This window comes from Eschrichtius robustus, chromosome 16, assembly GCF_028021215.1.
Source record: "Eschrichtius robustus isolate mEscRob2 chromosome 16, mEscRob2.pri, whole genome shotgun sequence".
NCBI lineage: Eukaryota > Metazoa > Chordata > Mammalia > Artiodactyla > Eschrichtiidae > Eschrichtius > Eschrichtius robustus.
Genome location: NC_090839.1, coordinates 32,661,472 through 32,733,111, shown reverse-complemented (window position 1 = coordinate 32,733,111; position 71,640 = coordinate 32,661,472).

Sequence of the window (71,640 nt, the reverse complement as noted above, 5' to 3'; positions counted from 1 at the left end):
TGCCCGGCAGGGGAATGCTCTTCTGCTCGTACAGCACTCACCACGTGAAAACCCTTTCTTTGCAGAAAGAAGCAGTCTTTCCCCAGTAGTAGAGAGGTAGGCAGAATCTTCAGATAAACCTGCTGTGTCATCAAGCTTGAAAGTCGGACACCGATGGGAACGTTCGTATTCTCCTGCAATGGAAGCCACTTGCTTTGGGCTTCACAGCTGCCTGAACAGCCCTAGGGGCCCAACTTCTCCTCACTGCAGGATTGTCGCTGTGGGCCAAGGCTGCGTTCTCCTAATGGCTATAATGTGTTGGCAATTGCTTTCTAGAAACTCATCCAACTGCACTCCAGATTCAGCTCCATACAAATGAAATGTGACCTAAGTCCTCAGGGTAAGGTCCAGTGTTTCACATCAGCAGAGTTGAGTGTGCAGTGGTAGCCACGAAGCCATACTCTGAAAAGGAGTGCCATAACTCTGCTATGCCCCTGGGGACACATAGGGCAGTGTATCGTGCACCAGGTTCTCATGATGACCACTGTATGCTAGAAGAGAGGCCGCTGGCTTTGAGGAACCCTAGGCGAAGTAGGTTCCAGGAAGAACTCTTCACATTCATAGCAAGGGCAAAGTACTCCTTTCTGGGATGCCTTGGCAGAGAGTTCCAGTCGTCAAAAGGCCTCGCGAAAGCAGCGCCTGGCAGATTCTCTTTGCAAGTGGATCGTCCTCAGTGACTGAAACAGAACTGCCCTGTTACTGCACAATGTGCTTGTGATTCAGTCTGGAACACAGGATAGCAGTCTCCCAGTAGCGAAAGCTTTGCATCCAGCCTGAAGACCAGTACATGCTTCACACTTCACACTGTTAAGTATGTGCAAGAGCCATGGTCACCGATGCCTACATAAGGTACTGAAATACTTACCCATTTCATCCTATGCAGAGGTCCCTGTGCCCACAGGAACTCCATGGAAGAGCCCTGTGGGTCCCGTGTGTTTCCTTGAGGTAGTCAGAAACTACTGAGGATAACCTTATGAGCTCAAGTTTGAAACCGGGCAACCGTGGCCAAACCTTCATTTCGTCCGTGGTAGGCGAGACAGGTGCGGTTTGAAAGCTGCCTGAAAATCACTCTTGCTGCCCATCTTCTCTTTGCTGCCTGACAGCATCACGAAAGAACTTGAGTGTAATCGTATGAGGCATGCTGGCCTCCGTTCCTTGCTGGGAGCTCCTCTAGCAGCACACTGGAACCTTCCGGCGTAGGACTGGCACCCCTGTGCTCAAGTAAAAGTCCAGATTTCTCCCTTAGTAAGCTTAGCTTTGCCCTAGTAGCGAAGCAGCATGTCTTAAAGGAAGGCTGCAACAGTGTTACGTATTTCACGACTCATTGGGCACTCACCTTGGTTGTAACATCTGTGAAAGGGCCCTGAATGCCGTCCAAATCTTCTGCTGCGTTTGAGTCCCAGGAAGCAACTGGGTTCGTTGGCTTTAAGGCTGTGAACGTGCAGTGGTAATGGCAAAGCCCTGCCCGGATCGCTCGACAGCTCTCATTTGTACAGCATTCTAACGGCCTCAGGAACGCCGTTCCAAGCAACCTTACACTCCATGCTGGCGTAGCCAGGGAGGCATTTGGATTCTTCTGAGAAACACCACTGTGCCTCACAAGTGAAACCTGTGGGCTCCCATATACGTCTCCCTACGGCAGTCGGAAGCTATATGTTTAGCTCCAGCCTGAAAACAACGGACAGCTTTACCTGTGACAATGCTGGACTTCTGGCACCATCCTTATTCACCAAGGCCTAACTTTTGCCCGGCAGGGGAATGATCTTCTGCTCGTACAGCACTCACCACGTGAAAACCCTTTCTTTGCAGAAAGAAGCAGTCTTTCCCCAGTAGTAGAGAGGTAGGCAGAATCTTCAGATAAACCTGCTGTGTCATCAAGCTTGAAAGTCGGACACCGATGGGAACGTTCGTATTCTCCTGCAATGGAAGCCACTTGCTTTGGGCTTCACAGCTGCCTGAACAGCCCTAGGGGCCCAACTTCTCCTCACTGCAGGATTGTCGCTGTGGGCCAAGGCTGTGTTCTCCTAATGGCTATAATGTGTTGGCAATTGCTTTCTAGAAACTCATCCAACCGCACTCCAGATTCAGCTCCATACAAATGAAATGTGACCTAAGTCCTCAGGGTAAGGTCCAGTGTTTCACATCAGCAGAGTTGAGTGTGCAGTGGTAGCCACGAAGCCATACTCTGAAAAGGAGTGCCATAACTCTGCTATGCCCCTGGGGACACATAGGGCAGTGTATCGTGCACCAGGTTCTCATGATGACCACTGTATGCTAGAAGAGAGGCCGCTGGCTTCGAGGAACCCTAGGCGAAGTAGGTTCCAGGAAGCAATCTTCACATTCATAGCAAGGGCAAAGTACTCCTTTCTGGGATGCCTTGGCAGAGAGTTCCAGTCGTCAAAAGGCCTCGCGAAAGCAACGCCTGGCAGAATCTCTTTGCAAGTGGATCGTCCTCAGTGACTGAAACAGAACTGCCCTGTTACTGCACAATGTGCTTGTGATTCAGTCTGGAACACAGGATAGCAGCCTCCCAGTAGCGAAAGCTAACCTATGCATCCAGCCTGAAGACCAGTACATGCTTCACACTTCACACTGTTAAGTATGTGCAAGAGCCATGGTCACCGATGCCTACATAAGGTACTGAAATACTTACCCATTTCATCCTATGCAGAGGTCCCTGTGCACACAGGAACTCCATGGAAGAGCCCTGTGGGTCCCTGTGTTTCCTTGGTAGTCAGAAACTACTGAGGATAACCTTATGAGCTCAAGTTTGAAACCGGGCAACCGTGGCCAAACCTTCATTTCGTCCGTGGTAGGCGAGACAGGTGCGGTTTGAAAGCTGCCTGAAAATCACTCTTGCTGCCCATCTTCTCTTTGCTGCCTGACAGCATCACGAAAGAACTTGAGTGTAATCGTATGAGGCATGCTGGTCTCCGTTCCTTGCTGGGAGCTCCTCTAGCAGCACACTGGAACCTGCCGGCATAGGACTGGCACCCCTGTGCTCAAGTAAAAGTCCAGATTTCTCCCTTAGTAAGCTTAGCTTTGCCCTAGTAGCGAAGCAGCATGTCTTAAAGGAAGGCTGCAACAGTGTTACGTATTTCACGACTCATTGGGCACTCACCTTGGTTGTAACATCTGTGAAAGGGCCCTGAATTCCGTCCAAATCTTCTGCTGCGTTTGAGTCCCAGGAAGCAACTGGGTTCGTTGGCTTTAAGGCTGTGAACGTGCAGTGGTAATGGCAAAGCCCTGCCCGGATCGCTCGACAGCTCTCATCTGTACAGCATTCTAACGGCCTCAGCAACCCCGATCCAAGCAGCCTTACACTCCATGCTGGCGTAGCCAGGGAGGCATTTGGATTCTTCTGAGAAACACCACTGTGCCTCACAAGTGAAACCTGTGGGCTCCCAAATACGTCTCCCTACGGCAGTCTGAAGCTATATGTTTAGCTCCAGCCTGAAAACAACGGACAGCTTTACCTGTGACAATGCTGGACTTCTGGCACCATCCTTATTCACCAAGGCCTAACTTTTGCCCGGCAGGGGAATGCTCTTCTGCTCGTACAGCACTCACCACGTGAAAACCCTTTCTTTGCAGAAAGAAGCAGTCTTTCCCCAGTAGTAGAGAGGTAGGCAGAATCTTCAGATAAACCTGCTGTGTCATCAAGCTTGAAAGTCGGACACCGATGGGAACGTTCGTATTCTCCTGCAATGGAAGCCACTTGCTTTGGGCTTCACAGCTGCCTGAACAGCCCTAGGGGCCCAACTTCTCCTCACTGCAGGATTGTCGCTGTGGGCCAAGGCTGCGTTCTCCTAATGGCTATAATGTGTTGGCAATTGCTTTCTAGAAACTCATCCAACTGCACTCCAGATTCAGCTCCATACAAATGAAATGTGACCTAAGTCCTCAGGGTAAGGTCCAGTGTTTCACATCAGCAGAGTTGAGTGTGCAGTGGTAGCCACGAAGCCATACTCTGAAAAGGAGTGCCATAACTCTGCTATGCCCCTGGGGACACATAGGGCAGTGTATCGTGCACCAGGTTCTCATGATGACCACTGTATGCTAGAAGAGAGGCCGTTGGCTTTGAGGAACCCTAGGCGAAGTAGGTTCCAAGAAGCAATCTTCACATTCATAGCAAGGGCAAAGTACTCCTTTCTGGGATGCCTTGGCAGAGAGTTCCAGTCGTCAAAAGGCCTCGCGAAAGCAACGCCTGGCAGAATCTCTTTGCAAGTGGATCGTCCTCAGTGACTGAAACAGAACTGCCCTGTTACTGCACAATGTGCTTGTGATTCAGTCTGGAACACAGGATAGCAGCCTCCCAGTAGCGAAAGCTAACCTATGCATCCAGCCTGAAGACCAGTACATGCTTCACACTTCACACTGTTAAGTATGTGCAAGAGCCATGGTCACCGATGCCTACATAAGGTACTGAAATACTTACCCATTTCATCCTATGCAGAGGTCCCTGTGCCCACAGGAACTCCATGGAAGAGCCCTGTGGGTCCCGTGTGTTTCCTTGAGGTAGTCAGAAACTACTGAGGATAACCTTATGAGCTCAAGTTTGAAACCGGGCAACCGTGGCCAAACCTTCATTTCGTCCGTGGTAGGCGAGACAGGTGCGGTTTGAAAGCTGCCTGAAAATCACTCTTGCTGCCCATCTTCTCTTTGCTGCCTGACAGCATCACGAAAGAACTTGAGTGTAATCGTATGAGGCATGCTGGCCTCCGTTCCTTGCTGGGAGCTCCTCTAGCAGAACACTGGAACCTTCCGGCGTAGGACTGGCACCCCTGTGCTCAAGTAAAAGTCCAGATTTCTCCCTTAGTAAGCTTAGCTTTGCCCTAGTAGCGAAGCAGCATGTCTTAAAGGAAGGCTGCAACAGTGTTACGTATTTCACGACTCATTGGGCACTCACCTTGGTTGTAACATCTGTGAAAGGGCCCTGAATGCCGTCCAAATCTTCTGCTGCGTTTGAGTCCCAGGAAGCAACTGGGTTCGTTGGCTTTAAGGCTGTGAACGTGCAGTGGTAATGGCAAAGCCCTGCCCGGATCGCTCGACAGCTCTCATTTGTACAGCATTCTAACGGCCTCAGGAACGCCGTTCCAAGCAACCTTACACTCCATGCTGGCGTAGCCAGGGAGGCATTTGGATTCTTCTGAGAAACACCACTGTGCCTCACAAGTGAAACCTGTGGGCTCCCATATACGTCTCCCTACGGCAGTCGGAAGCTATATGTTTAGCTCCAGCCTGAAAACAACGGACAGCTTTACCTGTGACAATGCTGGACTTCTGGCACCATCCTTATTCACCAAGGCCTAACTTTTGCCCGGCAGGGGAATGCTCTTCTGCTCGTACAGCACTCACCACGTGAAAACCCTTTCTTTGCAGAAAGAAGCAGTCTTTCCCCAGTAGTAGAGAGGTAGGCAGAATCTTCAGATAAACCTGCTGTGTCATCAAGCTTGAAAGTCGGACACCGATGGGAACGTTCGTATTCTCCTGCAATGGAAGCCACTTGCTTTGGGCTTCACAGCTGCCTGAACAGCCCTAGGGGCCCAACTTCTCCTCACTGCAGGATTGTCGCTGTGGGCCAAGGCTGTGTTCTCCTAATGGCTATAATGTGTTGGCAATTGCTTTCTAGAAACTCATCCAACCGCACTCCAGATTCAGCTCCATACAAATGAAATGTGACCTAAGTCCTCAGGGTAAGGTCCAGTGTTTCACATCAGCAGAGTTGAGTGTGCAGTGGTAGCCACGAAGCCATACTCTGAAAAGGAGTGCCATAACTCTGCTATGCCCCTGGGGACACATAGGGCAGTGTATCGTGCACCAGGTTCTCATGATGACCACTGTATGCTAGAAGAGAGGCCGCTGGCTTCGAGGAACCCTAGGCGAAGTAGGTTCCAGGAAGCAATCTTCACATTCATAGCAAGGGCAAAGTACTCCTTTCTGGGATGCCTTGGCAGAGAGTTCCAGTCGTCAAAAGGCCTCGCGAAAGCAACGCCTGGCAGAATCTCTTTGCAAGTGGATCGTCCTCAGTGACTGAAACAGAACTGCCCTGTTACTGCACAATGTGCTTGTGATTCAGTCTGGAACACAGGATAGCAGCCTCCCAGTAGCGAAAGCTAACCTATGCATCCAGCCTGAAGACCAGTACATGCTTCACACTTCACACTGTTAAGTATGTGCAAGAGCCATGCTCACCGATGCCTACATAAGGTACTGAAATACTTACCCATTTCATCCTATGCAGAGGTCCCTGTGCACACAGGAACTCCATGGAAGAGCCCTGTGGGTCCCTGTGTTTCCTTGGTAGTCAGAAACTACTGAGGATAACCTTATGAGCTCAAGTTTGAAACCGGGCAACCGTGGCCAAACCTTCATTTCGTCCGTGGTAGGCGAGACAGGTGCGGTTTGAAAGCTGCCTGAAAATCACTCTTGCTGCCCATCTTCTCTTTGCTGCCTGACAGCATCACGAAAGAACTTGAGTGTAATCGTATGAGGCATGCTGGTCTCCGTTCCTTGCTGGGAGCTCCTCTAGCAGCACACTGGAACCTGCCGGCATAGGACTGGCACCCCTGTGCTCAAGTAAAAGTCCAGATTTCTCCCTTAGTAAGCTTAGCTTTGCCCTAGTAGCGAAGCAGCATGTCTTAAAGGAAGGCTGCAACAGTGTTACGTATTTCACGACTCATTGGGCACTCACCTTGGTTGTAACATCTGTGAAAGGGCCCTGAATTCCGTCCAAATCTTCTGCTGCGTTTGAGTCCCAGGAAGCAACTGGGTTCGTTGGCTTTAAGGCTGTGAACGTGCAGTGGTAATGGCAAAGCCCTGCCCGGATCGCTCGACAGCTCTCATCTGTACAGCATTCTAACGGCCTCAGCAACCCCGATCCAAGCAGCCTTACACTCCATGCTGGCGTAGCCAGGGAGGCATTTGGATTCTTCTGAGAAACACCACTGTGCCTCACAAGTGAAACCTGTGGGCTCCCAAATACGTCTCCCTACGGCAGTCTGAAGCTATATGTTTAGCTCCAGCCTGAAAACAACGGACAGCTTTACCTGTGACAATGCTGGACTTCTGGCACCATCCTTATTCACCAAGGCCTAACTTTTGCCCGGCAGGGGAATGCTCTTCTGCTCGTACAGCACTCACCACGTGAAAACCCTTTCTTTGCAGAAAGAAGCAGTCTTTCCCCAGTAGTAGAGAGGTAGGCAGAATCTTCAGATAAACCTGCTGTGTCATCAAGCTTGAAAGTCGGACACCGATGGGAACGTTCGTATTCTCCTGCAATGGAAGCCACTTGCTTTGGGCTTCACAGCTGCCTGAACAGCCCTAGGGGCCCAACTTCTCCTCACTGCAGGATTGTCGCTGTGGGCCAAGGCTGTGTTCTCCTAATGGCTATAATGTGTTGGCAATTGCTTTCTAGAAACTCATCCAACCGCACTCCAGATTCAGCTCCATACAAATGAAATGTGACCTAAGTCCTCAGGGTAAGGTCCAGTGTTTCACATCAGCAGAGTTGAGTGTGCAGTGGTAGCCACGAAGCCATACTCTGAAAAGGAGTGCCATAACTCTGCTATGCCCCTGGGGACACATAGGGCAGTGTATCGTGCACCAGGTTCTCATGATGACCACTGTATGCTAGAAGAGAGGCCGCTGGCTTCGAGGAACCCTAGGCGAAGTAGGTTCCAGGAAGCAATCTTCACATTCATAGCAAGGGCAAAGTACTCCTTTCTGGGATGCCTTGGCAGAGAGTTCCAGTCGTCAAAAGGCCTCGCGAAAGCAACGCCTGGCAGAATCTCTTTGCAAGTGGATCGTCCTCAGTGACTGAAACAGAACTGCCCTGTTACTGCACAATGTGCTTGTGATTCAGTCTGGAACACAGGATAGCAGCCTCCCAGTAGCGAAAGCTAACCTATGCATCCAGCCTGAAGACCAGTACATGCTTCACACTTCACACTGTTAAGTATGTGCAAGAGCCATGCTCACCGATGCCTACATAAGGTACTGAAATACTTACCCATTTCATCCTATGCAGAGGTCCCTGTGCACACAGGAACTCCATGGAAGAGCCCTGTGGGTCCCTGTGTTTCCTTGGTAGTCAGAAACTACTGAGGATAACCTTATGAGCTCAAGTTTGAAACCGGGCAACCGTGGCCAAACCTTCATTTCGTCCGTGGTAGGCGAGACAGGTGCGGTTTGAAAGCTGCCTGAAAATCACTCTTGCTGCCCATCTTCTCTTTGCTGCCTGACAGCATCACGAAAGAACTTGAGTGTAATCGTATGAGGCATGCTGGTCTCCGTTCCTTGCTGGGAGCTCCTCTAGCAGCACACTGGAACCTGCCGGCATAGGACTGGCACCCCTGTGCTCAAGTAAAAGTCCAGATTTCTCCCTTAGTAAGCTTAGCTTTGCCCTAGTAGCGAAGCAGCATGTCTTAAAGGAAGGCTGCAACAGTGTTACGTATTTCACGACTCATTGGGCACTCACCTTGGTTGTAACATCTGTGAAAGGGCCCTGAATTCCGTCCAAATCTTCTGCTGCGTTTGAGTCCCAGGAAGCAACTGGGTTCGTTGGCTTTAAGGCTGTGAACGTGCAGTGGTAATGGCAAAGCCCTGCCCGGATCGCTCGACAGCTCTCATCTGTACAGCATTCTAACGGCCTCAGCAACCCCGATCCAAGCAGCCTTACACTCCATGCTGGCGTAGCCAGGGAGGCATTTGGATTCTTCTGAGAAACACCACTGTGCCTCACAAGTGAAACCTGTGGGCTCCCAAATACGTCTCCCTACGGCAGTCTGAAGCTATATGTTTAGCTCCAGCCTGAAAACAACGGACAGCTTTACCTGTGACAATGCTGGACTTCTGGCACCATCCTTATTCACCAAGGCCTAACTTTTGCCCGGCAGGGGAATGCTCTTCTGCTCGTACAGCACTCACCACGTGAAAACCCTTTCTTTGCAGAAAGAAGCAGTCTTTCCCCAGTAGTAGAGAGGTAGGCAGAATCTTCAGATAAACCTGCTGTGTCATCAAGCTTGAAAGTCGGACACCGATGGGAACGTTCGTATTCTCCTGCAATGGAAGCCACTTGCTTTGGGCTTCACAGCTGCCTGAACAGCCCTAGGGGCCCAACTTCTCCTCACTGCAGGATTGTCGCTGTGGGCCAAGGCTGCGTTCTCCTAATGGCTATAATGTGTTGGCAATTGCTTTCTAGAAACTCATCCAACTGCACTCCAGATTCAGCTCCATACAAATGAAATGTGACCTAAGTCCTCAGGGTAAGGTCCAGTGTTTCACATCAGCAGAGTTGAGTGTGCAGTGGTAGCCACGAAGCCATACTCTGAAAAGGAGTGCCATAACTCTGCTATGCCCCTGGGGACACATAGGGCAGTGTATCGTGCACCAGGTTCTCATGATGACCACTGTATGCTAGAAGAGAGGCCGCTGGCTTTGAGGAACCCTAGGCGAAGTAGGTTCCAGGAAGAACTCTTCACATTCACAGCAAGGGCAAAGTACTCCTTTCTGGGATGCCTTGGCAGAGAGTTCCAGTCGTCAAAAGGCCTCGCGAAAGCAGCGCCTGGCAGATTCTCTTTGCAAGTGGATCGTCCTCAGTGACTGAAACAGAACTGCCCTGTTACTGCACAATGTGCTTGTGATTCAGTCTGGAACACAGGATAGCAGTCTCCCAGTAGCGAAAGCTTTGCATCCAGCCTGAAGACCAGTACATGCTTCACACTTCACACTGTTAAGTATGTGCAAGAGCCATGGTCACCGATGCCTACATAAGGTACTGAAATACTTACCCATTTCATCCTATGCAGAGGTCCCTGTGCCCACAGGAACTCCATGGAAGAGCCCTGTGGGTCCCGTGTGTTTCCTTGAGGTAGTCAGAAACTACTGAGGATAACCTTATGAGCTCAAGTTTGAAACCGGGCAACCGTGGCCAAACCTTCATTTCGTCCGTGGTAGGCGAGACAGGTGCGGTTTGAAAGCTGCCTGAAAATCACTCTTGCTGCCCATCTTCTCTTTGCTGCCTGACAGCATCATGAAAGAACTTGAGTGTAATCGTATGAGGCATGCTGGTCTCCGTTCCTTGCTGGGAGCTCCTCTAGCAGCACACTGGAACCTTCCGGCGTAGGACTGGCACCCCTGTGCTCAAGTAAAAGTCCAGATTTCTCCCTTAGTAAGCTTAGCTTTGCCCTAGTAGCGAAGCAGCATGTCTTAAAGGAAGGCTGCAACAGTGTTACGTATTTCACGACTCATTGGGCACTCACCTTGGTTGTAACATCTGTGAAAGGGCCCTGAATGCCGTCCAAATCTTCTGCTGCGTTTGAGTCCCAGGAAGCAACTGGGTTCGTTGGCTTTAAGGCTGTGAACGTGCAGTGGTAATGGCAAAGCCCTGCCCGGATCGCTCGACAGCTCTCATTTGTACAGCATTCTAACGGCCTCAGGAACGCCGTTCCAAGCAACCTTACACTCCATGCTGGCGTAGCCAGGGAGGCATTTGGATTCTTCTGAGAAACACCACTGTGCCTCACAAGTGAAACCTGTGGGCTCCCATATACGTCTCCCTACGGCAGTCGGAAGCTATATGTTTAGCTCCAGCCTGAAAACAACGGACAGCTTTACCTGTGACAATGCTGGACTTCTGGCACCATCCTTATTCACCAAGGCCTAACTTTTGCCCGGCAGGGGAATGCTCTTCTGCTCGTACAGCACTCACCACGTGAAAACCCTTTCTTTGCAGAAAGAAGCAGTCTTTCCCCAGTAGTAGAGAGGTAGGCAGAATCTTCAGATAAACCTGCTGTGTCATCAAGCTTGAAAGTCGGACACCGATGGGAACGTTCGTATTCTCCTGCAATGGAAGCCACTTGCTTTGGGCTTCACAGCTGCCTGAACAGCCCTAGGGGCCCAACTTCTCCTCACTGCAGGATTGTCGCTGTGGGCCAAGGCTGTGTTCTCCTAATGGCTATAATGTGTTGGCAATTGCTTTCTAGAAACTCATCCAACCGCACTCCAGATTCAGCTCCATACAAATGAAATGTGACCTAAGTCCTCAGGGTAAGGTCCAGTGTTTCACATCAGCAGAGTTGAGTGTGCAGTGGTAGCCACGAAGCCATACTCTGAAAAGGAGTGCCATAACTCTGCTATGCCCCTGGGGACACATAGGGCAGTGTATCGTGCACCAGGTTCTCATGATGACCACTGTATGCTAGAAGAGAGGCCGCTGGCTTCGAGGAACCCTAGGCGAAGTAGGTTCCAGGAAGCAATCTTCACATTCATAGCAAGGGCAAAGTACTCCTTTCTGGGATGCCTTGGCAGAGAGTTCCAGTCGTCAAAAGGCCTCGCGAAAGCAACGCCTGGCAGAATCTCTTTGCAAGTGGATCGTCCTCAGTGACTGAAACAGAACTGCCCTGTTACTGCACAATGTGCTTGTGATTCAGTCTGGAACACAGGATAGCAGCCTCCCAGTAGCGAAAGCTAACCTATGCATCCAGCCTGAAGACCAGTACATGCTTCACACTTCACACTGTTAAGTATGTGCAAGAGCCATGCTCACCGATGCTTACATAAGGTACTGAAATACTTACCCATTTCATCCTATGCAGAGGTCCCTGTGCACACAGGAACTCCATGGAAGAGCCCTGTGGGTCCCTGTGTTTCCTTGGTAGTCAGAAACTACTGAGGATAACCTTATGAGCTCAAGTTTGAAACCGGGCAACCGTGGCCAAACCTTCATTTCGTCCGTGGTAGGCGAGACAGGTGCGGTTTGAAAGCTGCCTGAAAATCACTCTTGCTGCCCATCTTCTCTTTGCTGCCTGACAGCATCACGAAAGAACTTGAGTGTAATCGTATGAGGCATGCTGGTCTCCGTTCCTTGCTGGGAGCTCCTCTAGCAGCACACTGGAACCTGCCGGCATAGGACTGGCACCCCTGTGCTCAAGTAAAAGTCCAGATTTCTCCCTTAGTAAGCTTAGCTTTGCCCTAGTAGCGAAGCAGCATGTCTTAAAGGAAGGCTGCAACAGTGTTACGTATTTCACGACTCATTGTGCACTCTCCTTGGTTGTACCATCTGTGAAAGGGCACTGAATGCCGTCCAAATCTTCTGCTGCGCTTGAGTCCCAGGAAGCAACTAGGTTCGTTGGCTTTAAGGCTGTGAAGGTGCAGCGGTAATGGCAAAGCCCTGCCCGGATCGCTCGACAGCTCTCATTTGTACAGCATTCTAACGGCCTCAGCAACCCCGATCCAAGCAGCCTTACATTCCATGCTGGCGTAGCCAGGGAGGCATTTGGATTCTTCTGAGAAACACCACTGTGCCTCACAAGTGAAACCTGTGGGCTCCCAAATACGTCTCCCTACGGCAGTCTGAAGCTATATGTTTAGCTCCAGCCTGAAAACAACGGACAGCTTTACCTGTGACAATGCTGGACTTCTGGCACCATCCTTATTCACCAAGGCCTAACTTTTGCCCGGCAGGGGAATGCTCTTCTGCTCGTACAGCACTCACCACGTGAAAACCCTTTCTTTGCAGAAAGAAGCAGTCTTTCCCCAGTAGTAGAGAGGTAGGCAGAATCTTCAGATAAACCTGCTGTGTCATCAAGCTTGAAAGTCGGACACCGATGGGAACGTTCGTATTCTCCTGCAATGGAAGCCACTTGCTTTGGGCTTCACAGCTGCCTGAACAGCCCTAGGGGCCCAACTTCTCCTCACTGCAGGATTGTCGCTGTGGGCCAAGGCTGCGTTCTCCTAATGGCTATAATGTGTTGGCAATTGCTTTCTAGAAACTCATCCAACCGCACTCCAGATTCAGCTCCATACAAATGAAATGTGACCTAAGTCCTCAGGGTAAGGTCCAGTGTTTCACATCAGCAGAGTTGAGTGTGCAGTGGTAGCCACGAAGCCATACTCTGAAAAGGAGTGCCATAACTCTGCTATGCCCCTGGGGACACATAGGGCAGTGTATCGTGCACCAGGTTCTCATGATGACCACTGTATGCTAGAAGAGAGGCCGCTGGCTTTGAGGAACCCTAGGCGAAGTAGGTTCCAGGAAGCAATCTTCACATTCATAGCAAGGGCAAAGTACTCCTTTCTGGGATGCCTTGGCAGAGAGTTCCAGTCGTCAAAGGCCTCGCGAAAGCAACGCCTGGCAGAATCTCTTTGCAAGTGGATCGTCCTCAGTGACTGAAACAGAACTGCCCTGTTACTGCACAATGTGCTTGTGATTCAGTCTGGAACACAGGATAGCAGCCTCCCAGTAGCGAAAGCTAACCTATGCATCCAGCCTGAAGACCAGTACATGCTTCACACTTCACACTGTTAAGTATGTGCAAGAGCCATGGTCACCGATGCCTACATAAGGTACTGAAATACTTACCCATTTCATCCTATGCAGAGGTCCCTGTGCCCACAGGAACTCCATGGAAGAGCCCTGTGGGTCCCGTGTGTTTCCTTGAGGTAGTCAGAAACTACTGAGGATAACCTTATCAGCTCAAGTTTGAAACCGGGCAACCGTGGCCAAACCTTCATTTCGTCCGTGGTAGGCGAGACAGGTGCGGTTTGAAAGCTGCCTGAAAATCACTCTTGCTGCCCATCTTCTCTTTGCTGCCTGACAGCATCACGAAAGAACTTGAGTGTAATCGTATGAGGCATGCTGGTCTCCGTTCCTTGCTGGGAGCTCCTCTAGCAGCACACTGGAACCTGCCGGCCTAGGACTGGCACCCCTGTGCTCAAGTAAAAGTCCAGATTTCTCCCTTAGTAAGCTTAGCTTTGCCCTAGTAGCGAAGCAGCATGTCTTAAAGGAAGGCTGCAACAGTGTTACGTATTTCACGACTCATTGTGCACTCACCTTGGTTGTACCATCTGTGAAAGGGCACTGAATGCCGTCCAAATCTTCTGCTGCGCTTGAGTCCCAGGAAGCAACTAGGTTCGTTGGCTTTAAGGCTGTGAAGGTGCAGCTGTAATGGCAAAGCCCTGCCCGGATCGCTCGACAGCTCTCATTTGTACAGCATTCAAACGGCCTCAGGAACGCCGTTCCAAGCAACCTTACACTCCATGCTGGCGTAGCCAGGGAGGCATTTGGATTCTTCTGAGAAACACCACTGTGCCTCACAAGTGAAACCTGTGGGCTCCCAAATACGTCTCCCTACGGCAGTCTGAAGCTATATGTTTAGCTCCAGCCTGAAAACAACGGACAGCTTTACCTGTGACAATGCTGGACTTCTGGCACCATCCTTATTCACCAAGGCCTAACTTTTGCCCGGCAGGGGAATGCTCTTCTGCTCGTACAGCACTCACCACGTGAAAACCCTTTCTTTGCAGAAAGAAGCAGTCTTTCCCCAGTAGTAGAGAGGTAGGCAGAATCTTCAGATAAACCTGCTGTGTCATCAAGCTTGAAAGTCGGACACCGATGGGAACGTTCGTATTCTCCTGCAATGGAAGCCACTTGCTTTGGGCTTCACAGCTGCCTGAACAGCCCTAGGGGCCCAACTTCTCCTCACTGCAGGATTGTCGCTGTGGGCCAAGGCTGCGTTCTCCTAATGGCTATAATGTGTTGGCAATTGCTTTCTAGAAACTCATCCAACTGCACTCCAGATTCAGCTCCATACAAATGAAATGTGACCTAAGTCCTCAGGGTAAGGTCCAGTGTTTCACATCAGCAGAGTTGAGTGTGCAGTGGTAGCCACGAAGCCATACTCTGAAAAGGAGTGCCATAACTCTGCTATGCCCCTGGGGACACATAGGGCAGTGTATCGTGCACCAGGTTCTCATGATGACCACTGTATGCTAGAAGAGAGGCCGCTGGCTTTGAGGAACCCTAGGCGAAGTAGGTTCCAGGAAGCAATCTTCACATTCATAGCAAGGGCCAAGTACTCCTTTCTGGGATGCCTTGGCAGAGAGTTCCAGTCGTCAAAAGGCCTCGCGAAAGCAACGCCTGGCAGAATCTCTTTGCAAGTGGATCGTCCTCAGTGACTGAAACAGAACTGCCCTGTTACTGCACAATGAGCTTGTGATTCAGTCTGGAACACAGGATAGCAGTCTCCCAGTAGCGAAAGCTAACCTTTGCATCCAGCCTGAAGACCAGTACATGCTTCACACTTCACACTGTTAAGTATGTGCAAGAGCCATGCTCACCGATGCCTACATAAGGTACTGAAATACTTACCCATTTCATCCTATGCAGAGGTCCCTGTGCCCACAGGAACTCCATGGAAGAGCCCTGTGGGTCCCGTGTGTTTCCTTGACGTAGTCAGAAACTACTGAGGATAACCTTATGAGCTCATGTTTGAAACCGGGCAACCGTGGCCAAACCTTCATTTCGTCTGTTGTAGGCGAGACAGGTGCGGTTTGAAAGCTGCCTGAAAATCACTCTTGCTGCCCATCTTCTCTTTGCTGCCTGACAGCATCACGAAAGAACTTGAGTGTAATCGTATGAGGCATGCTGGTCTCCGTTCCTTGCTGGGAGCTCCTCTATCAGCACACTGGAACCTGCCGGCAAAGGACAGGCACCCCTGTGCTCAAGTAAAAGTCCAGATTTCTCCCTTAGTAAGCTTAGCTTTGCCCTAGTCGCGAAGCAGCATGTCTTAAAGGAAGGCTGCAACAGTGTTACGTATTTCACGACTCAATGGGCACTCACCTTGGTTGTAACATCTGTGAAAGGGCACTGAATGCCGTCCAAATCTTCTGCTGCGTTTGAGTCCCAGGAAGCAACTGGGTTCGTTGGCTTTAAGGCTGTGAACGTGCAGTGGTAATGGCAAAGCCCTGCCCGGATCGCTCGACAGCTCTCATTTGTACAGCATTCTAACGGCCTCAGGAACGCCGTTCCAAGCAACCTTACACTCCATGCTGGCGTAGCCAGGGAGGCATTTGGATTCTTCTGAGAAACACCACTGTGCCTCACAAGTGAAACCTGTGGGCTCCCATATACGTCTCCCTACGGCAGTCGGAAGCTATATGTTTAGCTCCAGCCTGAAAACAACGGACAGCTTTACCTGTGACAATGCTGGACTTCTGGCACCATCCTTATTCACCAAGGCCTAACTTTTGCCCGGCAGGGGAATGCTCTTCTGCTCGTACAGCACTCACCACGTGAAAACCATTTCTTTGCAGAAAGAAGCAGTCTTTCCCCAGTAGTAGAGAGGTAGGCAGAATCTTCAGATAAACCTGCTGTGTCATCAAGCTTGAAAGTCGGACACCGATGGGAACGTTCGTATTCTCCTGCAATGGAAGCCACTTGCTTTGGGCTTCACAGCTGCCTGAACAGCCCTAGGGGCCCAACTTCTCCTCACTGCAGGATTGTCGCTGTGGGCCAAGGCTGCGTTCTCCTAATGGCTATAATGTGTTGGCAATTGCTTTCTAGAAACTCATCCAACTGCACTCCAGATTCAGCTCCATACAAATGAAATGTGACCTAAGTCCTCAGGGTAAGGTCCAGTGTTTCACATCAGCAGAGTTGAGTGTGCAGTGGTAGCCACGAAGCCATACTCTGAAAAGGAGTGCCATAACTCTGCTATGGCCCTGGGGACACATAGGGCAGTGTATCGTGCACCAGGTTCTCATGATGACCACTGTATGCTAGAAGAGAGGCCGTTGGCTTTGAGGAACCCTAGGCGAAGTAGGTTCCAGGAAGCAATCTTCACATTCATAGCAAGGGCAAAGTACTCCTTTCTGGGATGCCTTGGCAGAGAGTTCCAGTCGTCAAAAGGCCTCGCGAAAGCAACGCCTGGCAGAATCTCTTTGCAAGTGGATCGTCCTCAGTGACTGAAACAGAACTGCCCTGTTACTGCACAATGTGCTTGTGATTCAGTCTGGAACACAGGATAGCAGCCTCCCAGTAGCGAAAGCTAACCTATGCATCCAGCCTGAAGACCAGTACATGCTTCACACTTCACACTGTTAAGTATGTGCAAGAGCCATGGTCACCGATGCCTACATAAGGTACTGAAATACTTACCCATTTCATCCTATGCAGAGGTCCCTGTGCCCACAGGAACTCCATGGAAGAGCCCTGTGGGTCCCGTGTGTTTCCTTGAGGTAGTCAGAAACTACTGAGGATAACCTTATGAGCTCAAGTTTGAAACCGGGCAACCGTGGCCAAACCTTCATTTCGTCCGTGGTAGGCGAGACAGGTGCGGTTTGAAAGCTGCCTGAAAATCACTCTTGCTGCCCATCTTCTCTTTGCTGCCTGACAGCATCACGAAAGAACTTGAGTGTAATCGTATGAGGCATGCTGGTCTCCGTTCCTTGCTGGGAGCTCCTCTAGCAGCACACTGGAACCTTCCGGCCTAGGACTGGCACCCCTGTGCTCAAGTAAAAGTCCAGATTTCTCCCTTAGTAAGCTTAGCTTTGCCCTAGTAGCGAAGCAGCATGTCTTAAAGGAAGGCTGCAACAGTGTTACGTATTTCACGACTCATTGTGCACTCACCTTGGTTGTACCATCTGTGAAAGGGCACTGAATGCCGTCCAAATCTTCTGCTGCGCTTGAGTCCCAGGAAGCAACTAGGTTCGTTGGCTTTAAGGCTGTGAACGTGCAGCGGTAATGGCAAAGCCCAGCCCGGAAATCTCGACAGCTCTCATTTGTACAGAATTCTAACGGCCTCAGCAACCCCGATCCAAGCAGCCTTACATTCCATGCTGGCGTAGCCAGGGAGGCATTTGGATTCTTCTGAGAAACACCACTGTGCCTCACAATTGAAACCTGTGGGCTCCCAAATACGTCTCCCTACGGCAGTCGGAAGCTATATGTTTAGTTCCAGCCTGAAAACAACGGACAGCTTTACCTGTGACAATGCTGGACTTCTGGGACCATCCAGATTCACCAAGGCCTAACTTTTGCCCGGCGGGGGAATGCTCTTCTGCTCGTACAGCACTCACCACGTGAAAACCTTTCTTTGCAGAAAGAAGCAGTCTTTCCCCAGTAGTAGAGAGGTAGGCAGAATCTTCAGATAAACCTGCTGTGTCATCAAGCTTGAAAGTCGGACACCGATGGGAACGTTCGTATTCTCCTGGAATGGAAGCCACTTGCTTTGGGCTTCACAGCTGCCTGAACATCCCTAGGGGCCCAACTTCTCCTCACTGCAGGATTGTCGCTGTGGGCCAAGGCTGCGTTCTCTTAATGGCTATAATGTGTTGGCAATTGCTTTCTAGAAACTCATCCAACTGCACTCCAGATTCAGCTCCATACAAATGAAATGTGACCTAAGTCCTCAGGGTAAGGTCCAGTGTTTCACATCAGCAGAGTTGAGTGTGCAGTGGTAGCCACGAAGCCATACTCTGAAAAGGAGTGCCATAACTCTGCTATGCCCCTGGGGACACATAGGGCAGTGTATCGTGCACCAGGTTCTCATGATGACCACTGTATGCTAGAAGAGAGGCCGCTGGCTTTGAGGAACCCTAGGCGAAGTAGGTTCCAGGAAGAACTCTTCACATTCATAGCAAGGGCAAAGTACTCCTTTCTGGGATGCCTTGGCAGAGAGTTCCAGTCGTCAAAAGGCCTCGCGAAAGCAGCGCCTGGCAGATTCTCTTTGCAAGTGGATCGTCCTCAGTGACTGAAACAGAACTGCCCTGTTACTGCACAATGTGCTTGTGATTCAGTCTGGAACACAGGATAGCAGTCTCCCAGTAGCGAAAGCTTTGCATCCAGCCTGAAGACCAGTACATGCTTCACACTTCACACTGTTAAGTATGTGCAAGAGCCATGGTCACCGATGCCTACATAAGGTACTGAAATACTTACCCATTTCATCCTATGCAGAGGTCCCTGTGCCCACAGGAACTCCATGGAAGAGCCCTGTGGGTCCCGTGTGTTTCCTTGAGGTAGTCAGAAACTACTGAGGATAACCTTATGAGCTCAAGTTTGAAACCGGGCAACCGTGGCCAAACCTTCATTTCGTCCGTGGTAGGCGTGACAGGTGCGGTTTGAAAGCTGCCTGAAAATCACTCTTGCTGCCCATCTTCTCTTTGCTGCCTGACAGCATCATGAAAGAACTTGAGTGTAATCGTATGAGGCATGCTGGTCTCCGTTCCTTGCTGGGAGCTCCTCTAGCAGCACACTGGAACCTGCCGGCATAGGACTGGCACCCCTGTGCTCAAGTAAAAGTCCAGATTTCTCCCTTAGTAAGCTTAGCTTTGCCCTAGTAGCGAAGCAGCATGTCTTAAAGGAAGGCTGCAACAGTGTTACGTATTTCACGACTCATTGGGCACTCACCTTGGTTGTAACATCTGTGAAAGGGCCCTGAATGCCGTCCAAATCTTCTGCTGCGTTTGAGTCCCAGGAAGCAACTGGGTTCGTTGGCTTTAAGGCTGTGAACGTGCAGTGGTAATGGCAAAGCCCTGCCCGGATCGCTCGACAGCTCTCATTTGTACAGCATTCTAACGGCCTCAGGAACGCCGTTCCAAGCAACCTTACACTCCATGCTGGCGTAGCCAGGGAGGCATTTGGATTCTTCTGAGAAACACCACTGTGCCTCACAAGTGAAACCTGTGGGCTCCCATATACGTCTCCCTACGGCAGTCGGAAGCTATATGTTTAGCTCCAGCCTGAAAACAACGGACAGCTTTACCTGTGACAATGCTGGACTTCTGGCACCATCCTTATTCACCAAGGCCTAACTTTTGCCCGGCAGGGGAATGCTCTTCTGCTCGTACAGCACTCACCACGTGAAAACCCTTTCTTTGCAGAAAGAAGCAGTCTTTCCCCAGTAGTAGAGAGGTAGGCAGAATCTTCAGATAAACCTGCTGTGTCATCAAGCTTGAAAGTCGGACACCGATGGGAACGTTCGTATTCTCCTGCAATGGAAGCCACTTGCTTTGGGCTTCACAGCTGCCTGAACAGCCCTAGGGGCCCAACTTCTCCTCACTGCAGGATTGTCGCTGTGGGCCAAGGCTGTGTTCTCCTAATGGCTATAATGTGTTGGCAATTGCTTTCTAGAAACTCATCCAACCGCACTCCAGATTCAGCTCCATACAAATGAAATGTGACCTAAGTCCTCAGGGTAAGGTCCAGTGTTTCACATCAGCAGAGTTGAGTGTGCAGTGGTAGCCACGAAGCCATACTCTGAAAAGGAGTGCCATAACTCTGCTATGCCCCTGGGGACACATAGGGCAGTGTATCGTGCACCAGGTTCTCATGATGACCACTGTATGCTAGAAGAGAGGCCGCTGGCTTCGAGGAACCCTAGGCGAAGTAGGTTCCAGGAAGCAATCTTCACATTCATAGCAAGGGCAAAGTACTCCTTTCTGGGATGCCTTGGCAGAGAGTTCCAGTCGTCAAAAGGCCTCGCGAAAGCAACGCCTGGCAGAATCTCTTTGCAAGTGGATCGTCCTCAGTGACTGAAACAGAACTGCCCTGTTACTGCACAATGTGCTTGTGATTCAGTCTGGAACACAGGATAGCAGCCTCCCAGTAGCGAAAGCTAACCTATGCATCCAGCCTGAAGACCAGTACATGCTTCACACTTCACACTGTTAAGTATGTGCAAGAGCCATGCTCACCGATGCCTACATAAGGTACTGAAATACTTACCCATTTCATCCTATGCAGAGGTCCCTGTGCACACAGGAACTCCATGGAAGAGCCCTGTGGGTCCCTGTGTTTCCTTGGTAGTCAGAAACTACTGAGGATAACCTTATGAGCTCAAGTTTGAAACCGGGCAACCGTGGCCAAACCTTCATTTCGTCCGTGGTAGGCGAGACAGGTGCGGTTTGAAAGCTGCCTGAAAATCACTCTTGCTGCCCATCTTCTCTTTGCTGCCTGACAGCATCACGAAAGAACTTGAGTGTAATCGTATGAGGCATGCTGGTCTCCGTTCCTTGCTGGGAGCTCCTCTAGCAGCACACTGGAACCTGCCGGCATAGGACTGGCACCCCTGTGCTCAAGTAAAAGTCCAGATTTCTCCCTTAGTAAGCTTAGCTTTGCCCTAGTAGCGAAGCAGCATGTCTTAAAGGAAGGCTGCAACAGTGTTACGTATTTCACGACTCATTGTGCACTCTCCTTGGTTGTACCATCTGTGAAAGGGCACTGAATGCCGTCCAAATCTTCTGCTGCGCTTGAGTCCCAGGAAGCAACTAGGTTCGTTGGCTTTAAGGCTGTGAAGGTGCAGCGGTAATGGCAAAGCCCTGCCCGGATCGCTCGACAGCTCTCATTTGTACAGCATTCTAACGGCCTCAGCAACCCCGATCCAAGCAGCCTTACATTCCATGCTGGCGTAGCCAGGGAGGCATTTGGATTCTTCTGAGAAACACCACTGTGCCTCACAAGTGAAACCTGTGGGCTCCCAAATACGTCTCCCTACGGCAGTCGGAAGCTATATGTTTAGCTCCAGCCTGAAAACAACGGACAGCTTTACCTGTGACAATGCTGGACTTCTGGCACCATCCTTATTCACCAAGGCCTAACTTTTGCCCGGCAGGGGAATGCTCTTCTGCTCGTACAGCACTCACCACGTGAAAACCCTTTCTTTGCAGAAAGAAGCAGTCTTTCCCCAGTAGTAGAGAGGTAGGCAGAATCTTCAGATAAACCTGCTGTGTCATCAAGCTTGAAAGTCGGACACCGATGGGAACGTTCGTATTCTCCTGCAATGGAAGCCACTTGCTTTGGGCTTCACAGCTGCCTGAACAGCCCTAGGGGCCCAACTTCTCCTCACTGCAGGATTGTCGCTGTGGGCCAAGGCTGCGTTCTCCTAATGGCTATAATGTGTTGGCAATTGCTTTCTAGAAACTCATCCAACTGCACTCCAGATTCAGCTCCATACAAATGAAATGTGACCTAAGTCCTCAGGGTAAGGTCCAGTGTTTCACATCAGCAGAGTTGAGTGTGCAGTGGTAGCCACGAAGCCATACTCTGAAAAGGAGTGCCATAACTCTGCTATGCCCCTGGGGACACATAGGGCAGTGTATCGTGCACCAGGTTCTCATGATGACCACTGTATGCTAGAAGAGAGGCCGCTGGCTTTGAGGAACCCTAGGCGAAGTAGGTTCCAGGAAGCAATCTTCACATTCATAGCAAGGGCAAAGTACTCCTTTCTGGGATGCCTTGGCAGAGAGTTCCAGTCGTCAAAAGGCCTCGCGAAAGCAACGCCTGGCAGAATCTCTTTGCAAGTGGATCGTCCTCAGTGACTGAAACAGAACTGCCCTGTTACTGCACAATGTGCTTGTGATTCAGTCTGGAACACAGGATAGCAGCCTCCCAGTAGCGAAAGCTAACCTATGCATCCAGCCTGAAGACCAGTACATGCTTCACACTTCACACTGTTAAGTATGTGCAAGAGCCATGGTCACCGATGCCTACATAAGGTACTGAAATACTTACCCATTTCATCCTATGCAGAGGTCCCTGTGCCCACAGGAACTCCATGGAAGAGCCCTGTGGGTCCCGTGTGTTTCCTTGAGGTAGTCAGAAACTACTGAGGATAACCTTATGAGCTCAAGTTTGAAACCGGGCAACCGTGGCCAAACCTTCATTTCGTCCGTGGTAGGCGAGACAGGTGCGGTTTGAAAGCTGCCTGAAAATCACTCTTGCTGCCCATCTTCTCTTTGCTGCCTGACAGCATCACGAAAGAACTTGAGTGTAATCGTATGAGGCATGCTGGTCTCCGTTCCTTGCTGGGAGCTCCTCTAGCAGCACACTGGAACCTGCCGGCATAGGACTGGCACCCCTGTGCTCAAGTAAAAGTCCAGATTTCTCCCTTAGTAAGCTTAGCTTTGCCCTAGTAGCGAAGCAGCATGTCTTAAAGGAAGGCTGCAACAGTGTTACGTATTTCACGACTCATTGGGCACTCACCTTGGTTGTAACATCTGTGAAAGGGCCCTGAATGCCGTCCAAATCTTCTGCTGCGTTTGAGTCCCAGGAAGCAACTGGGTTCGTTGGCTTTAAGGCTGTGAACGTGCAGTGGTAATGGCAAAGCCCTGCCCGGATCGCTCGACAGCTCTCATCTGTACAGCATTCTAACGGCCTCAGCAACCCCGATCCAAGCAGCCTTACACTCCATGCTGGCGTAGCCAGGGAGGCATTTGGATTCTTCTGAGAAACACCACTGTGCCTCACAAGTGAAACCTGTGGGCTCCCAAATACGTCTCCCTACGGCAGTCTGAAGCTATATGTTTAGCTCCAGCCTGAAAACAACGGACAGCTTTACCTGTGACAATGCTGGACTTCTGGCACCATCCTTATTCACCAAGGCCTAACTTTTGCCCGGCAGGGGAATGCTCTTCTGCTCGTACAGCACTCACCACGTGAAAACCCTTTCTTTGCAGAAAGAAGCAGTCTTTCCCCAGTAGTAGAGAGGTAGGCAGAATCTTCAGATAAACCTGCTGTGTCATCAAGCTTGAAAGTCGGACACCGATGGGAACGTTCGTATTCTCCTGCAATGGAAGCCACTTGCTTTGGGCTTCACAGCTGCCTGAACAGCCCTAGGGGCCCAACTTCTCCTCACTGCAGGATTGTCGCTGTGGGCCAAGGCTGCGTTCTCCTAATGGCTATAATGTGTTGGCAATTGCTTTCTAGAAACTCATCCAACTGCACTCCAGATTCAGCTCCATACAAATGAAATGTGACCTAAGTCCTCAGGGTAAGGTCCAGTGTTTCACATCAGCAGAGTTGAGTGTGCAGTGGTAGCCACGAAGCCATACTCTGAAAAGGAGTGCCATAACTCTGCTATGCCCCTGGGGACACATAGGGCAGTGTATCGTGCACCAGGTTCTCATGATGACCACTGTATGCTAGAAGAGAGGCCGTTGGCTTTGAGGAACCCTAGGCGAAGTAGGTTCCAGGAAGCAATCTTCACATTCATAGCAAGGGCAAAGTACTCCTTTCTGGGATGCCTTGGCAGAGAGTTCCAGTCGTCAAAAGGCCTCGCGAAAGCAACGCCTGGCAGAATCTCTTTGCAAGTGGATCGTCCTCAGTGACTGAAACAGAACTGCCCTGTTACTGCACAATGTGCTTGTGATTCAGTCTGGAACACAGGATAGCAGCCTCCCAGTAGCGAAAGCTAACCTATGCATCCAGCCTGAAGACCAGTACATGCTTCACACTTCACACTGTTAAGTATGTGCAAGAGCCATGGTCACCGATGCCTACATAAGGTACTGAAATACTTACCCATTTCATCCTATGCAGAGGTCCCTGTGCCCACAGGAACTCCATGGAAGAGCCCTGTGGGTCCCGTGTGTTTCCTTGAGGTAGTCAGAAACTACTGAGGATAACCTTATGAGCTCAAGTTTGAAACCGGGCAACCGTGGCCAAACCTTCATTTCGTCCGTGGTAGGCGAGACAGGTGCGGTTTGAAAGCTGCCTGAAAATCACTCTTGCTGCCCATCTTCTCTTTGCTGCCTGACAGCATCACGAAAGAACTTGAGTGTAATCGTATGAGGCATGCTGGTCTCCGTTCCTTGCTGGGAGCTCCTCTAGCAGCACACTGGAACCTGCCGGCCTAGGACTGGCACCCCTGTGCTCAAGTAAAAGTCCAGATTTCTCCCTTAGTAAGCTTAGCTTTGCCCTAGTAGCGAAGCAGCATGTCTTAAAGGAAGGCTGCAACAGTGTTACGTATTTCACGACTCATTGTGCACTCACCTTGGTTGTACCATCTGTGAAAGGGCACTGAATGCCGTCCAAATCTTCTGCTGCGCTTGAGTCCCAGGAAGCAACTAGGTTCGTTGGCTTTAAGGCTGTGAAGGTGCAGCTGTAATGGCAAAGCCCTGCCCGGATCGCTCGACAGCTCTCATTTGTACAGCATTCAAACGGCCTCAGGAACGCCGTTCCAAGCAACCTTACACTCCATGCTGGCGTAGCCAGGGAGGCATTTGGATTCTTCTGAGAAACACCACTGTGCCTCACAAGTGAAACCTGTGGGCTCCCAAATACGTCTCCCTACGGCAGTCTGAAGCTATATGTTTAGCTCCAGCCTGAAAACAACGGACAGCTTTACCTGTGACAATGCTGGACTTCTGGCACCATTCTTATTCACCAAGGCCTAACTTTTGCCCGGCAGGGGAATGCTCTTCTGCTCGTACAGCACTCACCACGTGAAAACCCTTTCTTTGCAGAAAGAAGCAGTCTTTCCCCAGTAGTAGAGAGGTAGGCAGAATCTTCAGATAAACCTGCTGTGTCATCAAGCTTGAAAGTCGGACACCGATGGGAACGTTCGTATTCTCCTGCAATGGAAGCCACTTGCTTTGGGCTTCACAGCTGCCTGAACAGCCCTAGGGGCCCAACTTCTCCTCACTGCAGGATTGTCGCTGTGGGCCAAGGCTGCGTTCTCCTAATGGCTATAATGTGTTGGCAATTGCTTTCTAGAAACTCATCCAACTGCACTCCAGATTCAGCTCCATACAAATGAAATGTGACCTAAGTCCTCAGGGTAAGGTCCAGTGTTTCACATCAGCAGAGTTGAGTGTGCAGTGGTAGCCACGAAGCCATACTCTGAAAAGGAGTGCCATAACTCTGCTATGCCCCTGGGGACACATAGGGCAGTGTATCGTGCACCAGGTTCTCATGATGACCACTGTATGCTAGAAGAGAGGCCGCTGGCTTTGAGGAACCCTAGGCGAAGTAGGTTCCAGGAAGAACTCTTCACATTCATAGCAAGGGCAAAGTACTCCTTTCTGGGATGCCTTGGCAGAGAGTTCCAGTCGTCAAAAGGCCTCGCGAAAGCAGCGCCTGGCAGATTCTCTTTGCAAGTGGATCGTCCTCAGTGACTGAAACAGAACTGCCCTGTTACTGCACAATGTGCTTGTGATTCAGTCTGGAACACAGGATAGCAGTCTCCCAGTAGCGAAAGCTTTGCATCCAGCCTGAAGACCAGTACATGCTTCACACTTCACACTGTTAAGTATGTGCAAGAGCCATGGTCACCGATGCCTACATAAGGTACTGAAATACTTACCCATTTCATCCTATGCAGAGGTCCCTGTGCCCACAGGAACTCCATGGAAGAGCCCTGTGGGTCCCGTGTGTTTCCTTGAGGTAGTCAGAAACTACTGAGGATAACCTTATGAGCTCAAGTTTGAAACCGGGCAACCGTGGCCAAACCTTCATTTCGTCCGTGGTAGGCGAGACAGGTGCGGTTTGAAAGCTGCCTGAAAATCACTCTTGCTGCCCATCTTCTCTTTGCTGCCTGACAGCATCACGAAAGAACTTGAGTGTAATCGTATGAGGCATGCTGGCCTCCGTACCTTGCTGGGAGCTCCTCTAGCAGCACACTGGAACCTTCCGGCGTAGGACTGGCACCCCTGTGCTCAAGTAAAAGTCCAGATTTCTCCCTTAGTAAGCTTAGCTTTGCCCTAGTAGCGAAGCAGCATGTCTTAAAGGAAGGCTGCAACAGTGTTACGTATTTCACGACTCATTGGGCACTCACCTTGGTTGTAACATCTGTGAAAGGGCCCTGAATGCCGTCCAAATCTTCTGCTGCGTTTGAGTCCCAGGAAGCAACTGGGTTCGTTGGCTTTAAGGCTGTGAACGTGCAGTGGTAATGGCAAAGCCCTGCCCGGATCGCTCGACAGCTCTCATTTGTACAGCATTCTAACGGCCTCAGGAACGCCGTTCCAAGCAACCTTACACTCCATGCTGGCGTAGCCAGGGAGGCATTTGGATTCTTCTGAGAAACACCACTGTGCCTCACAAGTGAAACCTGTGGGCTCCCATATACGTCTCCCTACGGCAGTCGGAAGCTATATGTTTAGCTCCAGCCTGAAAACAACGGACAGCTTTACCTGTGACAATGCTGGACTTCTGGCACCATCCTTATTCACCAAGGCCTAACTTTTGCCCGGCAGGGGAATGATCTTCTGCTCGTACAGCACTCACCACGTGAAAACCCTTTCTTTGCAGAAAGAAGCAGTCTTTCCCCAGTAGTAGAGAGGTAGGCAGAATCTTCAGATAAACCTGCTGTGTCATCAAGCTTGAAAGTCGGACACCGATGGGAACGTTCGTATTCTCCTGCAATGGAAGCCACTTGCTTTGGGCTTCACAGCTGCCTGAACAGCCCTAGGGGCCCAACTTCTCCTCACTGCAGGATTGTCGCTGTGGGCCAAGGCTGCGTTCTCCTAATGGCTATAATGTGTTGGCAATTGCTTTCTAGAAACTCATCCAACTGCACTCCAGATTCAGCTCCATACAAATGAAATGTGACCTAAGTCCTCAGGGTAAGGTCCAGTGTTTCACATCAGCAGAGTTGAGTGTGCAGTGGTAGCCACGAAGCCATACTCTGAAAAGGAGTGCCATAACTCTGCTATGCCCCTGGGGACACATAGGGCAGTGTATCGTGCACCAGGTTCTCATGATGACCACTGTATGCTAGAAGAGAGGCCGCTGGCTTTGAGGAACCCTAGGCGAAGTAGGTTCCAGGAAGAACTCTTCACATTCATAGCAAGGGCAAAGTACTCCTTTCTGGGATGCCTTGGCAGAGAGTTCCAGTCGTCAAAAGGCCTCGCGAAAGCAGCGCCTGGCAGATTCTCTTTGCAAGTGGATCGTCCTCAGTGACTGAAACAGAACTGCCCTGTTACTGCACAATGTGCTTGTGATTCAGTCTGGAACACAGGATAGCAGTCTCCCAGTAGCGAAAGCTTTGCATCCAGCCTGAAGACCAGTACATGCTTCACACTTCACACTGTTAAGTATGTGCAAGAGCCATGGTCACCGATGCCTACATAAGGTACTGAAATACTTACCCATTTCATCCTATGCAGAGGTCCCTGTGCCCACAGGAACTCCATGGAAGAGCCCTGTGGGTCCCGTGTGTTTCCTTGAGGTAGTCAGAAACTACTGAGGATAACCTTATGAGCTCAAGTTTGAAACCGGGCAACCGTGGCCAAACCTTCATTTCGTCCGTGGTAGGCGAGACAGGTGCGGTTTGAAAGCTGCCTGAAAATCACTCTTGCTGCCCATCTTCTCTTTGCTGCCTGACAGCATCACGAAAGAACTTGAGTGTAATCGTATGAGGCATGCTGGCCTCCGTTCCTTGCTGGGAGCTCCTCTAGCAGCACACTGGAACCTTCCGGCGTAGGACTGGCACCCCTGTGCTCAAGTAAAAGTCCAGATTTCTCCCTTAGTAAGCTTAGCTTTGCCCTAGTAGCGAAGCAGCATGTCTTAAAGGAAGGCTGCAACAGTGTTACGTATTTCACGACTCATTGGGCACTCACCTTGGTTGTAACATCTGTGAAAGGGCCCTGAATGCCGTCCAAATCTTCTGCTGCGTTTGAGTCCCAGGAAGCAACTGGGTTCGTTGGCTTTAAGGCTGTGAACGTGCAGTGGTAATGGCAAAGCCCTGCCCGGATCGCTCGACAGCTCTCATTTGTACAGCATTCTAACGGCCTCAGGAACGCCGTTCCAAGCAACCTTACACTCCATGCTGGCGTAGCCAGGGAGGCATTTGGATTCTTCTGAGAAACACCACTGTGCCTCACAAGTGAAACCTGTGGGCTCCCATATACGTCTCCCTACGGCAGTCGGAAGCTATATGTTTAGCTCCAGCCTGAAAACAACGGACAGCTTTACCTGTGACAATGCTGGACTTCTGGCACCATCCTTATTCACCAAGGCCTAACTTTTGCCCGGCAGGGGAATGATCTTCTGCTCGTACAGCACTCACCACGTGAAAACCCTTTCTTTGCAGAAAGAAGCAGTCTTTCCCCAGTAGTAGAGAGGTAGGCAGAATCTTCAGATAAACCTGCTGTGTCATCAAGCTTGAAAGTCGGACACCGATGGGAACGTTCGTATTCTCCTGCAATGGAAGCCACTTGCTTTGGGCTTCACAGCTGCCTGAACAGCCCTAGGGGCCCAACTTCTCCTCACTGCAGGATTGTCGCTGTGGGCCAAGGCTGTGTTCTCCTAATGGCTATAATGTGTTGGCAATTGCTTTCTAGAAACTCATCCAACCGCACTCCAGATTCAGCTCCATACAAATGAAATGTGACCTAAGTCCTCAGGGTAAGGTCCAGTGTTTCACATCAGCAGAGTTGAGTGTGCAGTGGTAGCCACGAAGCCATACTCTGAAAAGGAGTGCCATAACTCTGCTATGCCCCTGGGGACACATAGGGCAGTGTATCGTGCACCAGGTTCTCATGATGACCACTGTATGCTAGAAGAGAGGCCGCTGGCTTCGAGGAACCCTAGGCGAAGTAGGTTCCAGGAAGCAATCTTCACATTCATAGCAAGGGCAAAGTACTCCTTTCTGGGATGCCTTGGCAGAGAGTTCCAGTCGTCAAAAGGCCTCGCGAAAGCAACGCCTGGCAGAATCTCTTTGCAAGTGGATCGTCCTCAGTGACTGAAACAGAACTGCCCTGTTACTGCACAATGTGCTTGTGATTCAGTCTGGAACACAGGATAGCAGCCTCCCAGTAGCGAAAGCTAACCTATGCATCCAGCCTGAAGACCAGTACATGCTTCACACTTCACACTGTTAAGTATGTGCAAGAGCCATGCTCACCGATGCCTACATAAGGTACTGAAATACTTACCCATTTCATCCTATGCAGAGGTCCCTGTGCACACAGGAACTCCATGGAAGAGCCCTGTGGGTCCCTGTGTTTCCTTGGTAGTCAGAAACTACTGAGGATAACCTTATGAGCTCAAGTTTGAAACCGGGCAACCGTGGCCAAACCTTCATTTCGTCCGTGGTAGGCGAGACAGGTGCGGTTTGAAAGCTGCCTGAAAATCACTCTTGCTGCCCATCTTCTCTTTGCTGCCTGACAGCATCACGAAAGAACTTGAGTGTAATCGTATGAGGCATGCTGGTCTCCGTTCCTTGCTGGGAGCTCCTCTAGCAGCACACTGGAACCTGCCGGCATAGGACTGGCACCCCTGTGCTCAAGTAAAAGTCCAGATTTCTCCCTTAGTAAGCTTAGCTTTACCCTAGTAGCGAAGCAGCATGTCTTAAAGGAAGGCTGCAACAGTGTTACGTATTTCACGACTCATTGTGCACTCTCCTTGGTTGTACCATCTGTGAAAGGGCACTGAATGCCGTCCAAATCTTCTGCTGCGCTTGAGTCCCAGGAAGCAACTAGGTTCGTTGGCTTTAAGGCTGTGAAGGTGCAGCGGTAATGGCAAAGCCCTGCCCGGATCGCTCGACAGCTCTCATTTGTACAGCATTCTAACGGCCTCAGCAACCCCGATCCAAGCAGCCTTACATTCCATGCTGGCGTAGCCAGGGAGGCATTTGGATTCTTCTGAGAAACACCACTGTGCCTCACAAGTGAAACCTGTGGGCTCCCAAATACGTCTCCCTACGGCAGTCTGAAGCTATATGTTTAGCTCCAGCCTGAAAACAACGGACAGCTTTACCTGTGACAATGCTGGACTTCTGGCACCATCCTTATTCACCAAGGCCTAACTTTTGCCCGGCAGGGGAATGCTCTTCTGCTCGTACAGCACTCACCACGTGAAAACCCTTTCTTTGCAGAAAGAAGCAGTCTTTCCCCAGTAGTAGAGAGGTAGGCAGAATCTTCAGATAAACCTGCTGTGTCATCAAGCTTGAAAGTCGGACACCGATGGGAACGTTCGTATTCTCCTGCAATGGAAGCCACTTGCTTTGGGCTTCACAGCTGCCTGAACAGCCCTAGGGGCCCAACTTCTCCTCACTGCAGGATTGTCGCTGTGGGCCAAGGCTGCGTTCTCCTAATGGCTATAATGTGTTGGCAATTGCTTTCTAGAAACTCATCCAACTGCACTCCAGATTCAGCTCCATACAAATGAAATGTGACCTAAGTCCTCAGGGTAAGGTCCAGTGTTTCACATCAGCAGAGTTGAGTGTGCAGTGGTAGCCACGAAGCCATACTCTGAAAAGGAGTGCCATAACTCTGCTATGCCCCTGGGGACACATAGGGCAGTGTATCGTGCACCAGGTTCTCATGATGACCACTGTATGCTAGAAGAGAGGCCGCTGGCTTTGAGGAACCCTAGGCGAAGTAGGTTCCAGGAAGCAATCTTCACATTCATAGCAAGGGCAAAGTACTCCTTTCTGGGATGCCTTGGCAGAGAGTTCCAGTCGTCAAAAGGCCTCGCGAAAGCAACGCCTGGCAGAATCTCTTTGCAAGTGGATCGTCCTCAGTGACTGAAACAGAACTGCCCTGTTACTGCACAATGTGCTTGTGATTCAGTCTGGAACACAGGATAGCAGCCTCCCAGTAGCGAAAGCTAACCTATGCATCCAGCCTGAAGACCAGTACATGCTTCACACTTCACACTGTTAAGTATGTGCAAGAGCCATGGTCACCGATGCCTACATAAGGTACTGAAATACTTACCCATTTCATCCTATGCAGAGGTCCCTGTGCCCACAGGAACTCCATGGAAGAGCCCTGTGGGTCCCGTGTGTTTCCTTGAGGTAGTCAGAAACTACTGAGGATAACCTTATGAGCTCAAGTTTGAAACCGGGCAACCGTGGCCAAACCTTCATTTCGTCCGTGGTAGGCGAGACAGGTGCGGTTTGAAAGCTGCCTGAAAATCACTCTTGCTGCCCATCTTCTCTTTGCTGCCTGACAGCATCACGAAAGAACTTGAGTGTAATCGTATGAGGCATGCTGGTCTCCGTTCCTTGCTGGGAGCTCCTCTAGCAGCACACTGGAACCTGCCGGCATAGGACTGGCACCCCTGTGCTCAAGTAAAAGTCCAGATTTCTCCCTTAGTAAGCTTAGCTTTGCCCTAGTAGCGAAGCAGCATGTCTTAAAGGAAGGCTGCAACAGTGTTACGTATTTCACGACTCATTGGGCACTCACCTTGGTTGTAACATCTGTGAAAGGGCCCTGAATTCCGTCCAAATCTTCTGCTGCGTTTGAGTCCCAGGAAGCAACTGGGTTCGTTGGCTTTAAGGCTGTGAACGTGCAGTGGTAATGGCAAAGCCCTGCCCGGATCGCTCGACAGCTCTCATCTGTACAGCATTCTAACGGCCTCAGCAACCCCGATCCAAGCAGCCTTACACTCCATGCTGGCGTAGCCAGGGAGGCATTTGGATTCTTCTGAGAAACACCACTGTGCCTCACAAGTGAAACCTGTGGGCTCCCAAATACGTCTCCCTACGGCAGTCTGAAGCTATATGTTTAGCTCCAGCCTGAAAACAACGGACAGCTTTACCTGTGACAATGCTGGACTTCTGGCACCATCCTTATTCACCAAGGCCTAACTTTTGCCCGGCAGGGGAATGCTCTTCTGCTCGTACAGCACTCACCACGTGAAAACCCTTTCTTTGCAGAAAGAAGCAGTCTTTCCCCAGTAGTAGAGAGGTAGGCAGAATCTTCAGATAAACCTGCTGTGTCATCAAGCTTGAAAGTCGGACACCGATGGGAACGTTCGTATTCTCCTGCAATGGAAGCCACTTGCTTTGGGCTTCACAGCTGCCTGAACAGCCCTAGGGGCCCAACTTCTCCTCACTGCAGGATTGTCGCTGTGGGCCAAGGCTGCGTTCTCCTAATGGCTATAATGTGTTGGCAATTGCTTTCTAGAAACTCATCCAACTGCACTCCAGATTCAGCTCCATACAAATGAAATGTGACCTAAGTCCTCAGGGTAAGGTCCAGTGTTTCACATCAGCAGAGTTGAGTGTGCAGTGGTAGCCACGAAGCCATACTCTGAAAAGGAGTGCCATAACTCTGCTATGCCCCTGGGGACACATAGGGCAGTGTATCGTGCACCAGGTTCTCATGATGACCACTGTATGCTAGAAGAGAGGCCGCTGGCTTTGAGGAACCCTAGGCGAAGTAGGTTCCAGGAAGAACTCTTCACATTCACAGCAAGGGCAAAGTACTCCTTTCTGGGATGCCTTGGCAGAGAGTTCCAGTCGTCAAAAGGCCTCGCGAAAGCAGCGCCTGGCAGATTCTCTTTGCAAGTGGATCGTCCTCAGTGACTGAAACAGAACTGCCCTGTTACTGCACAATGTGCTTGTGATTCAGTCTGGAACACAGGATAGCAGTCTCCCAGTAGCGAAAGCTTTGCATCCAGCCTGAAGACCAGTACATGCTTCACACTTCACACTGTTAAGTATGTGCAAGAGCCATGGTCACCGATGCCTACATAAGGTACTGAAATACTTACCCATTTCATCCTATGCAGAGGTCCCTGTGCCCACAGGAACTCCATGGAAGAGCCCTGTGGGTCCCGTGTGTTTCCTTGAGGTAGTCAGAAACTACTGAGGATAACCTTATGAGCTCAAGTTTGAAACCGGGCAACCGTGGCCAAACCTTCATTTCGTCCGTGGTAGGCGAGACAGGTGCGGTTTGAAAGCTGCCTGAAAATCACTCTTGCTGCCCATCTTCTCTTTGCTGCCTGACAGCATCACGAAAGAACTTGAGTGTAATCGTATGAGGCATGCTGGTCTCCGTTCCTTGCTGGGAGCTCCTCTAGCAGCACACTGGAACCTTCCGGCGTAGGACTGGCACCCCTGTGCTCAAGTAAAAGTCCAGATTTCTCCCTTAGTAAGCTTAGCTTTGCCCTAGTAGCGAAGCAGCATGTCTTAAAGGAAGGCTGCAACAGTGTTACGTATTTCACGACTCATTGGGCACTCACCTTGGTTGTAACATCTGTGAAAGGGCCCTGAATGCCGTCCAAATCTTCTGCTGCGTTTGAGTCCCAGGAAGCAACTGGGTTCGTTGGCTTTAAGGCTGTGAACGTGCAGTGGTAATGGCAAAGCCCTGCCCGGATCGCTCGACAGCTCTCATTTGTACAGCATTCTAACGGCCTCAGGAACGCCGTTCCAAGCAACCTTACACTCCATGCTGGCGTAGCCAGGGAGGCATTTGGATTCTTCTGAGAAACACCACTGTGCCTCACAAGTGAAACCTGTGGGCTCCCATATACGTCTCCCTACGGCAGTCGGAAGCTATATGTTTAGCTCCAGCCTGAAAACAACGGACAGCTTTACCTGTGACAATGCTGGACTTCTGGCACCATCCTTATTCACCAAGGCCTAACTTTTGCCCGGCAGGGGAATGCTCTTCTGCTCGTACAGCACTCACCACGTGAAAACCCTTTCTTTGCAGAAAGAAGCAGTCTTTCCCCAGTAGTAGAGAGGTAGGCAGAATCTTCAGATAAACCTGCTGTGTCATCAAGCTTGAAAGTCGGACACCGATGGGAACGTTCGTATTCTCCTGCAATGGAAGCCACTTGCTTTGGGCTTCACAGCTGCCTGAACAGCCCTAGGGGCCCAACTTCTCCTCACTGCAGGATTGTCGCTGTGGGCCAAGGCTGTGTTCTCCTAATGGCTATAATGTGTTGGCAATTGCTTTCTAGAAACTCATCCAACCGCACTCCAGATTCAGCTCCATACAAATGAAATGTGACCTAAGTCCTCAGGGTAAGGTCCAGTGTTTCACATCAGCAGAGTTGAGTGTGCAGTGGTAGCCACGAAGCCATACTCTGAAAAGGAGTGCCATAACTCTGCTATGCCCCTGGGGACACATAGGGCAGTGTATCGTGCACCAGGTTCTCATGATGACCACTGTATGCTAGAAGAGAGGCCGCTGGCTTCGAGGAACCCTAGGCGAAGTAGGTTCCAGGAAGCAATCTTCACATTCATAGCAAGGGCAAAGTACTCCTTTCTGGGATGCCTTGGCAGAGAGTTCCAGTCGTCAAAAGGCCTCGCGAAAGCAACGCCTGGCAGAATCTCTTTGCAAGTGGATCGTCCTCAGTGACTGAAACAGAACTGCCCTGTTACTGCACAATGTGCTTGTGATTCAGTCTGGAACACAGGATAGCAGCCTCCCAGTAGCGAAAGCTAACCTATGCATCCAGCCTGAAGACCAGTACATGCTTCACACTTCACACTGTTAAGTATGTGCAAGAGCCATGCTCACCGATGCCTACATAAGGTACTGAAATACTTACCCATTTCATCCTATGCAGAGGTCCCTGTGCACACAGGAACTCCATGGAAGATCCCTGTGGGTCCCTGTGTTTCCTTGGTAGTCAGAAACTACTGAGGATAACCTTATGAGCTCAAGTTTGAAACCGGGCAACCGTGGCCAAACCTTCATTTCGTCCGTGGTAGGCGAGACAGGTGCGGTTTGAAAGCTGCCTGAAAATCACTCTTGCTGCCCATCTTCTCTTTGCTGCCTGACAGCATCACGAAAGAACTTGAGTGTAATCGTATGAGGCATGCTGGTCTCCGTTCCTTGCTGGGAGCTCCTCTAGCAGCACACTGGAACCTGCCGGCATAGGACTGGCACCCCTGTGCTCAAGTAAAAGTCCAGATTTCTCCCTTAGTAAGCTTAGCTTTGCCCTAGTAGCGAAGCAGCATGTCTTAAAGGAAGGCTGCAACAGTGTTACGTATTTCACGACTCATTGTGCACTCTCCTTGGTTGTACCATCTGTGAAAGGGCACTGAATGCCGTCCAAATCTCCTGCTGCGCTTGAGTCCCAGGAAGCAACTGGGTTCGTTGGCTTTAAGGCTGTGAAGGTGCAGCGGTAATGGCAAAGCCCTGCCCGGATCGCTCGACAGCTCTCATTTGTACAGCATTCTAACGGCCTCAGCAACCCCGATCCAAGCAGCCTTACATTCCATGCTGGCGTAGCCAGGGAGGCATTTGGATTCTTCTGAGAAACACCACTGTGCCTCACAAGTGAAACCTGTGGGCTCCCAAATACGTCTCCCTACGGCAGTCTGAAGCTATATGTTTAGCTCCAGCCTGAAAACAACGGACAGCTTTACCTGTGACAATGCTGGACTTCTGGCACCATCCTTATTCACCAAGGCCTAACTTTTGCCCGGCAGGGGAATGCTCTTCTGCTCGTACAGGACTCACCACGTGAAAACCCTTTCTTTGCAGAAAGAAGCAGTCTTTCCCCAGTAGTAGAGAGGTAGGCAGAATCTTCAGATAAACCTGCTGTGTCATCAAGCTTGAAAGTCGGACACCGATGGGAACGTTCGTATTCTCCTGCAATGGAAGCCACTTGCTTTGGGCTTCACAGCTGCCTGAACAGCCCTAGGGGCCCAACTTCTCCTCACTGCAGGATTGTCGCTGTGGGCCAAGGCTGCGTTCTCCTAATGGCTATAATGTGTTGGCAATTGCTTTCTAGAAACTCATCCAACTGCACTCCAGATTCAGCTCCATACAAATGAAATGTGACCTAAGTCCTCAGGGTAAGGTCCAGTGTTTCACATCAGCAGAGTTGAGTGTGCAGTGGTAGCCACGAAGCCATACTCTGAAAAGGAGTGCCATAACTCTGCTATGCCCCTGGGGACACATAGGGCAGTGTATCGTGCACCAGGTTCTCATGATGACCACTGTATGCTAGAAGAGAGGCCGCTGGCTTTGAGGAACCCTAGGCGAAGTAGGTTCCAGGAAGCAATCTTCACATTCATAGCAAGGGCAAAGTACTCCTTTCTGGGATGCCTTGGCAGAGAGTTCCAGTCGTCAAAAGGCCTCGCGAAAGCAACGCCTGGCAGAATCTCTTTGCAAGTGGATCGTCCTCAGTGACTGAAACAGAACTGCCCTGTTACTGCACAATGTGCTTGTGATTCAGTCTGGAACACAGGATAGCAGCCTCCCAGTAGCGAAAGCTAACCTATGCATCCAGCCTGAAGACCAGTACATGCTTCACACTTCACACTGTTAAGTATGTGCAAGAGCCATGGTCACCGATGCCTACATAAGGTACTGAAATACTTACCCATTTCATCCTATGCAGAGGTCCCTGTGCACACAGGAACTCCATGGAAGAGCCCTGTGGGTCCCGTGTGTTTCCTTGAGGTAGTCAGAAACTACTGAGGATAACCTTATGAGCTCAAGTTTGAAACCGGGCAACCGTGGCCAAACCTTCATTTCGTCCGTGGTAGGCGAGACAGGTGCGGTTTGAAAGCTGCCTGAAAATCACTCTTGCTGCCCATCTTCTCTTTGCTGCCTGACAGCATCACGAAAGAACTTGAGTGTAATCGTATGAGGCATGCTGGTCTCCGTTCCTTGCTGGGAGCTCCTCTAGCAGCACACTGGAACCTGCCGGCCTAGGACTGGCACCCCTGTGCTCAAGTAAAAGTCCAGATTTCTCCCTTAGTAAGCTTAGCTTTGCCCTAGTAGCGAAGCAGCATGTCTTAAAGGAAGGCTGCAACAGTGTTACGTATTTCACGACTCATTGTGCACTCACCTTGGTTGTACCATCTGTGAAAGGGCACTGAATGCCGTCCAAATCTTCTGCTGCGCTTGAGTCCCAGGAAGCAACTAGGTTCGTTGGCTTTAAGGCTGTGAAGGTGCAGCTGTAATGGCAAAGCCCTGCCCGGATCGCTCGACAGCTCTCATTTGTACAGCATTCAAACGGCCTCAGGAACGCCGTTCCAAGCAACCTTACACTCCATGCTGGCGTAGCCAGGGAGGCATTTGGATTCTTCTGAGAAACACCACTGTGCCTCACAAGTGAAACCTGTGGGCTCCCAAATACGTCTCCCTACGGCAGTCTGAAGCTATATGTTTAGCTCCAGCCTGAAAACAACGGACAGCTTTACCTGTGACAATGCTGGACTTCTGGCACCATCCTTATTCACCAAGGCCTAACTTTTGCCCGGCAGGGGAATGCTCTTCTGCTCGTACAGCACTCACCACGTGAAAACCCTTTCTTTGCAGAAAGAAGCAGTCTTTCCCCAGTAGTAGAGAGGTAGGCAGAATCTTCAGATAAACCTGCTGTGTCATCAAGCTTGAAAGTCGGACACCGATGGGAACGTTCGTATTCTCCTGCAATGGAAGCCACTTGCTTTGGGCTTCACAGCTGCCTGAACAGCCCTAGGGGCCCAACTTCTCCTCACTGCAGGATTGTCGCTGTGGGCCAAGGCTGCGTTCTCCTAATGGCTATAATGTGTTGGCAATTGCTTTCTAGAAACTCATCCAACTGCACTCCAGATTCAGCTCCATACAAATGAAATGTGACCTAAGTCCTCAGGGTAAGGTCCAGTGTTTCACATCAGCAGAGTTGAGTGTGCAGTGGTAGCCACGAAGCCATACTCTGAAAAGGAGTGCCATAACTCTGCTATGCCCCTGGGGACACATAGGGCAGTGTATCGTGCACCAGGTTCTCATGATGACCACTGTATGCTAGAAGAGAGGCCGCTGGCTTTGAGGAACCCTAGGCGAAGTAGGTTCCAGGAAGAACTCTTCACATTCATAGCAAGGGCAAAGTACTCCTTTCTGGGATGCCTTGGCAGAGAGTTCCAGTCGTCAAAAGGCCTCGCGAAAGCAGCGCCTGGCAGATTCTCTTTGCAAGTGGATCGTCCTCAGTGACTGAAACAGAACTGCCCTGTTACTGCACAATGTGCTTGTGATTCAGTCTGGAACACAGGATAGCAGTCTCCCAGTAGCGAAAGCTTTGCATCCAGCCTGAAGACCAGTACATGCTTCACACTTCACACTGTTAAGTATGTGCAAGAGCCATGGTCACCGATGCCTACATAAGGTACTGAAATACTTACCCATTTCATCCTATGCAGAGGTCCCTGTGCCCACAGGAACTCCATGGAAGAGCCCTGTGGGTCCCGTGTGTTTCCTTGAGGTAGTCAGAAACTACTGAGGATAACCTTATGAGCTCAAGTTTGAAACCGGGCAACCGTGGCCAAACCTTCATTTCGTCCGTGGTAGGCGAGACAGGTGCGGTTTGAAAGCTGCCTGAAAATCACTCTTGCTGCCCATCTTCTCTTTGCTGCCTGACAGCATCACGAAAGAACTTGAGTGTAATCGTATGAGGCATGCTGGCCTCCGTTCCTTGCTGGGAGCTCCTCTAGCAGCACACTGGAACCTTCCGGCGTAGGACTGGCACCCCTGTGCTCAAGTAAAAGTCCAGATTTCTCCCTTAGTAAGCTTAGCTTTGCCCTAGTAGCGAAGCAGCATGTCTTAAAGGAAGGCTGCAACAGTGTTACGTATTTCACGACTCATTGGGCACTCACCTTGGTTGTAACATCTGTGAAAGGGCCCTGAATGCCGTCCAAATCTTCTGCTGCGTTTGAGTCCCAGGAAGCAACTGGGTTCGTTGGCTTTAAGGCTGTGAACGTGCAGTGGTAATGGCAAAGCCCTGCCCGGATCGCTCGACAGCTCTCATTTGTACAGCATTCTAACGGCCTCAGGAACGCCGTTCCAAGCAACCTTACACTCCATGCTGGCGTAGCCAGGGAGGCATTTGGATTCTTCTGAGAAACACCACTGTGCCTCACAAGTGAAACCTGTGGGCTCCCATATACGTCTCCCTACGGCAGTCGGAAGCTATATGTTTAGCTCCAGCCTGAAAACAACGGACAGCTTTACCTGTGACAATGCTGGACTTCTGGCACCATCCTTATTCACCAAGGCCTAACTTTTGCCCGGCAGGGGAATGATCTTCTGCTCGTACAGCACTCACCACGTGAAAACCCTTTCTTTGCAGAAAGAAGCAGTCTTTCCCCAGTAGTAGAGAGGTAGGCAGAATCTTCAGATAAACCTGCTGTGTCATCAAGCTTGAAAGTCGGACACCGATGGGAACGTTCGTATTCTCCTGCAATGGAAGCCACTTGCTTTGGGCTTCACAGCTGCCTGAACAGCCCTAGGGGCCCAACTTCTCCTCACTGCAGGATTGTCGCTGTGGGCCAAGGCTGTGTTCTCCTAATGGCTATAATGTGTTGGCAATTGCTTTCTAGAAACTCATCCAACCGCACTCCAGATTCAGCTCCATACAAATGAAATGTGACCTAAGTCCTCAGGGTAAGGTCCAGTGTTTCACATCAGCAGAGTTGAGTGTGCAGTGGTAGCCACGAAGCCATACTCTGAAAAGGAGTGCCATAACTCTGCTATGCCCCTGGGGACACATAGGGCAGTGTATCGTGCACCAGGTTCTCATGATGACCACTGTATGCTAGAAGAGAGGCCGCTGGCTTCGAGGAACCCTAGGCGAAGTAGGTTCCAGGAAGCAATCTTCACATTCATAGCAAGGGCAAAGTACTCCTTTCTGGGATGCCTTGGCAGAGAGTTCCAGTCGTCAAAAGGCCTCGCGAAAGCAACGCCTGGCAGAATCTCTTTGCAAGTGGATCGTCCTCAGTGACTGAAACAGAACTGCCCTGTTACTGCACAATGTGCTTGTGATTCAGTCTGGAACACAGGATAGCAGCCTCCCAGTAGCGAAAGCTAACCTATGCATCCAGCCTGAAGACCAGTACATGCTTCACACTTCACACTGTTAAGTATGTGCAAGAGCCATGCTCACCGATGCCTACATAAGGTACTGAAATACTTACCCATTTCATCCTATGCAGAGGTCCCTGTGCACACAGGAACTCCATGGAAGAGCCCTGTGGGTCCCTGTGTTTCCTTGGTAGTCAGAAACTACTGAGGATAACCTTATGAGCTCAAGTTTGAAACCGGGCAACCGTGGCCAAACCTTCATTTCGTCCGTGGTAGGCGAGACAGGTGCGGTTTGAAAGCTGCCTGAAAATCACTCTTGCTGCCCATCTTCTCTTTGCTGCCTGACAGCATCACGAAAGAACTTGAGTGTAATCGTATGAGGCATGCTGGTCTCCGTTCCTTGCTGGGAGCTCCTCTAGCAGCACACTGGAACCTGCCGGCATAGGACTGGCACCCCTGTGCTCAAGTAAAAGTCCAGATTTCTCCCTTAGTAAGCTTAGCTTTACCCTAGTAGCGAAGCAGCATGTCTTAAAGGAAGGCTGCAACAGTGTTACGTATTTCACGACTCATTGTGCACTCTCCTTGGTTGTACCATCTGTGAAAGGGCACTGAATGCCGTCCAAATCTTCTGCTGCGCTTGAGTCCCAGGAAGCAACTAGGTTCGTTGGCTTTAAGGCTGTGAAGGTGCAGCGGTAATGGCAAAGCCCTGCCCGGATCGCTCGACAGCTCTCATTTGTACAGCATTCTAACGGCCTCAGCAACCCCGATCCAAGCAGCCTTACATTCCATGCTGGCGTAGCCAGGGAGGCATTTGGATTCTTCTGAGAAACACCACTGTGCCTCACAAGTGAAACCTGTGGGCTCCCAAATACGTCTCCCTACGGCAGTCTGAAGCTATATGTTTAGCTCCAGCCTGAAAACAACGGACAGCTTTACCTGTGACAATGCTGGACTTCTGGCACCATCCTTATTCACCAAGGCCTAACTTTTGCCCGGCAGGGGAATGCTCTTCTGCTCGTACAGCACTCACCACGTGAAAACCCTTTCTTTGCAGAAAGAAGCAGTCTTTCCCCAGTAGTAGAGAGGTAGGCAGAATCTTCAGATAAACCTGCTGTGTCATCAAGCTTGAAAGTCGGACACCGATGGGAACGTTCGTATTCTCCTGCAATGGAAGCCACTTGCTTTGGGCTTCACAGCTGCCTGAACAGCCCTAGGGGCCCAACTTCTCCTCACTGCAGGATTGTCGCTGTGGGCCAAGGCTGCGTTCTCCTAATGGCTATAATGTGTTGGCAATTGCTTTCTAGAAACTCATCCAACTGCACTCCAGATTCAGCTCCATACAAATGAAATGTGACCTAAGTCCTCAGGGTAAGGTCCAGTGTTTCACATCAGCAGAGTTGAGTGTGCAGTGGTAGCCACGAAGCCATACTCTGAAAAGGAGTGCCATAACTCTGCTATGCCCCTGGGGACACATAGGGCAGTGTATCGTGCACCAGGTTCTCATGATGACCACTGTATGCTAGAAGAGAGGCCGCTGGCTTTGAGGAACCCTAGGCGAAGTAGGTTCCAGGAAGCAATCTTCACATTCATAGCAAGGGCAAAGTACTCCTTTCTGGGATGCCTTGGCAGAGAGTTCCAGTCGTCAAAAGGCCTCGCGAAAGCAACGCCTGGCAGAATCTCTTTGCAAGTGGATCGTCCTCAGTGACTGAAACAGAACTGCCCTGTTACTGCACAATGTGCTTGTGATTCAGTCTGGAACACAGGATAGCAGCCTCCCAGTAGCGAAAGCTAACCTATGCATCCAGCCTGAAGACCAGTACATGCTTCACACTTCACACTGTTAAGTATGTGCAAGAGCCATGGTCACCGATGCCTACATAAGGTACTGAAATACTTACCCATTTCATCCTATGCAGAGGTCCCTGTGCCCACAGGAACTCCATGGAAGAGCCCTGTGGGTCCCGTGTGTTTCCTTGAGGTAGTCAGAAACTACTGAGGATAACCTTATGAGCTCAAGTTTGAAACCGGGCAACCGTGGCCAAACCTTCATTTCGTCCGTGGTAGGCGAGACAGGTGCGGTTTGAAAGCTGCCTGAAAATCACTCTTGCTGCCCATCTTCTCTTTGCTGCCTGACAGCATCACGAAAGAACTTGAGTGTAATCGTATGAGGCATGCTGGTCTCCGTTCCTTGCTGGGAGCTCCTCTAGCAGCACACTGGAACCTGCCGGCATAGGACTGGCACCCCTGTGCTCAAGTAAAAGTCCAGATTTCTCCCTTAGTAAGCTTAGCTTTGCCCTAGTAGCGAAGCAGCATGTCTTAAAGGAAGGCTGCAACAGTGTTACGTATTTCACGACTCATTGGGCACTCACCTTGGTTGTAACATCTGTGAAAGGGCCCTGAATTCCGTCCAAATCTTCTGCTGCGTTTGAGTCCCAGGAAGCAACTGGGTTCGTTGGCTTTAAGGCTGTGAACGTGCAGTGGTAATGGCAAAGCCCTGCCCGGATCGCTCGACAGCTCTCATCTGTACAGCATTCTAACGGCCTCAGCAACCCCGATCCAAGCAGCCTTACACTCCATGCTGGCGTAGCCAGGGAGGCATTTGGATTCTTCTGAGAAACACCACTGTGCCTCACAAGTGAAACCTGTGGGCTCCCAAATACGTCTCCCTACGGCAGTCTGAAGCTATATGTTTAGCTCCAGCCTGAAAACAACGGACAGCTTTACCTGTGACAATGCTGGACTTCTGGCACCATCCTTATTCACCAAGGCCTAACTTTTGCCCGGCAGGGGAATGCTCTTCTGCTCGTACAGCACTCACCACGTGAAAACCCTTTCTTTGCAGAAAGAAGCAGTCTTTCCCCAGTAGTAGAGAGGTAGGCAGAATCTTCAGATAAACCTGCTGTGTCATCAAGCTTGAAAGTCGGACACCGATGGGAACGTTCGTATTCTCCTGCAATGGAAGCCACTTGCTTTGGGCTTCACAGCTGCCTGAACAGCCCTAGGGGCCCAACTTCTCCTCACTGCAGGATTGTCGCTGTGGGCCAAGGCTGCGTTCTCCTAATGGCTATAATGTGTTGGCAATTGCTTTCTAGAAACTCATCCAACTGCACTCCAGATTCAGCTCCATACAAATGAAATGTGACCTAAGTCCTCAGGGTAAGGTCCAGTGTTTCACATCAGCAGAGTTGAGTGTGCAGTGGTAGCCACGAAGCCATACTCTGAAAAGGAGTGCCATAACTCTGCTATGCCCCTGGGGACACATAGGGCAGTGTATCGTGCACCAGGTTCTCATGATGACCACTGTATGCTAGAAGAGAGGCCGCTGGCTTTGAGGAACCCTAGGCGAAGTAGGTTCCAGGAAGAACTCTTCACATTCACAGCAAGGGCAAAGTACTCCTTTCTGGGATGCCTTGGCAGAGAGTTCCAGTCGTCAAAAGGCCTCGCGAAAGCAGCGCCTGGCAGATTCTCTTTGCAAGTGGATCGTCCTCAGTGACTGAAACAGAACTGCCCTGTTACTGCACAATGTGCTTGTGATTCAGTCTGGAACACAGGATAGCAGTCTCCCAGTAGCGAAAGCTTTGCATCCAGCCTGAAGACCAGTACATGCTTCACACTTCACACTGTTAAGTATGTGCAAGAGCCATGGTCACCGATGCCTACATAAGGTACTGAAATACTTACCCATTTCATCCTATGCAGAGGTCCCTGTGCCCACAGGAACTCCATGGAAGAGCCCTGTGGGTCCCGTGTGTTTCCTTGAGGTAGTCAGAAACTACTGAGGATAACCTTATGAGCTCAAGTTTGAAACCGGGCAACCGTGGCCAAACCTTCATTTCGTCCGTGGTAGGCGAGACAGGTGCGGTTTGAAAGCTGCCTGAAAATCACTCTTGCTGCCCATCTTCTCTTTGCTGCCTGACAGCATCACGAAAGAACTTGAGTGTAATCGTATGAGGCATGCTGGTCTCCGTTCCTTGCTGGGAGCTCCTCTAGCAGCACACTGGAACCTTCCGGCGTAGGACTGGCACCCCTGTGCTCAAGTAAAAGTCCAGATTTCTCCCTTAGTAAGCTTAGCTTTGCCCTAGTAGCGAAGCAGCATGTCTTAAAGGAAGGCTGCAACAGTGTTACGTATTTCACGACTCATTGGGCACTCACCTTGGTTGTAACATCTGTGAAAGGGCCCTGAATGCCGTCCAAATCTTCTGCTGCGTTTGAGTCCCAGGAAGCAACTGGGTTCGTTGGCTTTAAGGCTGTGAACGTGCAGTGGTAATGGCAAAGCCCTGCCCGGATCGCTCGACAGCTCTCATTTGTACAGCATTCTAACGGCCTCAGGAACGCCGTTCCAAGCAACCTTACACTCCATGCTGGCGTAGCCAGGGAGGCATTTGGATTCTTCTGAGAAACACCACTGTGCCTCACAAGTGAAACCTGTGGGCTCCCATATACGTCTCCCTACGGCAGTCGGAAGCTATATGTTTAGCTCCAGCCTGAAAACAACGGACAGCTTTACCTGTGACAATGCTGGACTTCTGGCACCATCCTTATTCACCAAGGCCTAACTTTTGCCCGGCAGGGGAATGCTCTTCTGCTCGTACAGCACTCACCACGTGAAAACCCTTTCTTTGCAGAAAGAAGCAGTCTTTCCCCAGTAGTAGAGAGGTAGGCAGAATCTTCAGATAAACCTGCTGTGTCATCAAGCTTGAAAGTCGGACACCGATGGGAACGTTCGTATTCTCCTGCAATGGAAGCCACTTGCTTTGGGCTTCACAGCTGCCTGAACAGCCCTAGGGGCCCAACTTCTCCTCACTGCAGGATTGTCGCTGTGGGCCAAGGCTGTGTTCTCCTAATGGCTATAATGTGTTGGCAATTGCTTTCTAGAAACTCATCCAACCGCACTCCAGATTCAGCTCCATACAAATGAAATGTGACCTAAGTCCTCAGGGTAAGGTCCAGTGTTTCACATCAGCAGAGTTGAGTGTGCAGTGGTAGCCACGAAGCCATACTCTGAAAAGGAGTGCCATAACTCTGCTATGCCCCTGGGGACACATAGGGCAGTGTATCGTGCACCAGGTTCTCATGATGACCACTGTATGCTAGAAGAGAGGCCGCTGGCTTCGAGGAACCCTAGGCGAAGTAGGTTCCAGGAAGCAATCTTCACATTCATAGCAAGGGCAAAGTACTCCTTTCTGGGATGCCTTGGCAGAGAGTTCCAGTCGTCAAAAGGCCTCGCGAAAGCAACGCCTGGCAGAATCTCTTTGCAAGTGGATCGTCCTCAGTGACTGAAACAGAACTGCCCTGTTACTGCACAATGTGCTTGTGATTCAGTCTGGAACACAGGATAGCAGCCTCCCAGTAGCGAAAGCTAACCTATGCATCCAGCCTGAAGACCAGTACATGCTTCACACTTCACACTGTTAAGTATGTGCAAGAGCCATGCTCACCGATGCCTACATAAGGTACTGAAATACTTACCCATTTCATCCTATGCAGAGGTCCCTGTGCACACAGGAACTCCATGGAAGATCCCTGTGGGTCCCTGTGTTTCCTTGGTAGTCAGAAACTACTGAGGATAACCTTATGAGCTCAAGTTTGAAACCGGGCAACCGTGGCCAAACCTTCATTTCGTCCGTGGTAGGCGAGACAGGTGCGGTTTGAAAGCTGCCTGAAAATCACTCTTGCTGCCCATCTTCTCTTTGCTGCCTGACAGCATCACGAAAGAACTTGAGTGTAATCGTATGAGGCATGCTGGTCTCCGTTCCTTGCTGGGAGCTCCTCTAGCAGCACACTGGAACCTGCCGGCATAGGACTGGCACCCCTGTGCTCAAGTAAAAGTCCAGATTTCTCCCTTAGTAAGCTTAGCTTTGCCCTAGTAGCGAAGCAGCATGTCTTAAAGGAAGGCTGCAACAGTGTTACGTATTTCACGACTCATTGTGCACTCTCCTTGGTTGTACCATCTGTGAAAGGGCACTGAATGCCGTCCAAATCTCCTGCTGCGCTTGAGTCCCAGGAAGCAACTAGGTTCGTTGGCTTTAAGGCTGTGAAGGTGCAGCGGTAATGGCAAAGCCCTGCCCGGATCGCTCGACAGCTCTCATTTGTACAGCATTCTAACGGCCTCAGCAACCCCGATCCAAGCAGCCTTACATTCCATGCTGGCGTAGCCAGGGAGGCATTTGGATTCTTCTGAGAAACACCACTGTGCCTCACAAGTGAAACCTGTGGGCTCCCAAATACGTCTCCCTACGGCAGTCTGAAGCTATATGTTTAGCTCCAGCCTGAAAACAACGGACAGCTTTACCTGTGACAATGCTGGACTTCTGGCACCATCCTTATTCACCAAGGCCTAACTTTTGCCGGCAGGGGAATGCTCTTCTGCTCGTACAGGACTCACCACGTGAAAACCCTTTCTTTGCAGAAAGAAGCAGTCTTTCCCCAGTAGTAGAGAGGTAGGCAAAATCTTCAGATAAACCTGCTGTGTCATCAAGCTTGAAAGTCGGACACCGATGGGAACGTTCGTATTCTCCTGCAATGGAAGCCACTTGCTTTGGGCTTCACAGCTGCCTGAACAGCCCTAGGGGCCCAACTTCTCCTCACTGCAGGATTGTCGCTGTGGGCCAAGGCTGCGTTCTCCTAATGGCTATAATGTGTTGGCAATTGCTTTCTAGAAACTCATCCAACTGCACTCCAGATTCAGCTCCATACAAATGAAATGTGACCTAAGTCCTCAGGGTAAGGTCCAGTGTTTCACATCAGCAGAGTTGAGTGTGCAGTGGTAGCCACGAAGCCATACTCTGAAAAGGAGTGCCATAACTCTGCTATGCCCCTGGGGACACATAGGGCAGTGTATCGTGCACCAGGTTCTCATGATGACCACTGTATGCTAGAAGAGAGGCCGCTGGCTTTGAGGAACCCTAGGCGAAGTAGGTTCCAGGAAGCAATCTTCACATTCATAGCAAGGGCAAAGTACTCCTTTCTGGGATGCCTTGGCAGAGAGTTCCAGTCGTCAAAAGGCCTCGCGAAAGCAACGCCTGGCAGAATCTCTTTGCAAGTGGATCGTCCTCAGTGACTGAAACAGAACTGCCCTGTTACTGCACAATGTGCTTGTGATTCAGTCTGGAACACAGGATAGCAGCCTCCCAGTAGCGAAAGCTAACCTATGCATCCAGCCTGAAGACCAGTACATGCTTCACACTTCACACTGTTAAGTATGTGCAAGAGCCATGGTCACCGATGCCTACATAAGGTACTGAAATACTTACCCATTTCATCCTATGCAGAGGTCCCTGTGCACACAGGAACTCCATGGAAGAGCCCTGTGGGTCCCGTGTGTTTCCTTGAGGTAGTCAGAAACTACTGAGGATAACCTTATGAGCTCAAGTTTGAAACCGGGCAACCGTGGCCAAACCTTCATTTCGTCCGTGGTAGGCGAGACAGGTGCGGTTTGAAAGCTGCCTGAAAATCACTCTTGCTGCCCATCTTCTCTTTGCTGCCTGACAGCATCACGAAAGAACTTGAGTGTAATCGTATGAGGCATGCTGGTCTCCGTTCCTTGCTGGGAGCTCCTCTAGCAGCACACTGGAACCTGCCGGCCTAGGACTGGCACCCCTGTGCTCAAGTAAAAGTCCAGATTTCTCCCTTAGTAAGCTTAGCTTTGCCCTAGTAGCGAAGCAGCATGTCTTAAAGGAAGGCTGCAACAGTGTTACGTATTTCACGACTCATTGTGCACTCACCTTGGTTGTACCATCTGTGAAAGGGCACTGAATGCCGTCCAAATCTTCTGCTGCGCTTGAGTCCCAGGAAGCAACTAGGTTCGTTGGCTTTAAGGCTGTGAAGGTGCAGCTGTAATGGCAAAGCCCTGCCCGGATCGCTCGACAGCTCTCATTTGTACAGCATTCAAACGGCCTCAGGAACGCCGTTCCAAGCAACCTTACACTCCATGCTGGCGTAGCCAGGGAGGCATTTGGATTCTTCTGAGAAACACCACTGTGCCTCACAAGTGAAACCTGTGGGCTCCCAAATACGTCTCCCTACGGCAGTCTGAAGCTATATGTTTAGCTCCAGCCTGAAAACAACGGACAGCTTTACCTGTGACAATGCTGGACTTCTGGCACCATCCTTATTCACCAAGGCCTAACTTTTGCCCGGCAGGGGAATGCTCTTCTGCTCGTACAGCACTCACCACGTGAAAACCCTTTCTTTGCAGAAAGAAGCAGTCTTTCCCCAGTAGTAGAGAGGTAGGCAGAATCTTCAGATAAACCTGCTGTGTCATCAAGCTTGAAAGTCGGACACCGATGGGAACGTTCGTATTCTCCTGCAATGGAAGCCACTTGCTTTGGGCTTCACAGCTGCCTGAACAGCCCTAGGGGCCCAACTTCTCCTCACTGCAGGATTGTCGCTGTGGGCCAAGGCTGCGTTCTCCTAATGGCTATAATGTGTTGGCAATTGCTTTCTAGAAACTCATCCAACTGCACTCCAGATTCAGCTCCATACAAATGAAATGTGACCTAAGTCCTCAGGGTAAGGTCCAGTGTTTCACATCAGCAGAGTTGAGTGTGCAGTGGTAGCCACGAAGCCATACTCTGAAAAGGAGTGCCATAACTCTGCTATGCCCCTGGGGACACATAGGGCAGTGTATCGTGCACCAGGTTCTCATGATGACCACTGTATGCTAGAAGAGAGGCCGCTGGCTTTGAGGAACCCTAGGCGAAGTAGGTTCCAGGAAGAACTCTTCACATTCATAGCAAGGGCAAAGTACTCCTTTCTGGGATGCCTTGGCAGAGAGTTCCAGTCGTCAAAAGGCCTCGCGAAAGCAGCGCCTGGCAGATTCTCTTTGCAAGTGGATCGTCCTCAGTGACTGAAACAGAACTGCCCTGTTACTGCACAATGTGCTTGTGATTCAGTCTGGAACACAGGATAGCAGTCTCCCAGTAGCGAAAGCTTTGCATCCAGCCTGAAGACCAGTACATGCTTCACACTTCACACTGTTAAGTATGTGCAAGAGCCATGGTCACCGATGCCTACATAAGGTACTGAAATACTTACCCATTTCATCCTATGCAGAGGTCCCTGTGCCCACAGGAACTCCATGGAAGAGCCCTGTGGGTCCCGTGTGTTTCCTTGAGGTAGTCAGAAACTACTGAGGATAACCTTATGAGCTCAAGTTTGAAACCGGGCAACCGTGGCCAAACCTTCATTTCGTCCGTGGTAGGCGAGACAGGTGCGGTTTGAAAGCTGCCTGAAAATCACTCTTGCTGCCCATCTTCTCTTTGCTGCCTGACAGCATCACGAAAGAACTTGAGTGTAATCGTATGAGGCATGCTGGCCTCCGTTCCTTGCTGGGAGCTCCTCTAGCAGCACACTGGAACCTTCCGGCGTAGGACTGGCACCCCTGTGCTCAAGTAAAAGTCCAGATTTCTCCCTTAGTAAGCTTAGCTTTGCCCTAGTAGCGAAGCAGCATGTCTTAAAGGAAGGCTGCAACAGTGTTACGTATTTCACGACTCATTGGGCACTCACCTTGGTTGTAACATCTGTGAAAGGGCCCTGAATGCCGTCCAAATCTTCTGCTGCGTTTGAGTCCCAGGAAGCAACTGGGTTCGTTGGCTTTAAGGCTGTGAACGTGCAGTGGTAATGGCAAAGCCCTGCCCGGATCGCTCGACAGCTCTCATTTGTACAGCATTCTAACGGCCTCAGGAACGCCGTTCCAAGCAACCTTACACTCCATGCTGGCGTAGCCAGGGAGGCATTTGGATTCTTCTGAGAAACACCACTGTGCCTCACAAGTGAAACCTGTGGGCTCCCATATACGTCTCCCTACGGCAGTCGGAAGCTATATGTTTAGCTCCAGCCTGAAAACAACGGACAGCTTTACCTGTGACAATGCTGGACTTCTGGCACCATCCTTATTCACCAAGGCCTAACTTTTGCCCGGCAGGGGAATGATCTTCTGCTCGTACAGCACTCACCACGTGAAAACCCTTTCTTTGCAGAAAGAAGCAGTCTTTCCCCAGTAGTAGAGAGGTAGGCAGAATCTTCAGATAAACCTGCTGTGTCATCAAGCTTGAAAGTCGGACACCGATGGGAACGTTCGTATTCTCCTGCAATGGAAGCCACTTGCTTTGGGCTTCACAGCTGCCTGAACAGCCCTAGGGGCCCAACTTCTCCTCACTGCAGGATTGTCGCTGTGGGCCAAGGCTGTGTTCTCCTAATGGCTATAATGTGTTGGCAATTGCTTTCTAGAAACTCATCCAACCGCACTCCAGATTCAGCTCCATACAAATGAAATGTGACCTAAGTCCTCAGGGTAAGGTCCAGTGTTTCACATCAGCAGAGTTGAGTGTGCAGTGGTAGCCACGAAGCCATACTCTGAAAAGGAGTGCCATAACTCTGCTATGCCCCTGGGGACACATAGGGCAGTGTATCGTGCACCAGGTTCTCATGATGACCACTGTATGCTAGAAGAGAGGCCGCTGGCTTCGAGGAACCCTAGGCGAAGTAGGTTCCAGGAAGCAATCTTCACATTCATAGCAAGGGCAAAGTACTCCTTTCTGGGATGCCTTGGCAGAGAGTTCCAGTCGTCAAAAGGCCTCGCGAAAGCAACGCCTGGCAGAATCTCTTTGCAAGTGGATCGTCCTCAGTGACTGAAACAGAACTGCCCTGTTACTGCACAATGTGCTTGTGATTCAGTCTGGAACACAGGATAGCAGCCTCCCAGTAGCGAAAGCTAACCTATGCATCCAGCCTGAAGACCAGTACATGCTTCACACTTCACACTGTTAAGTATGTGCAAGAGCCATGGTCACCGATGCCTACATAAGGTACTGAAATACTTACCCATTTCATCCTATGCAGAGGTCCCTGTGCACACAGGAACTCCATGGAAGAGCCCTGTGGGTCCCTGTGTTTCCTTGGTAGTCAGAAACTACTGAGGATAACCTTATGAGCTCAAGTTTGAAACCGGGCAACCGTGGCCAAACCTTCATTTCGTCCGTGGTAGGCGAGACAGGTGCGGTTTGAAAGCTGCCTGAAAATCACTCTTGCTGCCCATCTTCTCTTTGCTGCCTGACAGCATCACGAAAGAACTTGAGTGTAATCGTATGAGGCATGCTGGTCTCCGTTCCTTGCTGGGAGCTCCTCTAGCAGCACACTGGAACCTGCCGGCATAGGACTGGCACCCCTGTGCTCAAGTAAAAGTCCAGATTTCTCCCTTAGTAAGCTTAGCTTTGCCCTAGTAGCGAAGCAGCATGTCTTAAAGGAAGGCTGCAACAGTGTTACGTATTTCACGACTCATTGGGCACTCACCTTGGTTGTAACATCTGTGAAAGGGCCCTGAATTCCGTCCAAATCTTCTGCTGCGTTTGAGTCCCAGGAAGCAACTGGGTTCGTTGGCTTTAAGGCTGTGAACGTGCAGTGGTAATGGCAAAGCCCTGCCCGGATCGCTCGACAGCTCTCATCTGTACAGCATTCTAACGGCCTCAGCAACCCCGATCCAAGCAGCCTTACACTCCATGCTGGCGTAGCCAGGGAGGCATTTGGATTCTTCTGAGAAACACCACTGTGCCTCACAAGTGAAACCTGTGGGCTCCCAAATACGTCTCCCTACGGCAGTCTGAAGCTATATGTTTAGCTCCAGCCTGAAAACAACGGACAGCTTTACCTGTGACAATGCTGGACTTCTGGCACCATCCTTATTCACCAAGGCCTAACTTTTGCCCGGCAGGGGAATGCTCTTCTGCTCGTACAGCACTCACCACGTGAAAACCCTTTCTTTGCAGAAAGAAGCAGTCTTTCCCCAGTAGTAGAGAGGTAGGCAGAATCTTCAGATAAACCTGCTGTGTCATCAAGCTTGAAAGTCGGACACCGATGGGAACGTTCGTATTCTCCTGCAATGGAAGCCACTTGCTTTGGGCTTCACAGCTGCCTGAACAGCCCTAGGGGCCCAACTTCTCCTCACTGCAGGATTGTCGCTGTGGGCCAAGGCTGCGTTCTCCTAATGGCTATAATGTGTTGGCAATTGCTTTCTAGAAACTCATCCAACTGCACTCCAGATTCAGCTCCATACAAATGAAATGTGACCTAAGTCCTCAGGGTAAGGTCCAGTGTTTCACATCAGCAGAGTTGAGTGTGCAGTGGTAGCCACGAAGCCATACTCTGAAAAGGAGTGCCATAACTCTGCTATGCCCCTGGGGACACATAGGGCAGTGTATCGTGCACCAGGTTCTCATGATGACCACTGTATGCTAGAAGAGAGGCCGTTGGCTTTGAGGAACCCTAGGCGAAGTAGGTTCCAAGAAGCAATCTTCACATTCATAGCAAGGGCAAAGTACTCCTTTCTGGGATGCCTTGGCAGAGAGTTCCAGTCGTCAAAAGGCCTCGCGAAAGCAACGCCTGGCAGAATCTCTTTGCAAGTGGATCGTCCTCAGTGACTGAAACAGAACTGCCCTGTTACTGCACAATGTGCTTGTGATTCAGTCTGGAACACAGGATAGCAGCCTCCCAGTAGCGAAAGCTAACCTATGCATCCAGCCTGAAGACCAGTACATGCTTCACACTTCACACTGTTAAGTATGTGCAAGAGCCATGGTCACCGATGCCTACATAAGGTACTGAAATACTTACCCATTTCATCCTATGCAGAGGTCCCTGTGCCCACAGGAACTCCATGGAAGAGCCCTGTGGGTCCCGTGTGTTTCCTTGAGGTAGTCAGAAACTACTGAGGATAACCTTATGAGCTCAAGTTTGAAACCGGGCAACCGTGGCCAAACCTTCATTTCGTCCGTGGTAGGCGAGACAGGTGCGGTTTGAAAGCTGCCTGAAAATCACTCTTGCTGCCCATCTTCTCTTTGCTGCCTGACAGCATCACGAAAGAACTTGAGTGTAATCGTATGAGGCATGCTGGCCTCCGTTCCTTGCTGGGAGCTCCTCTAGCAGAACACTGGAACCTTCCGGCGTAGGACTGGCACCCCTGTGCTCAAGTAAAAGTCCAGATTTCTCCCTTAGTAAGCTTAGCTTTGCCCTAGTAGCGAAGCAGCATGTCTTAAAGGAAGGCTGCAACAGTGTTACGTATTTCACGACTCATTGGGCACTCACCTTGGTTGTAACATCTGTGAAAGGGCCCTGAATGCCGTCCAAATCTTCTGCTGCGTTTGAGTCCCAGGAAGCAACTGGGTTCGTTGGCTTTAAGGCTGTGAACGTGCAGTGGTAATGGCAAAGCCCTGCCCGGATCGCTCGACAGCTCTCATTTGTACAGCATTCTAACGGCCTCAGGAACGCCGTTCCAAGCAACCTTACACTCCATGCTGGCGTAGCCAGGGAGGCATTTGGATTCTTCTGAGAAACACCACTGTGCCTCACAAGTGAAACCTGTGGGCTCCCATATACGTCTCCCTACGGCAGTCGGAAGCTATATGTTTAGCTCCAGCCTGAAAACAACGGACAGCTTTACCTGTGACAATGCTGGACTTCTGGCACCATCCTTATTCACCAAGGCCTAACTTTTGCCCGGCAGGGGAATGCTCTTCTGCTCGTACAGCACTCACCACGTGAAAACCCTTTCTTTGCAGAAAGAAGCAGTCTTTCCCCAGTAGTAGAGAGGTAGGCAGAATCTTCAGATAAACCTGCTGTGTCATCAAGCTTGAAAGTCGGACACCGATGGGAACGTTCGTATTCTCCTGCAATGGAAGCCACTTGCTTTGGGCTTCACAGCTGCCTGAACAGCCCTAGGGGCCCAACTTCTCCTCACTGCAGGATTGTCGCTGTGGGCCAAGGCTGTGTTCTCCTAATGGCTATAATGTGTTGGCAATTGCTTTCTAGAAACTCATCCAACCGCACTCCAGATTCAGCTCCATACAAATGAAATGTGACCTAAGTCCTCAGGGTAAGGTCCAGTGTTTCACATCAGCAGAGTTGAGTGTGCAGTGGTAGCCACGAAGCCATACTCTGAAAAGGAGTGCCATAACTCTGCTATGCCCCTGGGGACACATAGGGCAGTGTATCGTGCACCAGGTTCTCATGATGACCACTGTATGCTAGAAGAGAGGCCGCTGGCTTCGAGGAACCCTAGGCGAAGTAGGTTCCAGGAAGCAATCTTCACATTCATAGCAAGGGCAAAGTACTCCTTTCTGGGATGCCTTGGCAGAGAGTTCCAGTCGTCAAAAGGCCTCGCGAAAGCAACGCCTGGCAGAATCTCTTTGCAAGTGGATCGTCCTCAGTGACTGAAACAGAACTGCCCTGTTACTGCACAATGTGCTTGTGATTCAGTCTGGAACACAGGATAGCAGCCTCCCAGTAGCGAAAGCTAACCTATGCATCCAGCCTGAAGACCAGTACATGCTTCACACTTCACACTGTTAAGTATGTGCAAGAGCCATGCTCACCGATGCCTACATAAGGTACTGAAATACTTACCCATTTCATCCTATGCAGAGGTCCCTGTGCACACAGGAACTCCATGGAAGAGCCCTGTGGGTCCCTGTGTTTCCTTGGTAGTCAGAAACTACTGAGGATAACCTTATGAGCTCAAGTTTGAAACCGGGCAACCGTGGCCAAACCTTCATTTCGTCCGTGGTAGGCGAGACAGGTGCGGTTTGAAAGCTGCCTGAAAATCACTCTTGCTGCCCATCTTCTCTTTGCTGCCTGACAGCATCACGAAAGAACTTGAGTGTAATCGTATGAGGCATGCTGGTCTCCGTTCCTTGCTGGGAGCTCCTCTAGCAGCACACTGGAACCTGCCGGCATAGGACTGGCACCCCTGTGCTCAAGTAAAAGTCCAGATTTCTCCCTTAGTAAGCTTAGCTTTGCCCTAGTAGCGAAGCAGCATGTCTTAAAGGAAGGCTGCAACAGTGTTACGTATTTCACGACTCATTGGGCACTCACCTTGGTTGTAACATCTGTGAAAGGGCCCTGAATTCCGTCCAAATCTTCTGCTGCGTTTGAGTCCCAGGAAGCAACTGGGTTCGTTGGCTTTAAGGCTGTGAACGTGCAGTGGTAATGGCAAAGCCCTGCCCGGATCGCTCGACAGCTCTCATCTGTACAGCATTCTAACGGCCTCAGCAACCCCGATCCAAGCAGCCTTACACTCCATGCTGGCGTAGCCAGGGAGGCATTTGGATTCTTCTGAGAAACACCACTGTGCCTCACAAGTGAAACCTGTGGGCTCCCAAATACGTCTCCCTACGGCAGTCTGAAGCTATATGTTTAGCTCCAGCCTGAAAACAACGGACAGCTTTACCTGTGACAATGCTGGACTTCTGGCACCATCCTTATTCACCAAGGCCTAACTTTTGCCCGGCAGGGGAATGCTCTTCTGCTCGTACAGCACTCACCACGTGAAAACCCTTTCTTTGCAGAAAGAAGCAGTCTTTCCCCAGTAGTAGAGAGGTAGGCAGAATCTTCAGATAAACCTGCTGTGTCATCAAGCTTGAAAGTCGGACACCGATGGGAACGTTCGTATTCTCCTGCAATGGAAGCCACTTGCTTTGGGCTTCACAGCTGCCTGAACAGCCCTAGGGGCCCAACTTCTCCTCACTGCAGGATTGTCGCTGTGGGCCAAGGCTGTGTTCTCCTAATGGCTATAATGTGTTGGCAATTGCTTTCTAGAAACTCATCCAACCGCACTCCAGATTCAGCTCCATACAAATGAAATGTGACCTAAGTCCTCAGGGTAAGGTCCAGTGTTTCACATCAGCAGAGTTGAGTGTGCAGTGGTAGCCACGAAGCCATACTCTGAAAAGGAGTGCCATAACTCTGCTATGCCCCTGGGGACACATAGGGCAGTGTATCGTGCACCAGGTTCTCATGATGACCACTGTATGCTAGAAGAGAGGCCGCTGGCTTCGAGGAACCCTAGGCGAAGTAGGTTCCAGGAAGCAATCTTCACATTCATAGCAAGGGCAAAGTACTCCTTTCTGGGATGCCTTGGCAGAGAGTTCCAGTCGTCAAAAGGCCTCGCGAAAGCAACGCCTGGCAGAATCTCTTTGCAAGTGGATCGTCCTCAGTGACTGAAACAGAACTGCCCTGTTACTGCACAATGTGCTTGTGATTCAGTCTGGAACACAGGATAGCAGCCTCCCAGTAGCGAAAGCTAACCTATGCATCCAGCCTGAAGACCAGTACATGCTTCACACTTCACACTGTTAAGTATGTGCAAGAGCCATGCTCACCGATGCCTACATAAGGTACTGAAATACTTACCCATTTCATCCTATGCAGAGGTCCCTGTGCACACAGGAACTCCATGGAAGAGCCCTGTGGGTCCCTGTGTTTCCTTGGTAGTCAGAAACTACTGAGGATAACCTTATGAGCTCAAGTTTGAAACCGGGCAACCGTGGCCAAACCTTCATTTCGTCCGTGGTAGGCGAGACAGGTGCGGTTTGAAAGCTGCCTGAAAATCACTCTTGCTGCCCATCTTCTCTTTGCTGCCTGACAGCATCACGAAAGAACTTGAGTGTAATCGTATGAGGCATGCTGGTCTCCGTTCCTTGCTGGGAGCTCCTCTAGCAGCACACTGGAACCTGCCGGCATAGGACTGGCACCCCTGTGCTCAAGTAAAAGTCCAGATTTCTCCCTTAGTAAGCTTAGCTTTGCCCTAGTAGCGAAGCAGCATGTCTTAAAGGAAGGCTGCAACAGTGTTACGTATTTCACGACTCATTGGGCACTCACCTTGGTTGTAACATCTGTGAAAGGGCCCTGAATTCCGTCCAAATCTTCTGCTGCGTTTGAGTCCCAGGAAGCAACTGGGTTCGTTGGCTTTAAGGCTGTGAACGTGCAGTGGTAATGGCAAAGCCCTGCCCGGATCGCTCGACAGCTCTCATCTGTACAGCATTCTAACGGCCTCAGCAACCCCGATCCAAGCAGCCTTACACTCCATGCTGGCGTAGCCAGGGAGGCATTTGGATTCTTCTGAGAAACACCACTGTGCCTCACAAGTGAAACCTGTGGGCTCCCAAATACGTCTCCCTACGGCAGTCTGAAGCTATATGTTTAGCTCCAGCCTGAAAACAACGGACAGCTTTACCTGTGACAATGCTGGACTTCTGGCACCATCCTTATTCACCAAGGCCTAACTTTTGCCCGGCAGGGGAATGCTCTTCTGCTCGTACAGCACTCACCACGTGAAAACCCTTTCTTTGCAGAAAGAAGCAGTCTTTCCCCAGTAGTAGAGAGGTAGGCAGAATCTTCAGATAAACCTGCTGTGTCATCAAGCTTGAAAGTCGGACACCGATGGGAACGTTCGTATTCTCCTGCAATGGAAGCCACTTGCTTTGGGCTTCACAGCTGCCTGAACAGCCCTAGGGGCCCAACTTCTCCTCACTGCAGGATTGTCGCTGTGGGCCAAGGCTGCGTTCTCCTAATGGCTATAATGTGTTGGCAATTGCTTTCTAGAAACTCATCCAACTGCACTCCAGATTCAGCTCCATACAAATGAAATGTGACCTAAGTCCTCAGGGTAAGGTCCAGTGTTTCACATCAGCAGAGTTGAGTGTGCAGTGGTAGCCACGAAGCCATACTCTGAAAAGGAGTGCCATAACTCTGCTATGCCCCTGGGGACACATAGGGCAGTGTATCGTGCACCAGGTTCTCATGATGACCACTGTATGCTAGAAGAGAGGCCGTTGGCTTTGAGGAACCCTAGGCGAAGTAGGTTCCAGGAAGCAATCTTCACATTCATAGCAAGGGCAAAGTACTCCTTTCTGGGATGCCTTGGCAGAGAGTTCCAGTCGTCAAAAGGCCTCGCGAAAGCAACGCCTGGCAGAATCTCTTTGCAAGTGGATCGTCCTCAGTGACTGAAACAGAACTGCCCTGTTACTGCACAATGTGCTTGTGATTCAGTCTGGAACACAGGATAGCAGCCTCCCAGTAGCGAAAGCTAACCTATGCATCCAGCCTGAAGACCAGTACATGCTTCACACTTCACACTGTTAAGTATGTGCAAGAGCCATGGTCACCGATGCCTACATAAGGTACTGAAATACTTACCCATTTCATCCTATGCAGAGGTCCCTGTGCCCACAGGAACTCCATGGAAGAGCCCTGTGGGTCCCGTGTGTTTCCTTGAGGTAGTCAGAAACTACTGAGGATAACCTTATGAGCTCAAGTTTGAAACCGGGCAACCGTGGCCAAACCTTCATTTCGTCCGTGGTAGGCGAGACAGGTGCGGTTTGAAAGCTGCCTGAAAATCACTCTTGCTGCCCATCTTCTCTTTGCTGCCTGACAGCATCACGAAAGAACTTGAGTGTAATCGTATGAGGCATGCTGGTCTCCGTTCCTTGCTGGGAGCTCCTCTAGCAGCACACTGGAACCTGCCGGCCTAGGACTGGCACCCCTGTGCTCAAGTAAAAGTCCAGATTTCTCCCTTAGTAAGCTTAGCTTTGCCCTAGTAGCGAAGCAGCATGTCTTAAAGGAAGGCTGCAACAGTGTTACGTATTTCACGACTCATTGTGCACTCACCTTGGTTGTACCATCTGTGAAAGGGCACTGAATGCCGTCCAAATCTTCTGCTGCGCTTGAGTCCCAGGAAGCAACTAGGTTCGTTGGCTTTAAGGCTGTGAAGGTGCAGCTGTAATGGCAAAGCCCTGCCCGGATCGCTCGACAGCTCTCATTTGTACAGCATTCAAACGGCCTCAGGAACGCCGTTCCAAGCAACCTTACACTCCATGCTGGCGTAGCCAGGGAGGCATTTGGATTCTTCTGAGAAACACCACTGTGCCTCACAAGTGAAACCTGTGGGCTCCCAAATACGTCTCCCTACGGCAGTCTGAAGCTATATGTTTAGCTCCAGCCTGAAAACAACGGACAGCTTTACCTGTGACAATGCTGGACTTCTGGCACCATCCTTATTCACCAAGGCCTAACTTTTGCCCGGCAGGGGAATGCTCTTCTGCTCGTACAGCACTCACCACGTGAAAACCCTTTCTTTGCAGAAAGAAGCAGTCTTTCCCCAGTAGTAGAGAGGTAGGCAGAATCTTCAGATAAACCTGCTGTGTCATCAAGCTTGAAAGTCGGACACCGATGGGAACGTTCGTATTCTCCTGCAATGGAAGCCACTTGCTTTGGGCTTCACAGCTGCCTGAACAGCCCTAGGGGCCCAACTTCTCCTCACTGCAGGATTGTCGCTGTGGGCCAAGGCTGCGTTCTCCTAATGGCTATAATGTGTTGGCAATTGCTTTCTAGAAACTCATCCAACTGCACTCCAGATTCAGCTCCATACAAATGAAATGTGACCTAAGTCCTCAGGGTAAGGTCCAGTGTTTCACATCAGCAGAGTTGAGTGTGCAGTGGTAGCCACGAAGCCATACTCTGAAAAGGAGTGCCATAACTCTGCTATGCCCCTGGGGACACATAGGGCAGTGTATCGTGCACCAGGTTCTCATGATGACCACTGTATGCTAGAAGAGAGGCCGCTGGCTTTGAGGAACCCTAGGCGAAGTAGGTTCCAGGAAGCAATCTTCACATTCATAGCAAGGGCCAAGTACTCCTTTCTGGGATGCCTTGGCAGAGAGTTCCAGTCGTCAAAAGGCCTCGCGAAAGCAACGCCTGGCAGAATCTCTTTGCAAGTGGATCGTCCTCAGTGACTGAAACAGAACTGCCCTGTTACTGCACAATGAGCTTGTGATTCAGTCTGGAACACAGGATAGCAGTCTCCCAGTAGCGAAAGCTAACCTTTGCATCCAGCCTGAAGACCAGTACATGCTTCACACTTCACACTGTTAAGTATGTGCAAGAGCCATGCTCACCGATGCCTACATAAGGTACTGAAATACTTACCCATTTCATCCTATGCAGAGGTCCCTGTGCCCACAGGAACTCCATGGAAGAGCCCTGTGGGTCCCGTGTGTTTCCTTGACGTAGTCAGAAACTACTGAGGATAACCTTATGAGCTCATGTTTGAAACCGGGCAACCGTGGCCAAACCTTCATTTCGTCTGTTGTACGCGAGACAGGTGCGGTTTGAAAGCTGCCTGAAAATCACTCTTGCTGCCCATCTTCTCTTTGCTGCCTGACAGCATCACGAAAGAACTTGAGTGTAATCGTATGAGGCATGCTGGTCTCCGTTCCTTGCTGGGAGCTCCTCTAGCAGCACACTGGAACCTGCCGGCATAGGACTGGCACCCCTGTGCTCAAGTAAAAGTCCAGATTTCTCCCTTAGTAAGCTTAGCTTTGCCCTAGTAGCGAAGCAGCATGTCTTAAAGGAAGGCTGCAACAGTGTTACGTATTTCACGACTCATTGGGCACTCACCTTGGTTGTAACATCTGTGAAAGGGCCCTGAATTCCGTCCAAATCTTCTGCTGCGTTTGAGTCCCAGGAAGCAACTGGGTTCGTTGGCTTTAAGGCTGTGAACGTGCAGTGGTAATGGCAAAGCCCTGCCCGGATCGCTCGACAGCTCTCATCTGTACAGCATTCTAACGGCCTCAGCAACCCCGATCCAAGCAGCCTTACACTCCATGCTGGCGTAGCCAGGGAGGCATTTGGATTCTTCTGAGAAACACCACTGTGCCTCACAAGTGAAACCTGTGGGCTCCCAAATACGTCTCCCTACGGCAGTCTGAAGCTATATGTTTAGCTCCAGCCTGAAAACAACGGACAGCTTTACCTGTGACAATGCTGGACTTCTGGCACCATCCTTATTCACCAAGGCCTAACTTTTGCCCGGCAGGGGAATGCTCTTCTGCTCGTACAGCACTCACCACGTGAAAACCCTTTCTTTGCAGAAAGAAGCAGTCTTTCCCCAGTAGTAGAGAGGTAGGCAGAATCTTCAGATAAACCTGCTGTGTCATCAAGCTTGAAAGTCGGACACCGATGGGAACGTTCGTATTCTCCTGCAATGGAAGCCACTTGCTTTGGGCTTCACAGCTGCCTGAACAGCCCTAGGGGCCCAACTTCTCCTCACTGCAGGATTGTCGCTGTGGGCCAAGGCTGCGTTCTCCTAATGGCTATAATGTGTTGGCAATTGCTTTCTAGAAACTCATCCAACTGCACTCCAGATTCAGCTCCATACAAATGAAATGTGACCTAAGTCCTCAGGGTAAGGTCCAGTGTTTCACATCAGCAGAGTTGAGTGTGCAGTGGTAGCCACGAAGCCATACTCTGAAAAGGAGTGCCATAACTCTGCTATGCCCCTGGGGACACATAGGGCAGTGTATCGTGCACCAGGTTCTCATGATGACCACTGTATGCTAGAAGAGAGGCCGTTGGCTTTGAGGAACCCTAGGCGAAGTAGGTTCCAGGAAGCAATCTTCACATTCATAGCAAGGGCAAAGTACTCCTTTCTGGGATGCCTTGGCAGAGAGTTCCAGTCGTCAAAAGGCCTCGCGAAAGCAACGCCTGGCAGAATCTCTTTGCAAGTGGATCGTCCTCAGTGACTGAAACAGAACTGCCCTGTTACTGCACAATGTGCTTGTGATTCAGTCTGGAACACAGGATAGCAGCCTCCCAGTAGCGAAAGCTAACCTATGCATCCAGCCTGAAGACCAGTACATGCTTCACACTTCACACTGTTAAGTATGTGCAAGAGCCATGGTCACCGATGCCTACATAAGGTACTGAAATACTTACCCATTTCATCCTATGCAGAGGTCCCTGTGCCCACAGGAACTCCATGGAAGAGCCCTGTGGGTCCCGTGTGTTTCCTTGAGGTAGTCAGAAACTACTGAGGATAACCTTATGAGCTCAAGTTTGAAACCGGGCAACCGTGGCCAAACCTTCATTTCGTCCGTGGTAGGCGAGACAGGTGCGGTTTGAAAGCTGCCTGAAAATCACTCTTGCTGCCCATCTTCTCTTTGCTGCCTGACAGCATCACGAAAGAACTTGAGTGTAATCGTATGAGGCATGCTGGTCTCCGTTCCTTGCTGGGAGCTCCTCTAGCAGCACACTGGAACCTTCCGGCCTAGGACTGGCACCCCTGTGCTCAAGTAAAAGTCCAGATTTCTCCCTTAGTAAGCTTAGCTTTGCCCTAGTAGCGAAGCAGCATGTCTTAAAGGAAGGCTGCAACAGTGTTACGTATTTCACGACTCATTGTGCACTCACCTTGGTTGTACCATCTGTGAAAGGGCACTGAATGCCGTCCAAATCTTCTGCTGCGCTTGAGTCCCAGGAAGCAACTGGGTTCGTTGGCTTTAAGGCTGTGAACGTGCAGCGGTAATGGCAAAGCCCAGCCCGGAAATCTCGACAGCTCTCATTTGTACAGAATTCTAACGGCCTCAGCAACCCCGATCCAAGCAGCCTTACATTCCATGCTGGCGTAGCCAGGGAGGCATTTGGATTCTTCTGAGAAACACCACTGTGCCTCACAATTGAAACCTGTGGGCTCCCAAATACGTCTCCCTACGGCAGTCGGAAGCTATATGTTTAGTTCCAGCCTGAAAACAACGGACAGCTTTACCTGTGACAATGCTGGACTTCTGGGACCATCCAGATTCACCAAGGCCTAACTTTTGCCCGGCGGGGGAATGCTCTTCTGCTCGTACAGCACTCACCACGTGAAAACCTTTCTTTGCAGAAAGAAGCAGTCTTTCCCCAGTAGTAGAGAGGTAGGCAGAATCTTCAGATAAACCTGCTGTGTCATCAAGCTTGAAAGTCGGACACCGATGGGAACGTTCGTATTCTCCTGGAATGGAAGCCACTTGCTTTGGGCTTCACAGCTGCCTGAACATCCCTAGGGGCCCAACTTCTCCTCACTGCAGGATTGTCGCTGTGGGCCAAGGCTGCGTTCTCTTAATGGCTATAATGTGTTGGCAATTGCTTTCTAGAAACTCATCCAACTGCACTCCAGATTCAGCTCCATACAAATGAAATGTGACCTAAGTCCTCAGGGTAAGGTCCAGTGTTTCACATCAGCAGAGTTGAGTGTGCAGTGGTAGCCACGAAGCCATACTCTGAAAAGGAGTGCCATAACTCTGCTATGCCCCTGGGGACACATAGGGCAGTGTATCGTGCACCAGGTTCTCATGATGACCACTGTATGCTAGAAGAGAGTCCGCTGGCTTTGAGGAACCCTAGGCGAAGTAGGTTCCAGGAAGAACTCTTCACATTCATAGCAAGGGCAAAGTACTCCTTTCTGGGATGCCTTGGCAGAGAGTTCCAGTCGTCAAAAGGCCTCGCGAAAGCAGCGCCTGGCAGATTCTCTTTGCAAGTGGATCGTCCTCAGTGACTGAAACAGAACTGCCCTGTTACTGCACAATGTGCTTGTGATTCAGTCTGGAACACAGGATAGCAGTCTCCCAGTAGCGAAAGCTTTGCATCCAGCCTGAAGACCAGTACATGCTTCACACTTCACACTGTTAAGTATGTGCAAGAGCCATGGTCACCGATGCCTACATAAGGTACTGAAATACTTACCCATTTCATCCTATGCAGAGGTCCCTGTGCCCACAGGAACTCCATGGAAGAGCCCTGTGGGTCCCGTGTGTTTCCTTGAGGTAGTCAGAAACTACTGAGGATAACCTTATGAGCTCAAGTTTGAAACCGGGCAACCGTGGCCAAACCTTCATTTCGTCCGTGGTAGGCGAGACAGGTGCGGTTTGAAAGCTGCCTGAAAATCACTCTTGCTGCCCATCTTCTCTTTGCTGCCTGACAGCATCACGAAAGAACTTGAGTGTAATCGTATGAGGCATGCTGGTCTCCGTTCCTTGCTGGGAGCTCCTCTAGCAGCACACTGGAACCTGCCGGCCTAGGACTGGCACCCCTGTGCTCAAGTAAAAGTCCAGATTTCTCCCTTAGTAAGCTTAGCTTTGCCCTAGTAGCGAAGCAGCATGTCTTAAAGGAAGGCTGCAACAGTGTTACGTATTTCACGACTCATTGTGCACTCACCTTGGTTGTACCATCTGTGAAAGGGCACTGAATGCCGTCCAAATCTTCTGCTGCGCTTGAGTCCCAGGAAGCAACTAGGTTCGTTGGCTTTAAGGCTGTGAAGGTGCAGCTGTAATGGCAAAGCCCTGCCCGGATCGCTCGACAGCTCTCATTTGTACAGCATTCAAACGGCCTCAGGAACGCCGTTCCAAGCAACCTTACACTCCATGCTGGCGTAGCCAGGGAGGCATTTGGATTCTTCTGAGAAACACCACTGTGCCTCACAAGTGAAACCTGTGGGCTCCCAAATACGTCTCCCTACGGCAGTCTGAAGCTATATGTTTAGCTCCAGCCTGAAAACAACGGACAGCTTTACCTGTGACAATGCTGGACTTCTGGCACCATCCTTATTCACCAAGGCCTAACTTTTGCCCGGCAGGGGAATGCTCTTCTGCTCGTACAGCACTCACCACGTGAAAACCCTTTCTTTGCAGAAAGAAGCAGTCTTTCCCCAGTAGTAGAGAGGTAGGCAGAATCTTCAGATAAACCTGCTGTGTCATCAAGCTTGAAAGTCGGACACCGATGGGAACGTTCGTATTCTCCTGCAATGGAAGCCACTTGCTTTGGGCTTCACAGCTGCCTGAACAGCCCTAGGGGCCCAACTTCTCCTCACTGCAGGATTGTCGCTGTGGGCCAAGGCTGCGTTCTCCTAATGGCTATAATGTGTTGGCAATTGCTTTCTAGAAACTCATCCAACTGCACTCCAGATTCAGCTCCATACAAATGAAATGTGACCTAAGTCCTCAGGGTAAGGTCCAGTGTTTCACATCAGCAGAGTTGAGTGTGCAGTGGTAGCCACGAAGCCATACTCTGAAAAGGAGTGCCATAACTCTGCTATGCCCCTGGGGACACATAGGGCAGTGTATCGTGCACCAGGTTCTCATGATGACCACTGTATGCTAGAAGAGAGGCCGCTGGCTTTGAGGAACCCTAGGCGAAGTAGGTTCCAGGAAGAACTCTTCACATTCATAGCAAGGGCAAAGTACTCCTTTCTGGGATGCCTTGGCAGAGAGTTCCAGTCGTCAAAAGGCCTCGCGAAAGCAGCGCCTGGCAGATTCTCTTTGCAAGTGGATCGTCCTCAGTGACTGAAACAGAACTGCCCTGTTACTGCACAATGTGCTTGTGATTCAGTCTGGAACACAGGATAGCAGTCTCCCAGTAGCGAAAGCTTTGCATCCAGCCTGAAGACCAGTACATGCTTCACACTTCACACTGTTAAGTATGTGCAAGAGCCATGGTCACCGATGCCTACATAAGGTACTGAAATACTTACCCATTTCATCCTATGCAGAGGTCCCTGTGCCCACAGGAACTCCATGGAAGAGCCCTGTGGGTCCCGTGTGTTTCCTTGAGGTAGTCAGAAACTACTGAGGATAACCTTATGAGCTCAAGTTTGAAACCGGGCAACCGTGGCCAAACCTTCATTTCGTCCGTGGTAGGCGAGACAGGTGCGGTTTGAAAGCTGCCTGAAAATCACTCTTGCTGCCCATCTTCTCTTTGCTGCCTGACAGCATCACGAAAGAACTTGAGTGTAATCGTATGAGGCATGCTGGCCTCCGTTCCTTGCTGGGAGCTCCTCTAGCAGCACACTGGAACCTTCCGGCGTAGGACTGGCACCCCTGTGCTCAAGTAAAAGTCCAGATTTCTCCCTTAGTAAGCTTAGCTTTGCCCTAGTAGCGAAGCAGCATGTCTTAAAGGAAGGCTGCAACAGTGTTACGTATTTCACGACTCATTGGGCACTCACCTTGGTTGTAACATCTGTGAAAGGGCCCTGAATGCCGTCCAAATCTTCTGCTGCGTTTGAGTCCCAGGAAGCAACTGGGTTCGTTGGCTTTAAGGCTGTGAACGTGCAGTGGTAATGGCAAAGCCCTGCCCGGATCGCTCGACAGCTCTCATTTGTACAGCATTCTAACGGCCTCAGGAACGCCGTTCCAAGCAACCTTACACTCCATGCTGGCGTAGCCAGGGAGGCATTTGGATTCTTCTGAGAAACACCACTGTGCCTCACAAGTGAAACCTGTGGGCTCCCATATACGTCTCCCTACGGCAGTCGGAAGCTATATGTTTAGCTCCAGCCTGAAAACAACGGACAGCTTTACCTGTGACAATGCTGGACTTCTGGCACCATCCTTATTCACCAAGGCCTAACTTTTGCCCGGCAGGGGAATGATCTTCTGCTCGTACAGCACTCACCACGTGAAAACCCTTTCTTTGCAGAAAGAAGCAGTCTTTCCCCAGTAGTAGAGAGGTAGGCAGAATCTTCAGATAAACCTGCTGTGTCATCAAGCTTGAAAGTCGGACACCGATGGGAACGTTCGTATTCTCCTGCAATGGAAGCCACTTGCTTTGGGCTTCACAGCTGCCTGAACAGCCCTAGGGGCCCAACTTCTCCTCACTGCAGGATTGTCGCTGTGGGCCAAGGCTGTGTTCTCCTAATGGCTATAATGTGTTGGCAATTGCTTTCTAGAAACTCATCCAACCGCACTCCAGATTCAGCTCCATACAAATGAAATGTGACCTAAGTCCTCAGGGTAAGGTCCAGTGTTTCACATCAGCAGAGTTGAGTGTGCAGTGGTAGCCACGAAGCCATACTCTGAAAAGGAGTGCCATAACTCTGCTATGCCCCTGGGGACACATAGGGCAGTGTATCGTGCACCAGGTTCTCATGATGACCACTGTATGCTAGAAGAGAGGCCGCTGGCTTCGAGGAACCCTAGGCGAAGTAGGTTCCAGGAAGCAATCTTCACATTCATAGCAAGGGCAAAGTACTCCTTTCTGGGATGCCTTGGCAGAGAGTTCCAGTCGTCAAAAGGCCTCGCGAAAGCAACGCCTGGCAGAATCTCTTTGCAAGTGGATCGTCCTCAGTGACTGAAACAGAACTGCCCTGTTACTGCACAATGTGCTTGTGATTCAGTCTGGAACACAGGATAGCAGCCTCCCAGTAGCGAAAGCTAACCTATGCATCCAGCCTGAAGACCAGTACATGCTTCACACTTCACACTGTTAAGTATGTGCAAGAGCCATGCTCACCGATGCCTACATAAGGTACTGAAATACTTACCCATTTCATCCTATGCAGAGGTCCCTGTGCCCACAGGAACTCCATGGAAGAGCCCTGTGGGTCCCTGTGTTTCCTTGGTAGTCAGAAACTACTGAGGATAACCTTATGAGCTCAAGTTTGAAACCGGGCAACCGTGGCCAAACCTTCATTTCGTCCGTGGTAGGCGAGACAGGTGCGGTTTGAAAGCTGCCTGAAAATCACTCTTGCTGCCCATCTTCTCTTTGCTGCCTGACAGCATCACGAAAGAACTTGAGTGTAATCGTATGAGGCATGCTGGTCTCCGTTCCTTGCTGGGAGCTCCTCTAGCAGCACACTGGAACCTGCCGGCATAGGACTGGCACCCCTGTGCTCAAGTAAAAGTCCAGATTTCTCCCTTAGTAAGCTTAGCTTTGCCCTAGTAGCGAAGCAGCATGTCTTAAAGGAAGGCTGCAACAGTGTTACGTATTTCACGACTCATTGTGCACTCTCCTTGGTTGTACCATCTGTGAAAGGGCACTGAATGCCGTCCAAATCTTCTGCTGCGCTTGAGTCCCAGGAAGCAACTAGGTTCGTTGGCTTTAAGGCTGTGAAGGTGCAGCGGTAATGGCAAAGCCCTGCCCGGATCGCTCGACAGCTCTCATTTGTACAGCATTCTAACGGCCTCAGCAACCCCGATCCAAGCAGCCTTACATTCCATGCTGGCGTAGCCAGGGAGGCATTTGGATTCTTCTGAGAAACACCACTGTGCCTCACAAGTGAAACCTGTGGGCTCCCAAATACGTCTCCCTACGGCAGTCTGAAGCTATATGTTTAGCTCCAGCCTGAAAACAACGGACAGCTTTACCTGTGACAATGCTGGACTTCTGGCACCATCCTTATTCACCAAGGCCTAACTTTTGCCCGGCAGGGGAATGCTCTTCTGCTCGTACAGCACTCACCACGTGAAAACCCTTTCTTTGCAGAAAGAAGCAGTCTTTCCCCAGTAGTAGAGAGGTAGGCAGAATCTTCAGATAAACCTGCTGTGTCATCAAGCTTGAAAGTCGGACACCGATGGGAACGTTCGTATTCTCCTGCAATGGAAGCCACTTGCTTTGGGCTTCACAGCTGCCTGAACAGCCCTAGGGGCCCAACTTCTCCTCACTGCAGGATTGTCGCTGTGGGCCAAGGCTGCGTTCTCCTAATGGCTATAATGTGTTGGCAATTGCTTTCTAGAAACTCATCCAACTGCACTCCAGATTCAGCTCCATACAAATGAAATGTGACCTAAGTCCTCAGGGTAAGGTCCAGTGTTTCACATCAGCAGAGTTGAGTGTGCAGTGGTAGCCACGAAGCCATACTCTGAAAAGGAGTGCCATAACTCTGCTATGCCCCTGGGGACACATAGGGCAGTGTATCGTGCACCAGGTTCTCATGATGACCACTGTATGCTAGAAGAGAGGCCGCTGGCTTTGAGGAACCCTAGGCGAAGTAGGTTCCAGGAAGCAATCTTCACATTCATAGCAAGGGCAAAGTACTCCTTTCTGGGATGCCTTGGCAGAGAGTTCCAGTCGTCAAAAGGCCTCGCGAAAGCAACGCCTGGCAGAATCTCTTTGCAAGTGGATCGTCCTCAGTGACTGAAACAGAACTGCCCTGTTACTGCACAATGTGCTTGTGATTCAGTCTGGAACACAGGATAGCAGCCTCCCAGTAGCGAAAGCTAACCTATGCATCCAGCCTGAAGACCAGTACATGCTTCACACTTCACACTGTTAAGTATGTGCAAGAGCCATGGTCACCGATGCCTACATAAGGTACTGAAATACTTACCCATTTCATCCTATGCAGAGGTCCCTGTGCCCACAGGAACTCCATGGAAGAGCCCTGTGGGTCCCGTGTGTTTCCTTGAGGTAGTCAGAAACTACTGAGGATAACCTTATGAGCTCAAGTTTGAAACCGGGCAACCGTGGCCAAACCTTCATTTCGTCCGTGGTAGGCGAGACAGGTGCGGTTTGAAAGCTGCCTGAAAATCACTCTTGCTGCCCATCTTCTCTTTGCTGCCTGACAGCATCACGAAAGAACTTGAGTGTAATCGTATGAGGCATGCTGGTCTCCGTTCCTTGCTGGGAGCTCCTCTAGCAGCACACTGGAACCTGCCGGCATAGGACTGGCACCCCTGTGCTCAAGTAAAAGTCCAGATTTCTCCCTTAGTAAGCTTAGCTTTGCCCTAGTAGCGAAGCAGCATGTCTTAAAGGAAGGCTGCAACAGTGTTACGTATTTCACGACTCATTGGGCACTCACCTTGGTTGTAACATCTGTGAAAGGGCCCTGAATTCCGTCCAAATCTTCTGCTGCGTTTGAGTCCCAGGAAGCAACTGGGTTCGTTGGCTTTAAGGCTGTGAACGTGCAGTGGTAATGGCAAAGCCCTGCCCGGATCGCTCGACAGCTCTCATCTGTACAGCATTCTAACGGCCTCAGCAACCCCGATCCAAGCAGCCTTACACTCCATGCTGGCGTAGCCAGGGAGGCATTTGGATTCTTCTGAGAAACACCACTGTGCCTCACAAGTGAAACCTGTGGGCTCCCAAATACGTCTCCCTACGGCAGTCTGAAGCTATATGTTTAGCTCCAGCCTGAAAACAACGGACAGCTTTACCTGTGACAATGCTGGACTTCTGGCACCATCCTTATTCACCAAGGCCTAACTTTTGCCCGGCAGGGGAATGCTCTTCTGCTCGTACAGCACTCACCACGTGAAAACCCTTTCTTTGCAGAAAGAAGCAGTCTTTCCCCAGTAGTAGAGAGGTAGGCAGAATCTTCAGATAAACCTGCTGTGTCATCAAGCTTGAAAGTCGGACACCGATGGGAACGTTCGTATTCTCCTGCAATGGAAGCCACTTGCTTTGGGCTTCACAGCTGCCTGAACAGCCCTAGGGGCCCAACTTCTCCTCACTGCAGGATTGTCGCTGTGGGCCAAGGCTGCGTTCTCCTAATGGCTATAATGTGTTGGCAATTGCTTTCTAGAAACTCATCCAACTGCACTCCAGATTCAGCTCCATACAAATGAAATGTGACCTAAGTCCTCAGGGTAAGGTCCAGTGTTTCACATCAGCAGAGTTGAGTGTGCAGTGGTAGCCACGAAGCCATACTCTGAAAAGGAGTGCCATAACTCTGCTATGCCCCTGGGGACACATAGGGCAGTGTATCGTGCACCAGGTTCTCATGATGACCACTGTATGCTAGAAGAGAGGCCGCTGGCTTTGAGGAACCCTAGGCGAAGTAGGTTCCAGGAAGAACTCTTCACATTCACAGCAAGGGCAAAGTACTCCTTTCTGGGATGCCTTGGCAGAGAGTTCCAGTCGTCAAAAGGCCTCGCGAAAGCAGCGCCTGGCAGATTCTCTTTGCAAGTGGATCGTCCTCAGTGACTGAAACAGAACTGCCCTGTTACTGCACAATGTGCTTGTGATTCAGTCTGGAACACAGGATAGCAGTCTCCCAGTAGCGAAAGCTTTGCATCCAGCCTGAAGACCAGTACATGCTTCACACTTCACACTGTTAAGTATGTGCAAGAGCCATGGTCACCGATGCCTACATAAGGTACTGAAATACTTACCCATTTCATCCTATGCAGAGGTCCCTGTGCCCACAGGAACTCCATGGAAGAGCCCTGTGGGTCCCGTGTGTTTCCTTGAGGTAGTCAGAAACTACTGAGGATAACCTTATGAGCTCAAGTTTGAAACCGGGCAACCGTGGCCAAACCTTCATTTCGTCCGTGGTAGGCGAGACAGGTGCGGTTTGAAAGCTGCCTGAAAATCACTCTTGCTGCCCATCTTCTCTTTGCTGCCTGACAGCATCACGAAAGAACTTGAGTGTAATCGTATGAGGCATGCTGGTCTCCGTTCCTTGCTGGGAGCTCCTCTAGCAGCACACTGGAACCTTCCGGCGTAGGACTGGCACCCCTGTGCTCAAGTAAAAGTCCAGATTTCTCCCTTAGTAAGCTTAGCTTTGCCCTAGTAGCGAAGCAGCATGTCTTAAAGGAAGGCTGCAACAGTGTTACGTATTTCACGACTCATTGGGCACTCACCTTGGTTGTAACATCTGTGAAAGGGCCCTGAATGCCGTCCAAATCTTCTGCTGCGTTTGAGTCCCAGGAAGCAACTGGGTTCGTTGGCTTTAAGGCTGTGAACGTGCAGTGGTAATGGCAAAGCCCTGCCCGGATCGCTCGACAGCTCTCATTTGTACAGCATTCTAACGGCCTCAGGAACGCCGTTCCAAGCAACCTTACACTCCATGCTGGCGTAGCCAGGGAGGCATTTGGATTCTTCTGAGAAACACCACTGTGCCTCACAAGTGAAACCTGTGGGCTCCCATATACGTCTCCCTACGGCAGTCTGAAGCTATATGTTTAGCTCCAGCCTGAAAACAACGGACAGCTTTACCTGTGACAATGCTGGACTTCTGGCACCATCCTTATTCACCAAGGCCTAACTTTTGCCCGGCAGGGGAATGCTCTTCTGCTCGTACAGCACTCACCACGTGAAAACCCTTTCTTTGCAGAAAGAAGCAGTCTTTCCCCAGTAGTAGAGAGGTAGGCAGAATCTTCAGATAAACCTGCTGTGTCATCAAGCTTGAAAGTCGGACACCGATGGGAACGTTCGTATTCTCCTGCAATGGAAGCCACTTGCTTTGGGCTTCACAGCTGCCTGAACAGCCCT